Here is a 71053-nt window from a genome sequence, read left to right as displayed (position 1 = left end):
CAGCCATCAAACCCCTTTCCGTATTTTGTTTATTTTTATAACGAGCGATGCCATATCCACTGATCATGTGGCGGATTTTAATTGGCTGCCACGGAGACCTAATTGGCAAGTCTTGGGCTCCGAGGGACAAAAGCTTGGTCAAGTTCATTGCTTTCAATGATTAAAGAGACGCTGTACCTTGGTCTCTCAAAGAAGGAAGCAAGCCTCGAAAGTCACAAGGAAACACTTTTGGGAAACAGAGGATATGAGAGAGAGACTAAAATAGACCGTTCTGCATATAGCGGAAGATCGGAAGAGAGCTGCAGATGTGACCTAACGCCTCTCTCTCCCGAGCAGCCTCCCTTCTCACTGGGGACATGTCTGCTCCTTTACCCCTTCCTTTATCCGGACAATTGACAGACGCGAACTAGGGATCCGGCCTAGTACATTACGTTGACGGAAATATCCCCCTGTGCCCTCTATTTCCGCAGTGAATTGTTTTAACCGCTGACCACGGGGTCCCTGGAGAGTTGAAATTCAATAAGGAATAGTATTGTCGTGTCTACACAATAACGAGTTTAACAATGTGAATGAAGTGTGTGCACAGCACCGTCTAAATCTGTAGGCATTGTGAGCCTGCTGTGCATGAAAACTGACTGAGTATGATAGGAGTTGCAGTCCTGAGCACCTGGATTGCTAACATTTGTCCGTTGCATATGATTTCTCTTACGTGAATTGCATTTTAACTGATTTACATAGAGCACAAGTCCAGTAGTCTGCTGCAAAAAGCAGATTTTCTTTGCATCACCCAACCTGCTACTGAACATTTTCCCAGTACTGTTGTAGTCAAGGTGCTCTTTGGCAAACTTCAGGTGAACAAATGTTGGAATTTGTTATGTTTTTATGTCAAAGTAGCTCTAAAACACAAATCTAATACCATTACTTTGATTGGACTCCAGGTTTGCTATCCCATGACTTCAATTGAGGTGATTAGCCCAGGGGTTCATATATATTCCACCGTCCTGTATGTGGGTTGATGTATTCAGTATAGACAAGAACAATACAATGATTTGTGTGTTATGCGTTAAAACAGATTGTGTTTGCTCATTATTGTAACTTAGATGAAGATCATATTATATTTAATATGTAGAGTCTTATTGAAAAGTGAGACTGACCCCTCTAGCCGTTTCTGCCGCTTACAGCACCAGCTAGAGGTCCCGTGATTTAAAAATCTTTCAGAGTGCTGGGTTATTGGCGATCGTCTACCTTTCATCATTCTTGTCCAGGTCATAGATGGAGGGTTGCAGCTAGCCATTGAGTATCAATAAATAAGCCCTTGTAACCATAAGAAGGTAGAATTTGTAAGCGGCTAAGAAACATTCAGCTCATCTAATCTGATGATCACTTCATATCTCTAGATTGTAAACTCGTTTAAGCAGGGTCCTCCTCACCAGTTTCTGTAAAATATATATTATTAATCTTGGGATAGGCCTCACCACCTAATTTTTTAAGGAAGCCATTCCCTCTCCAGCTAGATAAGTAACGTGACAGAAGGAAGGATAGAAGGAAGCCGAGAGAGGAGGAGAAAGAGAGGTGTATAGAATAAAAAAGATTGTAAGCTCTTTTGAGCAAAGGCCTCGTTACCTTTTGTTTCTGTAACACCAGATTGTTATTGTGATGTCCTGTTTAACCTCTGCGCTGCGGAATACAATGGCGCTGTGTATGTAAATAACAAAAAGGATTGACACGGAAATAACAAGACAGTGTGGGCAAGAGGGAAGCTAGAGTCAGTACCTTTAAATGTGTCAGTGTTATAGGCAGGCAGGCCCAAGTGGTCTGCCTTATAGTACTCGTGATTTGACGTAAGTGTTGTGTGATGTGGGAACGCCGTTCACTACAGAAGTCGGTTATCGCTTAGGTGGAAGGGATTATGAGTCACTGCCTGGCCACCCAGAAAGCTTATTAAATTACCAGCATGGCATGAAAATAAGCACTAATATCCCAAAACCATACCAGCCACATGGAAAACAAACACTGAGACCACCGTGGATGATTTTCACATTCCATTAACAACAGATAATGTGATCATCCAAATTGGGAAATCATGTCGCAAAAAATACAAATAACATGCATGCAAAAAAATATATTGTTACAGTCTTAACACTTTGATTGTTAAAGCCTTGTCTGCCATCCCTGACCCCCCCCCCCCACAATCCTAGCCCAGTGGCTGAAGTTCCACCGCGTGACCATTTTGAGGCCCACTATTGTTTCTTTCTTCACTGTCCCTGCTCATGGTAGGGAATCGGTTCTAAACTTCCCTGGCTGCAAGGTATATGAACCTGCTTATCACTGAAAATAAAGACACACTCTCCATTCATCAGAAGACCTCCAGCTTTTGAGACCAGTTGTCAAATGCATCTCCTGATTTATCAGTCACTAAAATCATTATTTTTGAGTGTATGCATCGAATATAGCTAGTTGAAGAATGTGGCTGATCACAGTTTCCCACGCTGGATCTCCTAAAGCAAAACGGTGACAGCCTGAGAAAGTGTCAGCTGACCTAACAAGAATCACAGCTAGGGTTATTAGGGAGTGTTTCTGAGTTAGATAGAGGTGGGTGACCCAGCCAATGCCCAGAGCAGAAAGGCCCTTATAAGCATACATACGGATGCCTGTGAGCACCAAAATCCTCACGAGAAGTAGGACTTGAATGCTTCTCTTTATGAGCCAGGGTCCAGCCAGTCACCTTTGCTTAGCTGACACAGACACATACTGACCCTGTTGTATACGCTCTAATGTCATTGGCATGACCAGCGGTAGGCAACTCCAGGTATTATAAAAATTAAATAGCTGAGTTCCACCAGCCTTTGTCTGGTCAAACACTGGTATTTGGGTACAGACACTTTCATGAGCACCCCCAAAGCATTGTAGGCACAACAGCCACCCCCGCCCCAAGACCAAACACTGCCCTAGTGGTCCTGTAATCATTTTTTTTATTCCAGAAGCCCATGGCCAAACCCAGAGAGTTCCCATGCATGCCAGTTGGCCTTCCTTTAAGATGCGGCCCTACCACATTCCTTAAACGCTGCATTCACTTATCAGCTCTCTGGTTAGTCAACAACTTGAGCGGTTACTCAACCCTTTTCAACCAAATACATGTAAAAAAAAAGTTTATTATTATTATTTATGGGTTTTGAGCCCTGGGAACATAAGAAATACCCAAAGGGCTACAAGTATCCCTGACCGGTTAGAGCATACCGGTTATATAGTTTCAGCATCTGCCGGTGTACTAGGGATTTGCAGAAGTATAAATATTACCGTCTGCAAGTGCATATGTATATATCATAAATGTCTCTGACTACATGTTTTCAAAGTTTATTTATTTTCTATTACTTTATGCTACAATATCTGTAATAATTCATTTCCATCCATTAAATAGGAAAGTCTTTTATGGTGACTGTAACCGTTGAGTGATGGAAATGTAAATATTAATACACATTGGTAAACAGATCTTGCCTGGCATCATGACAGCGGAGAGGCTTCAGAAAGCTACAAACGAGCTACTGTGTTCAGTTTGGCAAAGGAAAAATATCAAATCACAAGAGGGTTTTTCATGAATGTGGACCTTATAACCGGGAAAGTAGCTGGGCATTAGATAATAGCAGTTGCTGAACATGGATATGGACCGCTGGCCCATCCAATCTGTCTGCTTTTTCCGTGCTCAAACTTTATTTGGTTCTTGGTCCTTGTTGTATATTCGATATACCATATGCGTGGTTAAAATCCCTCATTGCATTGCAGTATCCTCTACAACCTCTGCTAAGAGGCTGCCCCCCACATCTACCACTCTCTCCATGGAGTAAAACTTCCTCACCATCTAAGCCTCTGACCCTTTAATTTTCACCATGACCTTATCTCTTCTTTTGAAATATACTTCCCTCATATAATGAAATGCTTTTATCACATTTCCTCTCTTTTCTCCATAGACCTGTTAGATCCTTAGCTTTTTTCCCCCTCATCATTCTCCTGCATAGTTAAAGTGAATATGATGGTCGGAGTGTCCCTTTAAGCGCTCTGAAATAATTGCTTCCGAGTCCCTCTGCTATCTTGCCGCTGACCGTTCAGCAGCCCTAGTACTATATTTAGGCTGCGCCTTATTGTAATTATGAACATGAACTGCAGCTGTCACACTCTCGCCCATTCCTTTACTTTCTATCTTTAGAAACGACGTACCTTAACCCGAGACCCTTTGTAATATCACTAATAAAAAAAAAGTTCAAAAGTAAAATTCTGACAAATACCAAGTATGTAACCGTAAGACTAAGAGATATGCGTTAATTTCCTTTTTGACATTGATACATATCTATTCTTAAACATGAAGATCTACCATTACGTATTTAAGTAACCTATGCTGCTTAAAGCGAAGCGGTGAAATTCCCCTTTGCTTCCCGTCAGACGTCTGCTGTATCAGTGATGCAAGTTTTATTTCCACTTTTTCAGACGCGTGCTTGTGGGTGGTGAGCGCTGGTCACCCACGGGTACCGGTGAGGAAGCTGCATCGAAAAGGAGAGATTTTCACAGTAGGCAGGCAGACAGCTGGCAGGTACGTAACATATACCGTTCCCTATAAGTCATCCTATCACTCCATATAACCCCCTCCCTATACCTCCTCATATTATCTCATATAACACCCATAAAATAACTCCTCCAATTAACCTTTATCACTATGACGTCACCCTAAAACTCATTTTGTTGTTTCATTTAGCCTCCATCTATAATCCTTTCACTTTTTGTTTTCCAGGTAAAATGAGCAGCGGCGATCCCTAATGGTATTCAGATACGGTAGCCGAGAAGAACTAAGAGAGCCATAGTCCGCTGCTCACCAAAACAGCAAAAATGAATAGCATCTACCAGGACTACCTGAACAAGAACAAGACTATAGATCATTACAAGTATACCAAGGAGGATATCCGCAAGGAGAACCCTTCCCGACAAGTTATCTCCATCATCTTCATTATCATCTGTTGCATTATTATCTTGGAGAACTTGCTTGTTCTAACTTCAGTGTGGCGCAACAAGAAATTCCACTCGGCCATGTTCTTCTTCATTGGAAATTTGGCCTTCTCAGACTTTCTCACCGGCTGTGCCTATATTGCCAACATTTTGCTTTCTGGTTCAGTCACCTTGGAGCTTACTCCTGTGGAGTGGTTTATTCGTGAAGGGTCCGCTTTCACCACACTCGCTGCTTCCGTCTTCAGCTTACTAGCCATTGCCATTGAACGCTACGTGGCCATCATCAAAGTCAAGGTCTACAGCAGAGACAGGAACTGTAGAATGATCTTCCTAATTGGGGCTTGTTGGGTAATCTCAATGGTTATTGGTGGTTTGCCCATTTTAGGCTGGAACTGCATCAACAAGTTCAGTGAGTGCTCTACGGTCTTTCCTCTTTATTCCAAAAAGTACATTCTTTTTATAGTTACTATTTTTACTGCCATACTCTTCGCCATTGTCATTTTGTATGTTAGGATATATTTTATTGTGAAGTCCAGCCATGCTGAGATAGCAGCCCCTCAAACACTTGCACTCCTAAAAACTGTGACCATAGTTCTGGGGGTGTTCATAATTTGCTGGCTGCCAGCTTTCATCATCCTTCTACTGGATGTCTCCTGTAAAGTGAAATCATGCAAAATACTCTACAAAGCGGATTACTTTTTTGGGGTGGCCACCTTGAATTCGGCTTTGAACCCACTCATTTACACTCTGAGGAGCAGAGACATGAGGAAAGAATTTCTGAGGGTGTTGTGTTGCTGGAGTTACCTTCAAAAGAGTAGGACTCCTGACCGATGCATGCTACAACTACGCAGTTCCAGCTCCCTGGAACGTTACACGCAAAAACATGACCTTCCCACATCCCCCATAATTAAAAATAACTGTACAACATTTGTGTGATGAGATCAGGGACGTAGTTTAAGGGGTCCCAAGGCAGTAACTAAAATTTGGTGCATTCAAAATGGCACAGCAAGAGAGAAGTATGGGTTAAGGAACCCAGCGATCAGCTGGTGGTAAAAGTTGATTTACAACTTTGATTCTCTACCAATTCTGCCACATTTTTTGCCAGCTAAGATTTGAAGCTTCAGAATGTGTTTAAAATTCCACCCATAAGCCCTACTTTTTGTAATAATTAAAATTTAAAATTATGAAGCTTTTCTACACAAACAAATTTAGTTAAATATTTGTTTTGGTAAATAATTTTTTTTTTGGAATTATTGTGGGCACTTCAGGCAATAAATGCAATTATTTCATGTGCACTTAAAAGGTGCATTTGCATGCCAATACACTTTATTCCCCAAGGTTTAAAAGGGGGGAGAACATATAGATTTTTGTATATTTTACCTTCCAGATTGAACCGTTCGTATTGGACTGTGACTTCTTCGACCTTTCTAATTTATCCAACACTCGTATTTAAAAAAATTTTTTTATAATACATGACATATTGTAAGACTTCAGACGTTACTTTGTCATTGTCTTATGTTTTGTATAGTCCTATGTTAGTCCCATCCATTAACCGCCATCACTATTGTCAGTGGAAAGGGCCTGACATTTTGAAGCTGTAGGTATACCTGTCAAGATTTTTTCCTTTGAGTCCTATTCAATATGTCTTCTGGGGTCACCTCGTACTCGTTTCAAGTCATAGTCCTTGCCGTTTGTGAATACACAGTACCTGTTTCACCAAGAAATGGGAAGTGGCCAAGAAATATCAGCTGTTGTGAAAATAAGGGACATTAGCGTACATGAGAACATGTAGGCCACCTGGGACTCTTCTTTTGTTGGAGTGGCTTCATGAATGTGCAGAGCTAGCTGCTTTGTAGCCGCGGGGCTAGCACCAGCCACAGTGGGTGAGAAGTAGGCAGGGAGTGGGCATGGCAGCCGCCCGCACAGAGGAGAAACTGACCTGGATTTCCCAGGAATGGACATTAGTAGATACATAGTTCCACTGTCTAGATTCTTTTTAACAATGTGTAGATCTGTGGTATGGGGAATAATAAAGAAATATAGTCAATGCTATTGTAAGACTATGTTCTTTTCCAAAACGGGCATTTTTTTTTCTTACGGCCTCCGACATTTGCCTAAAATGTCCGTTCTCGGGAAGAATTCTGTCCGTAACAGTCCATGCGTTGAATGCGCTTCTCTGGCTTTTTATCCTAGATCAGAGTTTCAGAACCCCAGTCCATAAGGGCAGACCAGGAATGATGTGTATCCCTAAGAAGTAGTTTAATTATTTTTGGGTTGGGTTATTGAGAATTTGTGGGTTGTCTGTGGCCCTTGTACACCTCTGCAGCAGATAGTTGTTGTCCAGCTGCCTGGGCAAGCCTTAGTACAATACACATCCTACCCAAAAAGCTCATTAAGTCCTGTTGTCCTACATTTTCAATTAAAATGTTCACCCGCGCTCTCTCATTGGAGCTGTGTGTGCCCCTTATAATTACCGAGTTAAATAGGGGAAGATCAGGACACGTGTCTGCAATAGGACCGTATAAAATGTGAAACAGCTGACATTTCGCTTTAGCATCGCTGTTTCTTCTGTGTGTTTTGTAATAATAATGAGAAAAGTTTGTTTATTATAGACCTACATAAAACAGACCATGCCCTGACCCTTAAACTTCCTGTGCAAACTTTCTCATGCCGACAGGAAGTGGAGCTACAAGGCACATAAACAGGGATGAAATAATATTCCAGTATAGCTCGGATAGAGAGCTATGCTTTTTTTTGAGAATGAAATAAGACATTCAATTTTTTTTTTAGGAAAAAACACATTTGCTTCCTGATTGTTTGTATGGCCTGTAGGCCTTTTCATATTCACCGTAGGTCAGGAGGTGTCAACAGACTCGCGTGTCCTACATGGGCGATCTGTTTATTGCAGGTAATGTCATACCTGGAAATAACGTAAATAAGATGGCCCTGAAAAAACTTACGAGCCTGCCCACAGAATGGGGGGCCAGCCCTGACACTTCTTATATATAACTGTTAGCTGAGGCACTGCAAATACTGTTTTCTTATAGAAGTATCTCCAGGGTATGTGCTTCGTAGCACAGATAACTTATTGAGAGTATTGTTCTCCATCTTTTTCATTCATCACACGATGTTGTTTGATGGGAAACGTACTGTATTGATATGCAGGTGACATGATGTCTAGAGAAATCAATGATATTACAAGTTGGTTTTCATCTGAAAAAAAAATAACATTTTTATTTCACATTCCGTGCAAATATTTGTGCTGTACAGCAACCACATTGCCAGTTTTCATAGCTTCTTTTTATAACGGTACAAACAAATAATGGTATTTTTATGGTACAGTTTCGTTCTGGTCAAGCATGTTTTCCGATACACGTAAAGACCCGTTCTCTGCCGCTGAATGAAACCCACCTCCGCTCCCTTCCCCACTGGATGATTGCGCATCAACTGTGACAGTGGTGACTGGGTTGAAAAGTAGTCATACAGTGTAACCATAGCAACCAACGAAATGCTCCAGATGTTTTGGCAAGACCATTCTGTTGCCTAAATGGTTGCAACGGTGATAAAGACTTTTTTTATGTATGAATCCACAAGGTCCAGAGCCATTGAGTGTGTTGGGGGGTGGAGGGGGTTACACAGGTCACTTAAAGCCGACCTAAAAAATATATACGTTTGTTAAGTGTAAAGAATATTTATATGCTAAGTTAACATTTGTTAAATCAGTTCAGCAGTTTGTAATATATTTTATTGCCTTCACTAGTCTGTAGTAACACAGCATCTCTCAGTCAAGCTTGGAATTGCCATTGTTCTCGAGAACCCCTCATCTTTCCCGATTTGTACTTCAGTGACATAAACTTAAATAAAAACAAGCCGATTGATGGGAAATCGGCGTCTTCTACGCACAACAGTAAAATGTTATTGGAATATATTTATTACAAAGTGCTGAAACTCTTTCAATTATGTTAACAAATCACATAGATTCTTTATTCTTTACGTTCTGCCGAATTAAAGGAACACTCCGGTCCCAAAATAAGTTTTCGTAAATTTAGAAACCTTGAATTTCAAAACACAAGTCAAGTTCTTGTGTGATTTTTGATTGCACTTTTTCACTGCAGTGGTATCCTTAATGCAAAGCTCTTACAAGAAGTTATTTAAAAAAAAATGGGATAAAATAAAACACATTAGAAACCATGCATTTTTTTGTATTAAAATGCAACAATCCTTTGTTTTGGGAGCAGAAGGTCCCTTTAATTCATTTAAGATGACACTTTTTAAGTAAAAAATATGGCTGTGTGTCCAGAATTTCCTGCATGTTGTTCATCTGTCTGGCATTATATCATTTTACTTTATTGAAATTCCTATTAATTCTTCAAAACAAGTAACTATTTCTTAACGAGACGTGTGTTCAATGGAAATTGTGATTTTCTGAAATGTAAAAAATACACCCTTGTAAAAAGATGTTTGGTATTTTTTTAAAATATACACTACAAGTTTATATCTTAGTTAATATCTTGTATAAATGTAAATGGTGAATTATAGTGCAATTCTGCTATTTGTATGTATAATAAGCTCCCACATGGAGAATATGTATTAAAATTGTGCTTTTTTTGTAAATTTGTTTGTTTTTAGCTGTTTTTTTTTACATCATCTCAAGCAATATATTTTAGGTTTTTAGCATTAAGTTCCAAGAGAATATTTGCAAACTGCTGAAAAGCACTCTAGAGGGAAAGTACCTTTGAGGGGAATAGGATCGTCTTAGAGACTATGTCACGCTCATTAGATGGTCACCCAACTTCTTTAGAAGCCATACTGTCATCGTTAAGAGCGGGTTGACTGGTCTGGGCTAGCAGTTGAAAAGAATGCACAGAAGGGGAAGAGGAGAAGATGATGAAGGCTCACACTCCTCCCAGTCAGGTGAGTCAGGCATTGGGATTAAGACCAGCTCTAGCTATCGGCAAACATCACCCTTATCCTTGAAACATCACCAACGCCTAAAATAGCCAGGTCCCAAATAATCAGTGACTTCTGAAGGACACCAAGATCTTTCCCACCTTAATAAATGCTAATCCAAGTCAGGCAACCTAATTCACTAAGGATGAAACATAATGCAAATCAGAAGGGGTGGGTGGAGGACTGGCCAGGGTATAGGCCAGTAAGGGGAGCTGGATGAACGAGCTAAACACATCTTTACCATTGACTGTGTAGAGCCTTAATCCCCAAAACCAACCCAGGATGCATCATTTATTACATAATCCGGCGGGTGAATTATTAATCACTTTATTGAATAGGACCAACTGCTTGAGCTTGAAACTGGGGAGTGCTGAGTTTAGAAGATGTGTTCATCAATAGATTAGCCGGAACTCTGGTTGAGGAGAGCTTTTAAGTTCAGTATAAACATAACTTTGTAGTAAACAATGTTAAAACTAATGTCGACTAAACAAACAAAAGGTAAATGCCTACCGAGTTTTCTTCTACATCAAAAAAGTATTTTTTTTTATTCGTTAAACAACATGCAGGACTCTATAACAGCTTTTTATATTATAAAATGTAAAGGTATTCGTCAATATACGGACGACTTCCACGCCGCGTTACCTCCACCATCTTTTTTTATTGCTCCGTATTTGTTTTAGACAGCCTCTTCTGTGAGTAGTGTTTTAATCACCACATTAAAAATATATATTTATTTACAGTATTACACTATTGTGCTTTGTTTATTCTTTAAGTAACTCACATTTTTGAATGGTGCGCTACACGTTTTTGTTTGCCCAGAAGTTATATTTGAAGAACAGACAACTCTAGTACTTCATTAAAGTGCATTTTTTCATATAACTATTTGGAAGACATTTGTACTGTCGATGGGATTTTACGTCTAGACTTTTTGTTTAGAATTGGGTCACCTGAAGGTTGGGCACATACGCAGCGCTTGATTAATTGATGGATTTCTTACACTTATTTATATATTTATTCACCTATTTATATATTCACAGATTTATTTGCATATTAATTCACAAATTGGAATCATGTTGTTACGATGAATTGGTGTCATTTATTAATTGAAGCCGTATCACTTATATAGTGCAGTACATTTTAGTTTGATACAATTTTGGGTTGCAGCTGACAGACAAAGGAACACTTTTCTATTTAGTCTATTATAAGGAAAATAACATCGCCAGTAGTTGAAAGAAAAGCGACAGCTTTCAGTAAGGGTGACCACATTAACCACGTTTTATTTTTGCCATTCAGGGCCACACTATGAAGCATATGGGATTACACATATATATACCGTATTTGCTCGATTATAAGACGACCCTGATTATAAGACGACCCCCCAAATCTGAATATTAATTTAGGAAAAAAAGAAAAAGCCTGAATATAAGACGACCCTATAGGAAAAAAGTTTTACCAGTAAATGTTAATTCATGTAAATTATTTTTTTTAATAAAAGCTATGATTGAGAAAAATAGTTTGGTTTTATTTCCTTCTATTTTCCAACCTGCCCCCCCCAGTTATGCACATCTGCCCCAGAAATGCCTTATACCCCCTATATGCCACTGGGCCCCATGATATGCCTTTTAACCCTATTTGCCACTGTGCCCCATGATATGCCTTTTAACCCTATATGCCACTCTGCCTCCAGAAAACCCTTATACCCCTATATGCCACCCTGGCATTAAGGGGGTTAAAAGGCATATTATGGGGCAGAGTGGCATATAGGGAGGTTTAAGGCATTTCAGGAGGCAGAGTGGCGTATAGAGCGTTAAAAAGGCATTTCTGGAGGCAGAGTGGCATTAAGGGGGTTAAAAGGCATTTCATAGAACACTCTGCCTCCAGAAATGCCTTATGCCCCCCATTTAACACTCCTTTGCCTCCCCCCCAAACTTACCGGTGCTTCTGACTCCCCTGTCATGCAGCCGGGGCAGCGTGTAGATACCGGTGCGGGGAACTCTGATCTCTGGTCTCCGATAGACGCAGACAACCCCCGCTGCTAGCCACACCTCCTTCCGGCTGCAGCGTAAGTTGTCTACGCGAATCGCATAGACTTCTACACGCTGCCCCGGCTATACACCGGGGACTCAGAAGCACCGGTAAGTGGGGCGGGGGGGGGAGACAGGAGGATCCAGGTCCCCTGCAGCTGCGGGGGATCTGGATCTTAGTCGTCTCATAGGCAGACCTATTTGAGGTCTGATTATAAGGCGACCCAGATTATAAGACGAGTGGTATTTTTCAGAGCATTTGCTCTGAAAAAAGCCTCGTTTTATAATCGAGCAAATACGGTATATATAGACACAGCTTCCCAGTTATTATTATTTATTGTTTTATATAGCGCCATCAAATTCCGTAGCGCTGTACAATGGGTGGACAGGATATAACGAGTAGTATGTAACATAACAATTTGACTTACAGAGACAAAAGGTGAGGAGGGCCCGGCTCAAACGAGTTTACAATCTAGAGGGCTATAGGGTGTATTACACAATAGGTAAAAGTACCATTGGTAGGGATAGACCAGCCACGCTAGTAAAAGCATTGCAGGCGAGGGACTAGGAAAGGTGAGCTAAAGGAATATGGGAGGGCGTAAGTGTGCTATGTTATAAGCGTCCTTAAAGAAGTGGATACAAGCACGGAGAAAGACGGATAGACCGGGGAGAGCATTCCAGAGGATAGGGGCAGCCCTTGAGAAATCTTGTAAGTGTGCATGAGAGCAATAAATCAAAGGAGAGGATAGAAGGAGATCATTGGATGAGCGGAGAGAACGGTGTGGAGTGTATTTAGAGATGAGTGAGGAGATGTAGGGAGGGGAACCGCTGTGTAGGGCTTTGAAAGTAAGGATTTTCAAATGAATCCTGAAGCTCCATCTTTGTCACTAAACATCTTACCATAGTCATCTTTGTCCCCAGTTTCTCATAGCCATCTTTGTCACTAAAACCATCCCATAGCGACCTTTGTTTCCAACCATGTCCCCAGTCTGACAACCTCCACGGAGAGCTCTCATTCCAGGACAATGCATTGTCTTGGATTGAACCTGCCTGGTACATCAAGTCCCATTGCGGGACTGTCTCTGGCAACCGGAACATGTGGTCACCCTACTTTCAGTTAAATGTCAACCATTGTCAAGCTGTCAATAAAGTTCACACCTGCCAAGAGACTGCCCTACATACAAATACAGAAATACTATACACGGTAGGGTAGTCTGGCTTAGAGCAGCAGTCCCACCAGAACAGTAGCCCCTCTGGAATGTCCCTTAGGCATTCAGACTCCCTGGTACTCCAATGCTCAATGAGCTGGTTGGGGAGATCTCTGATCTCCCTTGTAACTGTAACGTATACACTATGGGGGAAATGCTTAACCAGCACAGCCTTGTTAGCGAACTTACGCGGCACTGTATCTCCATAAAAGTGGGATATAACATTGCATCCTGGTTATTAGCATAGAGGATAGTGGCCACGGAGATAAGTGGCAGGGTGCCCTGGGCCAGACCTAGGGCATCACCGACCCAAAATATGCCCCTTAGGACCATTGTATCTAAAAGAGTACACGTGGTTACCCTGTTTAAAGTGGTATATCCGGGTTATAAAGCATGGTACACTTGATGGGGCAACATGGAAATGTTCCATTAAACATATCCAGGATTGCATCCAAAATGGAGTGGTCACCTGACTATCAGGGTCCAATGAAAACACAACAGGGAAGACTCAAGCACAGCAAAATTCCCTGCACACGCTGCTCAGGTCCTGTCCCTTCTAAAATGTACTCAAACAGCTCACAGTGATGCCTGTAGTAAGTTATTTGCAATGTGATGTTGTTTATGACAGCGAATAAACCTCTGTGTCATTTACGCTGTGGTGATAGCGGGTGATGGGAAATTGATATAGTGACTCATTGAATTAATATATTTACCGCAGGGACAGTAATGCCAACACAATAAATGTGTTTCTGTGAGTTAAAAGTACATGTGAACAGACAGCAGGGCCTTTGAAGGAGACAGGAAGACATTACTGGAAATTAACCACGGAGACGTGCAGAAGAGCGTCAGCTGATTATTAGCCAAGAGGTAAGGCATTTGGAAAACACATGGAAGCATCTGAGAGTTCTTTGAATTTATCTAGGAAAATCCAAAACTAAGCTAAATTCACCAAGGGGTAACACTGCACCTACCAGCCTTGTGGTCTAGCCCTATCTGTGGGTTTGGTAAAGATTAGCTCAATGGCTTTGACTGTGGTTTGGGATTTTTGTTTTGATTGCCACATTTTCAATGAGTGGTATTGCTATTTGTTTCCAATAATATTGAAGCCTAGCATCTCAGACCAGATCTGTCAAAATATTATGTTTACTACCTTGGCACAGCCCAGAACACACCACCACACACGCTGCTTCTCAGGCGCTGTCCTTCCCATCTGGCCCCGCTGTCCTGCCTTGGTGTGCAGCGGGGATCACGGGCCGGTTTTAGTCCCGTTAATCTACAGGGATCAAGGAAATGTAGAACCGATCACTGCTCCCATGTGACCATCTTGCAAGCCAAGGACAGTGTACAGTCCCACCCTGACCCCAATCACTCCATCGATGAACCCGCCCCTTCTCACCTATGACACACCCAAAAATGGGGTCTTTGTTGGGAAATCTAAACCGTTAGGGGGATGTTTGCTATTGAAACCACTGCTGTCGATTACAGATAGCATAACAACCTAATTTTGAAAGGTAAAGCAAAGATAGGCCTAAAAAAGTGAGTTCAACGTGGAATTTTCATATAACTGGCTAAATTCTGCTAGCGAGCACCAAGACGGATTTCTAATAAAAGTATTGTGTTGTGTTTCAGTCTGTAAATACCAATAGATGGGTTTAGTGCGTATACCGAACCAGCAGTGTAGAATTTAGGTAATGTGACACTCTAGAGGTACTGGCCCACACTGACCACAACATTAATTGCAGTCGTGCGTATAAGCCTCAAACAGAACTCAATAACATTAAAGCTACACAGAAACTCTAAAGAAGCGTGTTCGTTTTCTATAGCAACAGCCTCTCAGTGTCTACGATTGTATCATGTGACAAGTGCGGCTGGCAAGAAATTATTCATAAGGCAAATTTTTTGTTAATTGAACAAATGTTCCTGGGAAGGGGCTGGCCATTCAGCAGTACTAGCATCCTTCTTTCTAATGATGTATTTAGTTATAAAAGTGTTACATTCAGCAAAGTATGTGGAGCAGCATTCTTAGGGCTTACATGAAACTGTTTTCATGGAACTGCCCTTTTACCCCTTTTTGGGAGATATAATTGTAATTATATCATTATTTCCTTATGAAACCTGTCGAAGTAAATATCTACAGAAATACCTCCATGATAATCTCAGACCTACACAACACATATATACGGAAGCCTCCCTCCCCCTCTGCACGAGGTGACAAAGTGACAGCCATGGTGTTTGTTTTATAGAAGTCCTGCTTGTTTCTTGACCTCCATGCCTCATGTTAGGCCAGTTTTACCGCATTTTATCAGTGCTTGGGAGGGAGGAATGAACACAATCCTTACTGGTTTAGATCTAGGGATACAATTTCACAAAAAACATAAATAAACGTTCCATTCTCTGTCATATGATCGGCGTGGCTGCCAAATATCAAAACACATGTGCCTACAAAGTCAGTTTGCTTTATGTCAGAGCTCTCTTTTATGTACAAATATACATAAAAAAGGAACAAAAACACACAGCCGAACTCCATTATTTGGGAATGTGCTGACGCCTTTAAAATATCCTTTGAAACTCATCCCTTTAAAACGGTGAGCCAGCTAGGATTTTAGACATCATTAAAGGTTCGAGGAGTTAGATCCAGAATAGGAATCTGTCCTGAACACCCAGACTGGAGTAAAAACATTGCCATGAGAAGCTGAACTCTGCAAGCTCCCAGGTGTGAGAAGTGTTTACAGAAACAGATTGTGAGGGCAGATAAGAACCGGTCGGTCCATTTTGTTTTGTCTGGATAACAAATTTAAGTTCTTTAAATTTTAGGGGAGCTGAGATCTGTGACACAGCCCAGTACTGTGTAGCATTACCAGTCCGTTACCACCTCACACTTCCTGACAAAGGTTGCCCGAACAAAACCCAAAGTCAGCAATACAATCGAGGCTCTAGATCACAAATACTTTCAGGTACAATCACACATGTTTCGGTTGAAAATATGAGAAACGTGTCTTATGGGAAAAAAAAGCCAGTTTGGCAACCCTGTGCTTCTCCATCTCCCCACTTGTATGAAGGACATTGGTAGATACATTTGCCATAGTTGGTCATGAATTCAAACAGAAAAAAGGTGTCTGTAATATTCTTACATTAAACTAAAATATAAAAAGAAACAAATTCGAATTAACATCTCAATGGGAGCTTGCAGATGCTCCAGAAGACGGACACCATGATCGAGATAACCCCAGTCAGCCATGATAATGTTTGAATATCCTGATGACTGACACTTTTACTTCTTGTGTACTGCACTACAAGCTATGTCCTGTTTACCCATCATAAGGCGCTACGGAATATGATGGCGCTATGGCTGAGCTGGTGGTGGACACGCGTTACATTTTTGTTCTTTTGCAGCTGTCAGCCACATGCTGCAGGACCGCTGGAGTGGCCGTAGGGGTAAGTATGGGGTGCTATCAGCCAGCAGTCCACTGGGTGCCAGATGGCTAGTCCGGGCCTGATGACGTTATATACCTTACTAAATAACAACAGCTCAGAGGGGCCAAATTATACATGTTTAGGAAATGGACACATGAAAACAGTCAAGAGTCAAGTACTAGTGTGCGCAACACAAAGTGTAGGAATTCTATGAAAACAGGCTTGTAAACAGTGACACCTGCTGGTAGGAGGTACGTAGCGCGTTGTACCTGAAAGCAGGTTTCCTACTTCTTGTTGGATAGAAGACTGCTTTAACTTCTTTAGAACTGAGGGGTTTTCCCACCCAAAAGTCTAGGTTACTTTTTGACATTTTTACTATATGTTTGTTAGACTACAATTCACATTTTCCATACTTGATGTACCCATGCAAATTAGATATTGCTTTTTAAGGCCTTATGTGGAAAACACAGAAATAAATATACAGAAATATAGTACTTAGTAATATTAATATGTAAAACAAAAACACCTACAGAGTAGGTGCCCTTGCTACTCAACGAGCCAATTTATGTTTCAAGATCCGCTGATTACAGAAATACCACACACAGTTCTAGAGGACAACCACTCGTTACATAGTACCCTATATTGTATTTTTTAATATTTCTGGATTAAAGGGTTTGATAGAGCAAAGGATTCCTTTTTTATAATTTTGTAATAATAGCGGTAGGAAATGTACTTTAATGAATATGATAGGTTTGTGGCCCGTATTCCAAGTCCATGGGGAGAGTCTGCAGAATCCTCCCAAATGCATCTCCCCTTTTCTCACTTCGCAGCTAAATGCTGGTTCAAAATTATGCATCCAGTGAGCGCTTTAGTTTTCTTTGATTCACATTTTAGAAGAATGCATGTTAAAGGACTCACAGAAGGTTAGGATCACTCACAGAGTACGTTAATATGCACTCTTCTATAGTAGGGGTGTCGGGGACATTGGACTGTAAAAACACCTCCTAAACTCAGACAGTGTTGCTGAAATTCCTCTATATAGGTGTTCAGCAACAACAACAAAAAAGTCAAGGGCCCCGTTTGATCGCCCCTAGGAGCGGCTAAAGCTGCCACCTGCCATGCTGCTCTAACAAGATTGGAGCGTCCATTCAAAATGAAAGAGTTCCAAGAGTTTCTCTTCAGACCCTCCTGAGAACAGGTACTGCACCAACCATGCTGGTCAATGGAGCCCAGCTCACTAATCAAATGAAATGTGAATAGTGAAATGTGGAAAAAAAAAAATATATAAAAAAAATTTAAAAAGTTAAAAAGTAAATAAAAATGTATTACAATTTAAAAATAAACACCCCAGTGATGTCATCATTAAATCATAAGGGACATTATCCAGTTCAAAGAAAATATGTCCAAAAACTGTACAAAAAAAATTATTTTTTATGAGCCATTCCTAAATGGCTCATGGTGCTGTACATTCCCAAAAATCCTGGCATGAAAATAGCTTTCCTTGACCCTCGTTATCATTATCACTCCTCTCATTTCTCTTTATCGCTCCCTTTTTCTCTCTTTCTCTTAATCAATTCTGCGTTTATTGCATGAAAGCAAGAAAATACAGAATTACAGTATATAGGCAAACAAATATCATACACAGCTCAAATAGATTATACTAGGGCTGCAACTAATGATTATTTTCATAATCGATTAATTTATTTAAAATAATTTAATAAACAAACAGGATGTTAAAAACAAACAGCAGAATAAGAAAACTTTGAGAATAATGCATTTCTTGTTTTTGTTTCCCAACCTGCCCCCCCAATTATGCACATTTGAGCTCAGGCTTGCCGTACTGCCTCCCAGATATGCCACTCTGCCCTCCCCAGATATGCCTTATACCCCCAGATATGCCACTCCGCCCTTCCCACATATGCCTTATACCCCGAGATATGCCACTCCGCCCTTCCCACATATGCCTTATATACCCTTTATGCCTTATACCCCCTGATATGCCACTGTGCCCCTAATATGCCTTATACTCCACTATGCCTTATACCACCAGATATGCCTTATATACCCTATATGCCTTATACCACCTGATATGCCTTATACCCCTCAAATATGCCACTCCGCCCCCCAAATATGCCTTATACCCCTTATATGCCATTGTGCCCCAGATATGCCTTATAATCACCTATATGCCACTCTGCCCCCCCAGATATACCTTATACCCCAGCTATGCCCCTCTGCACCCTAAATATGACACTCTGCCCCTGATATGCCTTATAACCCCTATATACCACTGTGCCATTGATATGCCCCTCTGCCCGCCCAAGTATGCCACTGTGCCCCCCTGATATGCCTTATAACCCCCTGATATGCCACTGTGCCCCCACTGATATGCCTTATACCCCCTAAATGCCACTGTGCCCCCCACATATGCTTTATAATCCCCTTTATACCACTGTGCCCTTGATATGCCCCCCCCAGACTTACCCCCCGTGCTCCAGACTACTTGGTGTCTAGTAGAGGCAGCCGGTGAGCGTCTGTGCGATGTGCGTAGACAACCTCTGCTTTTGGCCGGCACTTTCACTGGAGCGTTTATGACCGGTGACACCGGTGCTTCATCATAGAAGCCCCAGTTTAAGTGCCGGCAGTAGCGGAGATTGTCTGCGCGCATCTCACAGACGCCCACCGACTGCCAGAGAGAATGATCTGGGTTCCCTGCAGCGCTGCGGGGGATCCTCCTCTCTGGCAGCCGGCGAACATTAAACAATGCGCGGAGACCACCTTCTGCTCTGAAAAAATCCTCATCTTATAATCGATAAAATCGCTTCAACTAATCTTTAATGAAATTCGTTGGCAACGATTTTCATTATTATTATCGATTTTATTGATTAGTTGTTGCAGCCCTAGATTATACATTGCAAAAAAATGCGAGGGAAGCAGCAGCGGGCCCTGTGGAAGTGTGCCAGTGAGAGCTCTGCAGTTCAGGTAAGGGGGTGAGGGAAGATGAATGAGCAAGTATGTGTGATTGAGGGAATGAATGAGTATCTGTGAATATGTGTGAGTGTGTGTGTGATAACATGGATGTGTATGTGGGGGATAGCATGGAATATGGAAGCTGTAATCACACTCCTATCATGCCCAGGTTCTAGCATATACTGGTTGCCTGGGCATGATAGGAGTGTGATTGGTGTTAGCAAATATATATATATATATATATATATATATATATGTGTGTGTGTGTGTGTGTATATATCAGGGGCCCTCCAGCTGCTGCAGGACTACATCTCCCATAATGCTCTTTCGGCTAAGGGGCTGGCTGAGGAGTATGGGAGATGAAGTCCTGCAGCAGCTGGAGGGCCGCACGTTGGACGGCCCTGGTATATATAATATTGTTATTGCCTTTTTTGTCCAATTTTGGTGTGTTAACCACACTTTTATTAAAATTAAGTAACACACCAACATTGGAAATGCTGAATTTTCGGTTTCGGTCCAGAATTTTGATACATTTTACGGATGTCTAAAAAAATTAGGAGGGGATCCTAATGAAACAAACACGAAGGAGAAAGCTAGGGATTTGTGTTTGAGATTTGTTTTTTTCTCATTCCCACACAATGTGCGCTCAGTCAGTGTCCATGTGGGAAGGCTGCAGCCTTATAACACAGCTCATGGATTCCCTTTGTGCTAATAGAGATCTCTGGGATCCCAAATGCATTGTAAAAAAGTAAAATAAATGAAAAAATAGAGGAATACAAAAAAAAAAAGACTTTGCTGAACTTTTTAGGAAAAAAAAACTTGAATTGGGGGCCAGCTAAACTAACATAAGGGATACTGCTGAGTGTTTTTTTTCTGCAGTTGCTTATTTTCTGGCCAAGAAAAAAAGCAACATACAATGTTTGTCTGGCACACACAAAAATTTTTTTACGTATCCGCTAGCATGTCGGCGGGGCAGGACACCCGCTGATGCCATGGGGTCTGGTCTTCTGATGCGCCGTCAGGGATGTCCTCAATTCACTGTCCCACACAAAAGATTCTCCAGCAGCTGCCTTCTCAGATGGTCCTCACCCTCTCTTCCAGTTCCCTCATAGGTAGGAGGCACATTCAAGATGGCCACGAGCAGGTGGCCTTTACGGAATTAAGTTATTCTTTTCAAATTATGGTGCCAAAACCAAATTAGGCACCTTTTCTCATTACTAGCCCCATAAAAACCCCAGTAACCCAGTAGACTTCTGATGGTCATGTCTACGTGTTTCATAGTGTATCATGTCCTAGTGCATCATCTGTTATTGATCCTGTATATTTGACCCGGCTTCATCCTAACTATACGTTTTCTGGCTTCCTGACCTCGGCTCTGATATATTGATTACCTTGAACTCTGGCTTCCTGTCCTTGACTCTGATTTATTACGGTAATTTCCCTGAACTCTGGTTTCCTGACTATGGCTCATCCTGTATATCCTGTGTGTGCACCCCTAGAGTCTGTCCCCGGGCTCAGAGAAAGTCCCGCAGCGGCTCAAACCCAAAACGCTCAATTCTATTTTCATACCAAAAAATTTAAAAACATGGCTTCAAAAGAAAGCTCTACTTGTGCTGAAGCAAAACATATTTAATTTGTGTGGGTACTTTAAGTAAGAAGAAAATCATAAACAGAGTCACTAAAAAAATCAAAACCGCTTTGGTTCTGTAGTGTAAAGAAACCCAAAGTCTGAATGCACCTTTATTATGCCTGAGGAAAGACCTGAGAGGTCTTCAAAGCTTGCATTCCAAATCTAATTAGTTAGCCAATAAAGGTATCAACTTGACTATACTTGTCTCCTGTTTTTCTATGGCCAAAGTGGTACCAACTCTAACCTTACACCTTTATTGGCGCCGATGTCCCTGTACCAGGCAGCGTTTCTATGCGAAACTTTCTCCAGAGACGCTTCCCACCCATCTTCAATGACCTAGCACGTTAGCTTGTCAAACAATATCTGACTGTTATTAGAAAGCAAGAGACGCCATCTTACCCATAAATCTTCAGATTGAGATCACATCTTTTATGTCTTGTTAATTTATTATACAAATAATACACACAGCACCGATCGATAATAGTAGCAGGATGATGGAACTTGAGTGCTGTAGGCTCTTCTTGAAATGATGGAGGAGAGAGCAGAGGATCAAAGTTTAGGTAGGGGTGGAGATTAGAAGTAACCATGTCCTCTAATCATGGGTCTTTATAACCTTTTATAATATCAGTTAGCGTGAAATGATCACCTTCTATGGAATTCCAGGGAGAACCTCTAGTAGTTTTGTCATGTGGTTAAAACACATGACCGTGCCTAAATATCTGGACAGTCCCACAAAAAACACGTCATTTGGGTGGTATGCTCATAATACATACTATTATACACATGGGTGTATATAATATATACAATACAACTGCATTAATGAGGATCAGATTTGCATCTCATGCCCCCCAAAGACTATACAGCAGGTTCTAAACTGAAATAAAGGCTTTTTTTGGTATATGCTATACGTAAAAGAAGAACTTAACCCATTTCTTAACAATAAAACTATTTAAAAACATTATTATTCGTAATTATATGTGTAAAAATGCTTACCCCAGATGGAGCTCTTCCAGACACCGACCAGGAAAGAACTAATACATACATTTGAGTTCCCATATGGTCTAACGGTTAGGATTCCTTGATTATCATCCAGGTTTTAGTTTACGTAGAGGGTGGTAGATAAATGGAACAGCCTCCCAGTGGAACCAATAGAGTCCAATACAGTGAGGGAATGCAACCATGTTTACATCAGGAAAAACAGGCAGACTAGATGGTCCGAAAGGGGTTTCTATGCAGCATCACAGGGAGCACACCAGGCCTAGTGCTTTACTTGGGGAGCAGGGAGATTCGTGGGTCTCCTTTACTGTCAGTCCTCAGGTATGACACAAGACACTAGATTATGACATCATGAGCAACCATTCTGGCTGTTGCACTGGGCGACTCAGCATATCTCTGCCACTTATTCAGCACGGCCATGAGCACCAAACCCGACAAGACTATTTATTTTCATAGTAACTTGTGGGCATTCCTATGTTTTGGACGATTGCTTAATTATCATGTGACACAAGCAGGCGCTGATAGGTTGTTGCCATGGAAACCGAAAAAGCTTTACGTGATTAAACCTTCAGAACAACATGACAGCTCTACTAAGATTGCTGTCGTAACTTTGTAGAAGTCTCAATTTATGGGCGACGTGAAGCAGCGCAATTAAAAGCATTTAGATGAGGAAAACATTCCCGGACTTTTATGAAGTGAAGCGCGCGCTGCTTCGCACTACCGCCACAAGCTATCAGGTAGCGCTGCACAGCTCTATCTCACTGCGCATGCACCTTCAATGCCCTTTGATCCTTATTACGCCACCGACGTACTAAGATAACACGGTGGGACGGCCCACTGCGGGTCGTAGGGGGAGGAAACATTTAAAAACTAATGGACACCCTGTTTCGTGTTATTAATTTACTGAACATCCAATACAGATGTGTTTACTGTTAACCCAAACATACACGCCAAGATAATTAAATAATTATCATTCAAACTGTCCTGTCAGACCTTCATTGAGTGTTTTGTTGTGGCTTTTTTTTCGCGCGTAAACACAAAACGCGGGAGAGTGGAAGAGGCGGGGCCACGTGACACGCGCCGGGCGCTCGCTCTCTGCCATTTGAAAAGCAGAGGCGGTCGGCTCCGGTGTTGTGGATGTTTTGCGGTGTTTACACCGTAGTTGATCGGATCTGTACTCGCTCGCCCTTGTGTTCTTTGCGCCTGTCCGGACTGCCCCTCCTCTGCTTGTTCGCTGGTGGTACGCTCCGCAGTCCTCGCGCCCCGTGAGCTGTGGGTTTATCGTGCCTGCGGCATCTCGCTGTTTCGCCTTCACCCCTGCGTTGGCGGGAAGTCTACCTTCCCGCGCTTTTTTACTTCACGCTTTCCGTGTTTTCCCGTGTTTTTATTTAGCGTGCGTGTAATACTTGGGGTTGTGCTGTATTTTTCTTGTTGCCGGAGTCTGTTTCTTCCTCCTTCGCTATGCCGGCTCAGGCCTCGCCAGTCTCCCTGCCAGCCGATGTCAAAAAGCGGTAAGACTTCGTATATGTATATGGGCTCTCTTAATACGCGATGTAAAGTTATGTGACGTGAGCTAGCATTGACGTCATGATCGCCAATACCGCTGCTTGTCGGTAAATGGCACGTCAAAGGGTTTGGTGGTTATAGTGTCAGACAGACTTCATTCTGTACCGACCTTTCGCATTTACGTTATTTTCTCTCCCGGAGTCGTTTCTTTTTGTATAAAGGGTGCTTTAACGCTTTACGCTCTGCATAACGCAGTAATCCCCCAGCACCTAGCCATGTGCTGCTGTTTATAAACACCCAGCAAAAGGCGATTCCTTCCCCCTCCGTCTCCTCTATTTCAGTATTTAAAAACTACGTCACTTCTGTCTTCTGTTTTTGTTTTTCTTTTCCCTTTTCATCCTGTGGGTTGCTGGCTTAAGTGTTTCAGCAAGCTTTTTTTCAGTTTTTATTACACAATGGATTTAACCATCTCAAGTGTCACATGATATTGGGGTGTGTGTATATAATATCTATATCACACACACACAACCAGGTTAATTTGAATGACTGCCATTATTGTGTTAAAAAAACAACTTAAATCCTCTTTAAATCCAGCCCTATAGCTGCTGGTTAAAGTAATTTCACACCTTATGGAGACAGACTATATCGAAAGCCTTTCTATTTACATCCTTAGGTAAAGGCAAAATGATATGCCCATAGTTTTTTTTTGTTTTTTTTGTGTGCTCTTTGCCTTAAGTATACATCATGGGTTAACACTGTAAGCGGATGCGAAGCTCCCAGGTGCAATTTCTTCTGGTGGAGATCGTAATTGTGCTGGCTGTTATGTAAAGAATATTTTTAAATCTCCTTATTGCTGTAATAACCAGTGGAATGGTCCAGTCAGTAGAAAGATTCCACATGTTGCTATGGCAATAAGAGCACTTTTAACAAGTGACTATCAACGCCCAGAGTCTGCGAAAGAATTATGCCTCTCCATTCCCTTACATGCAAAATGTGTTCAAATGCTGCCTCATGCACGTGTTGTAAAGTTTTTATTATTTCTTTTACAGGCTAAAGGCTTTGGAGCAAGATGGCTTATCTGAGAAGGTACTAATATCTGACTAATTGACTTGGAAGTAATTAGCCAAGCATTAAAATGTGTCTTGCACACTTAATGCAAGCTCGCCAATGTGTGAGAATGAGCTGCTTATTGTGCAATGGGTTCGTGACTAGTCCCCTTTTTTTCTTTCTAGGAGTGCATTAAACAGAAGCTTAGTTTGGTGCTTGGCTTTCTAGAAGCAGATGCAAAAACCAAACTGAGTGATCTGGAGAACAAGCTGAGCAGAGAGGAGCTGTCCGAGGTACACGCTGTCTATACAACGGGGAACCTTCCTCAGAAATGAATCTACCGGTCCTGATGTTGTCTTCATTTTTCCAGGAAGGATACCTGACAAAGGTCAAGTCCCTTCTGTGCAAGGAACTAAACATGAGCAACGGGGATCTAAACGGGCAGGCGAATGGTTCCACAAATGGAACCTGTGGCAGTGATGACGACGATGTGGAGATGTCAGAGTCTCCGACAGAAGATCCCAAAGGCCGCAAAACGAGGAAAAGCAAAACAAATGGAGAGAACAAAAGTGAGATCCATTGTTTAACACCCCAGTTGAAGTTATTCTAGACTTGTAGCCTATTATTCTAATACTTTGAACAGTGCAAAAAAAAAAAAAAAAATGTTTTTCCTACTATGCACTGATGGCAAGAAATTACCTAGGTTAAATAGACAAAAGGGAATACCTTTACTCTGGTCGCTTATGGTATTGGCTAGGCAGTGGGTCGTGGCCTCCAGTCTATGAAACCTTTAGCTTAACATGACACATTAGCAGTAGTTATGTTCTAGAATCATCATCAACAAATGATGCATATGAAATAACTGTTGTATTAGGGTTTTTTTTGCCTTCTAGTCCTATATTCATATGTTTTATAAAAAAAAAAAAATCTGTGGTGTAACTTGCTTGTTCCCCCAGAGTCTGCCCGTGCACGCCCTGCAAGAAGTGTTGGCAAGCAGGCGACCATAATGTCCATGTTCTCCAAGGGGTTAGTATTTGCTTAGTTCGGTTCTACAACATGATTTTCACTTGTACAATACTTTCCAAAGGACACAACAAATCGTCTTAAATGCAGTTAAGTGTGTGCACTCTTCTTGCCCATGTTTAAAAGACTTGGAGTATTGCCAAAAGTGCAAGCCATGTAGTTTTGGATTACATAACTAAAGTTATTGCTGGAGTGGAAATATCGGCATAAAAATTATATCTTGCATTAAACTAAATGGTCATCTTGGCCAAATTATAAACATATTCTAAAAGTTGTAAGTTCCCTTCACTAGGCCAAGCAAGAGAAAGTCAGATGATGTCAATGGTGAAGTCAAAACAGAGGATGAAGTGTCTGCAGAACCGGAGCAGGTATGTGGATCGCCATATTTAAATTGGCCATACAGGAGTTGCAGCCACAGTCGGTTCTGATAAGACAGGCGGGTGGTATTGTGTTCATATATGTGGGACTCAACAAATCCACATAACTCACAGCTTCCAAAAATATCTGGCTTATTCCTGATGTGCAAATATGAGTTTCTATGGGTAGAATACTACATAATATAAGGACACCGACTGGCTGAATACTTTGAAAGCTTTTCACTTATACACGTGTTTCTTCTCCTTTGTGCTGTCTAGGAGGAACAAGATGAGAAAAGAATAAAAACTGAAGCAAGTGAGAGTAACGGGTAAGAATTCTAAACTGCAAATGTCTTATTGGAAGCATCCAGTACATTTTAACTTATATGAACTAAGGTTCTTTATGTTGCCGAAAGTGAAACACTTAAACTAAGCAATCTATTCCGAATCTCAACATTATTTGTGATGGTTGTTTACTTTTTCTAAGCTCTGCAACAAGCAAAACTCCAAAAGTGAAACCTGTGCAGCAACCTAAGGTAAGACTTCCTTAATATGTATTCATGCGCTTGGGAGACTTTGGTTTGGCTTGTCTCACTGCTTTGTCTCCTTTGGGCAGACACCACCACCTAAGTGTCTGGACTGCAGGCAGTACCTGGATGATCCTGATCTGAAGTTCTTCCAAGGGGACCCTGCAGATGCTGTAAGTACAAAAAAGTTACTTAAACTCCATTTCTATGTACAGCCCGGCCTGTTGGGCATCCCCTTCTAAGATGATTGTTGCAGTCAAATGTTACTGCCTATTGCAGCTGGATGAACCTGAAATGCTCACAGATGAGCGTCTGTCCCTCTTTGATGCCAATGAGGATGGTTTTGAGAGCTATGAAGATCTCCCGCAGCACAAAGTTACATGTTTTAGGTTGGTGATGATGACATGCATTTAACACCATATACTGCATGTGACATGGAGTTTCATTAGATTTATTATACTTTTTCTGTTGCAGTGTGTATGACAAAAGAGGGCATCTGTGCCCCTTTGACTCTGGTCTTATTGAGAAGAACATCGAGCTGTATTTCAGTGGTGTTGTGAAACCTATATATGATGACAGCCCTTCTCTGGATGGTGAGCTGTCTTAACATGTTATGTATTTACATGCATGTCCACCTAGGGGATCTGCATCATTTAAAATGCTTAACTGTGTAGAACTTCCTATAGCGTTTGGTTGTCAGACATTAACACTGGCCTCAATTATCATTAGAAGCACTTGCCTTGAGGGGGTATATTGATGACAAACGCCCCAGTTGCTTGAAGAAGCCCGGTTAGATTAGCACACCGGTTTCTACCACTAAACATGGGAATGTAATTTATTATAATGCAGATCTTAACATGTCATTACTTTGTAACTTAACAGGTGGTGTACGAGCAAAGAAGCTGGGCCCAATTAACGCTTGGTGGATAACTGGCTTTGATGGAGGTGAAAAAGCCTTAATTGGCTTTACAACAGGTAAGCAGCCCCAGGGGAACACAAATCTCTAATTGCTAAACTAACTCCCAGCTCTAATGTTCTGGTAATGACGCTTAAATGCTCTAGGACTTCAGGTTTGATACTGCTCTAATGTTACTTATCGTTGGGTAACCTGTATGTGTTCTTGGGTTACTACAGCCATTATTTAAACCTAGAACCATGATGGGTGCTGCATGAGATCTTTTTGTCCCTGTCTTTCAGCATTTGCCGACTACATCTTGATGGATCCAAGCGAGGAATACAGTGTTATCTTCGCTCTGATGCAGGAGAAGATATACATGAGCAAGATAGTGGTGGAATTTCTGCAGAACAATCCAGATGTTACTTATGAAGATCTTCTGAACAAAATTGAAGTGAGTGAATCTCTCCCCCTAATCTGAGATCTTCTGTAATAGGGAGTTTAAATTGTTATGGGAGCCAAGCTGACTAGCGCACAACTAAAAGCGTCCCGTCACCCACACGCAAAAGCGGAGCAATAGGTTTAGTATGGGGTAATTCTAATGCGTTTTAGGTCCAGCAGATCTGACAACCAAAAAATATGGGCCTTCTCGAGCTGGCATTAGCATTGTGCATTGTACTGAATAAAAGCTTTAACTCTATAATTAAATGGCTGTATTGCAGACAACTGTACCACCTTCTGGCCTGAACTTCAACCGCTTCACAGAGGACTCCTTGTTGAGGCATGCTCAGTTCGTGGTGGAGCAGGTGGAAAGCTATGACGAGGCAGGAGACAGCGACGAGCAGCCGATAATTATCACTCCCTGCATGAGAGATCTGATCAAACTGGCTGGTGTCACCTTGGGTAAAAGGTAGGTACTGCTGGAATCTCTGAGTGAATGCCTTGCAGGAGTCGGTTTACTTGTCTGGAAGTCTTTATCCGCTGATGGACCATAACATGGTTTCTTTCAGACGTGCTGCAAGGAGACAAGCAATAAAGCACCCCACAAAGATTACAAAAGACAAGGGACCTACAAAGGCCACTACAACCAAATTAGTGTATCAGATCTTCGACACTTTCTTCTCTGAACAAATTGAAAAAGACGAAGATAAAGAGAATGCAAAGCGCAGGCGTTGTGGCGTTTGCGAGGTGTGTGTTCCTTCATGCCATCGTATATAAATTATACTCCCAGTCGACTTCTTAGCGGCTCAAGGACTTTGTCAATTTGAAATGTATTCTTGTTTTTAAACAGGTTTGTCAGCAGCCTGACTGTGGCAAGTGCAAAGCTTGCCAGGACATGGTGAAGTTTGGAGGTAGTGGCAGGACTAAGCAAGCCTGTACCCAAAGGAGGTAAAGCTTTTCACCTAGTGTGCATATTTTAGGGTATCCTGGGCTTTATGTACCTGGGTATGGGGGGGGGGCTTTTTTGTTATGAAAGTACTTGGTAAAACGTTTTAAAACCTTTTGGCATTCAGGTGTCCAAACCTGGCAGTGAAGGAGGCTGATGAAGATGAGGAGGTTGATGATAACATTCCAGAAATGCCTTCTCCAAAAAAGATCCTCCAGGGACGAAAGAAGAAACAGGAGAAAAAGAACCGAATCTCATGGATTGGAGAACCAGTCAAGGTAAACTGACAATATTTTTAATTTCACGACTATTCTATGGCCTTCTCAATTCTCATTTTATGAACCCGGACTTGTACATTGGTTTGGCAATGACTATTTTTTCACTCTCTGATAGGTTGATGGAAAGAGGGAATATTACCAAAAAGTCTCAATTGACTCAGAAGTCCTAGAAATTGGAGACTGCGTCTCTGTGAGCCCTGATAACCCCACAGAGCCTCTTTACTTGGCAAGGTTTGTATCAATTTTCCTGCTAGAATGTTCCTATACTAACCCTGTGGCTAATGTGACTGGTAACATTGTATCCCTTAATGGCTTCCTGTGATAATGCCTCACTGGGGCTAAAACTCTATAGGGCTGCCCATATGGTTATTGAGTATGTACAGTTACTTGGGTGAGTCAGATTTTTGTTATTATGCTGCCTTTGATCTGTCAGACTTCACAGCCTTGACGATTTTCATAATTTATATGACTTTTTATAACGGTGGGTTTCTTGTCTCCTAGGATTACATCCATGTGGGAAGATGCAGGCGGTCTTATGTTCCATGCACATTGGTTTTGCCTTGGCACGGACACTGTCCTTGGGGCCACATCTGATCCCTTGGAGCTCTTCCTTGTAGATGAATGTGAGGATATGCAGCTCTCCTACATACATGGCAAGGTCAAGGTTATCTATAAAGCACCATCTGAGGACTGGGCCATGGAGGTGAGTTGGCTGCACGCACACAAGGCATGTCGGCATCCCTTCATAACTCTGTAAAATGCTTACTGAATGTCCGTATCTAAAGACTTAGATGAATGGGCATATTTAACGGTCTAGAAGTTCACTTACAGTCCAGACAGTAAATCGTATTGGGATTTTGGGGCTTTGACAAAGGACTGAATTACTGGCCCTTAAAGCAGGAAAAATAACTAACTAAATCCTGCTTGGGGACCCGGACTTATTGTACTGCATGTCTGCTATAACATGAACAAACCCTTTATAACAAAGTGCCTTATGGATGCATATGATAACCTGGAAATGTTACTAAATCTCAAGAAGCTCACGTTAGTGGTTTGGTTCGTCACAGGGAGGAATGGACACAGAAATCAAAGTTGTGGAGGATGATGGAAGCACGTACTTCTACCAGCTGTGGTATGACCCAGAATATGCTCGTTTTGAGACTCCTCCGAACCCTCAACCCACTGAAGACAATAAGTATAAGTGAGTAACGGTGTCCGTATTGATCTTGGGGATGTTTATGTTAAGGAGGTATTTGCTGGAAGGCAGCCTCTTGGCTATTCTGAAGGGGCTAATACAACAGTTTAAACCGTACCTTGCTCATAAACATTCTTTGTTCATATGTCAGGTTCTGTGCTAGCTGTGCACGTCTAGCTGAAATAAGACAGAGGGAGATGCCAAGGGTGTTTGATCCGCTGGAAGATCTCGAAGACAGAGTTCTGTACAGTACAGCTGCAAAGAATGGCATCCAGTACAAAGCTGGCGATGGAGTGTTCTTGCTTCCCGACGCATTTTCATTCAGGTACTTAGACCTCCAAGCTTAACAGTCTGGCTTCTTTAGTCTTGTGTGACGTAGAATATCTGAGCTTTTCGATATAAGCATTTGGTGTTAACATTGCAACATAGACAATGTCCTACATGTGCAGTGTTCACAAATGGATGAAGCTGTGGCTTATCTTTCAGTGTGAAGCTGGGTAGCCCTGTAAAGAGACCACAGAAGAAGGAAGATGTGGATGAAGACCTCTATCCAGAATACTACCGCAAGTCTTCAGACTACATTAAAGGCAGCAACTTGGATGCCCCGGAACCTTACCGACTCGGCCGAATTAAGGAGATATTCTGCCACAAACGTAGCTCTGGCAAACCTAACGAGGCTGATATCAAACTTCGTATATACAAATTCTACAGGTGTGTGATTTGCAAGGTATCTTCCTGGTCGGTAGCAGTTGACCAGCTTGGCTAGTGTGTACCTAATACCTATTATAGGTTCATAACACCCTTGTTTTGTTGAAGTGTCTACATCGGTAGGCAAAGCCAATATAGGCTAAACACTGATGGCTTTGTGCGGTTATCGCAACTCTTTGATGAATATTTCAATCTGATCTGTAACACAGGCCTGAAAACACACACAAGGCTATGAAGGCCAGTTACCATGCAGACGTAAACCTTGTTTACTGGAGCGATGAGGAAACCACTGTGTATCTTAAAGACGTGCAAGGACGTTGTACTGTTGAGTACGGTGAAGATCTGACAGAATCCATCCAAGAGTATTCAGCAGGAGGTTCTGATCGCTTCTACTTTTTAGAGGTATAAAGTAAATTTGACTTGCTAACTGGTGAACTGGACAGGATCCCCCTCTACCTCTTGCGTTTGTGGTTGGTTATTTAAACTAGATTCTGTATATCTGGATTTTACAGATGACAGAATATCCCTAGGTGATCTAGCGGCAAACAACGTGGCTGCAACACTGCAGGACCTACAATTAACGGGTTGTATGACCTCTAATCTATTCTAGGCCTATAATGCAAAGACTAAGAACTTTGAAGACCCTCCAAACCATGCGCGCAGTGTCGTAGTCAAAGGGAAAGGAAAAGGCAAGGGAAAAGGTATGAACAACTTTAATTGTCTAAAAACTATAACTGATATTAATGTATTGTAGACAAAAGCTTTGATTAACTCAGGTTATATCTGTTGGCTTACTTTATTTTTCTTTTACCATATCGTAGGCAAAGGCAAATTACAGCCCACAAAATCTGAAAATGATCAGCAAAACGCAGATAAAGTACACAAGCTGCGAACGCTGGATGTGTTCTCGGGCTGCGGTGGATTGTCCGAGGGCTTTCATCAAGCAGGTGAGGGGCTAGTAGAATTACGGTGTAACGGGTTCACCAAGAGCTGTAGTAACTCACAGAGATCACCCACATGTACCCTCCTGTTGTCCCCGGAATCACTTCCAGCCAGCATGCGCACCTTGGAACCCCACTATGTGTACCCAATAAGTAGACACGACTACCTTGAACTGAGTACAACAGGAATGAACAGTTTACTGTTGTAAAACAGACTGATATAGCCACAGAACTTCATTAACATAAATTAACATTGATAAACAGGTAGACAACCCAGCCTTTAATCCCCTTTAGCTACTGAATATCCCCCTGGTAGCCATCCTGTTAATGGATTAGTTTAACAATGGAGTTCCTGTTTGGCAGCCAGGCTGGAGCCATCTCTGAGTACCTTGGGTCCCTGTATGACAGCTCATTCTGTCACATACAGCTTAAGCCTTGATTTGATGCTTCCATCTTTACTATTGTACATTACTGTTGGCCGGCAACGGTCGCAAGCATACATGCTCCAGATGCCCCAATGGCTTGAAAGATTAAACAAATTGGAGAAGTACTCCTATGGAAGTGAAAGAAATTGAAAACTAGCCTGACGAGAGCTAAAACTTAGACCACTTTGGCTTGCGTAACTGGTGACTATATATTGACTTATGCTGTGGAGTGAAGTGTGAATACTTTGTTGCAACTTAAATTTCTGAAGGTTTTAAAGGCAGACTTTATATCTCTAGGTCTGTCTGAAACCAACTGGGCTATTGAGATGTGGGATCCTGCTGCCCAAGCGTTCAGGTTAAACAACCCAGGAGCGACGGTGTTTACAGAAGACTGTAACGTCCTGCTGAAGCTGGTCATGTCTGGGGAGAAGACAAATTCCCTGGGACAGAGGCTGCCCCAGAAAGGGGATGTAGAAATGCTGTGCGGGGGACCACCGTGCCAAGGGTTTAGCGGCATGAACAGGTTTAACTCCAGAACCTATTCGAAGTTCAAGAACTCCCTGGTGGTTTCTTATCTCAGGTATGTATATGGCTGCATTGAGATCCAGCTAAAGACTCTGGTGTAAAGATGTCGCCTCTAACGTCTGTGCAAAACTTGCTTGTGTTGCAGTTATTGTGATTACTACCGGCCTAAATTCTTCCTACTGGAAAATGTGAGGAACTTCGTCTCCTTCAAAAGCTCCATGGTACTGAAGTTAACACTTCGCTGCCTTGTAAGGATGGGATACCAGTGTACTTTTGGAGTACTTCAGGTGAGACCTTAACCATGACACCCCACACACTTCCCAATTCTTAGGCTCCATACCAGGCCACTTACTCTTTAGCATATATAATTGTAATGCTCTATAGACCGTTGCACATGCTTCTGGCCGCCTGGCATTAGATGTTCTCTGGTATCTTGATCCGCCGGAGCTGTTCTAATACGGTTTTGCCTGGCTTTATACTGGCTTCGGGTGGTTCAGTGATGTGCGATTGGTCTTTTTTTATTCCACAGGCTGGTCAATACGGTGTCGCACAGACTCGTAGGAGAGCCATTATACTTGCTGCTGCCCCAGGAGAGAAGCTGCCGATGTTCCCTGAGCCGTTGCATGTCTTTGCGCCACGTGCCTGTCAGCTCAGTGTTGTGGTGGATGAGAAGAAATATGTCAGCAATATTACCAGGTACTCTTACAGAAACGTTATATCAACATAGTGTGAGGTTTATGGAAAGGCATCTTTCTTCATTTACGAATGCTCTTCTTTGGCATCTTAATTTCCAGAACAAATTCAAGCCTCTTCCGGACAATCACCGTCCGGGATACGATGTCGGACCTTCCAGAAATTCGGAACGGTGCATCTGCTCTGGAGATTTCTTACAACGGGGAACCGCAGTCCTGGTTTCAGAGGCAAATCAGAGGTTCACAGTACCAACCAATTCTCAGGGATCATATATGCAAGGTAGGCTTGGACCGAAGCTATTAAACGCAAGACTACTACTTGTGGAGGGTGCTGGCCTTTTGGTGCTTGTATATATTTTAAACTCTAATCTAAAGGATTCCTCGGCATGGATTTCATGATTAAATCTTCTTCCTCCCAGGATATGAGCGCTCTTGTAGCTGCCAGAATGAGGCATATCCCTCTCGCCCCTGGCTCTGACTGGCGGGATCTTCCCAACATGGAAGTGCGTCTTACGGATGGCACCACCACGCGGAAACTGCGTTATAGTCACAATGACAAGAAGAACGGCCGTAGTGGCAACGGAGCACTAAGGGGTGTCTGTTCCTGTGCTGCAGGTATGGATAACCATTTAAGCCATAGCTTCCTCAAGGATGAACTCTAATTACACTCCGGCCTCTTCTGTTGTGTTCCTTTTGCTGTAGTCGTTCACAAAATGTTTGTTTTCAGCTGGTGTGATTTTAAGAGCAGATTCCAAGTTATGCCTGATGTCTTAACATTCTGATCTTGCCAATTAACCATGCATGTTATGTTACCAAGGCAGCCAGCTGAACGTTTCAGTGTCTTACTCTGTCAATAATGAAACCTATTTCCAGGTAAACCATGCGATCCCGCTGACCGGCAGTTTAACACACTCATTCCCTGGTGTCTGCCTCACACCGGGAACAGACACAACCACTGGGCAGGACTGTATGGAAGGCTTGAGTGGGATGGCTTCTTCAGCACCACGGTGACAAATCCTGAGCCCATGGGCAAACAGGTGAGGCAAACGCACCATGTGGATTCTCGTATTGCCCCCTAACGCTGCATTTGTGGCTGATGGGCATCATGTCCTGGGCATAGTTATATTTAAGTAGCTCTACTTTTGGAGACTACAGGATCTTCACACGACCATGGTCATATCTTGTCTCCTCTCCTAGGGTCGTGTTCTTCACCCAGAACAGCATCGTGTTGTAAGTGTCAGGGAATGTGCAAGATCTCAAGGCTTTCCTGACACCTACAGGTTCTTTGGCAACATCTTGGACAAGCACAGACAGGTGTGTGTGAGCAACAATTTCTGTACAGGGTGTGCGTCTTGATTGACCCCCTGCCCCCCCTTAATCCTTGAATGTCTTTGTTGCTGTATATTTATGTATGCTTTTATATTTCTCTGCAGGTCGGAAATGCAGTCCCTCCTCCTCTAGCCAAAGCAATTGCTTTAGAGATAAAATCATGCATTTCAAAGATCAAGGAGGAAGAGACAGGTTAGTGTTTGTAATTGCTGCACTGTAATCAAACCTAAATGCATCAGAACTGCTGTTTAAACATTAAATATGTACGCACACGCTAAGCTTTACCAATAAGCAAGCTTGACGGTGTTGCACCCTTCTCTTTTACAGAGACTGTGAAGAAAGAAAAGATGGAAATGGATTAACGCACTTATCTCGAGTTCTACCTCCATAATGTTTGCTCCATCCGTATATTTTATCTTGCATTGATCTGCAAATATCAAATTGATAACACGGCGTCGGGCATAATGCCGGTAAATCCCATTGATGCATTGCAGTATCTTATCTATTTTAAATGATTTTATTGTACACTGTGCTGCTCTCTTCACTTTGTTGTTGTGGCAATTATGTAGTTTTTATATGTTTAATATTTGAAATAAAAAAGTATCTTGTATGCGGAGTGTCTGGATGACTTTGGTACTGAATACGTTGTCGGTGTAATCGCACTGATGTAATTCTTAAGACACTTGGTCTGGGATACCCGGCCTGTGTTGGTGTTTAGATTCTAATACGTCTCCCTGGCTTGGCCTCTACAGCTAAATGGAGCGCCTAACTTTACTGCCTGAGCTCATGACCTGCTGCTGTGAGATTCCCCCAGCAAATCCCCCACAGAATAGAGCTTTGACGCACACTCACTCTCACACACCCCTGTTCACATTGAGCAGGCTTAAGATGTAAACGGTGAAATGAAACTCTAGAATTAATTAAAAATCTAATTGTGCAGTCATCTCTAAAATGCTTCAATTATTGGGCTAACAGAATACAAACAAACCCAAGCTATTGCATTTGGTAAGCCTGCAGTCCTGATTCATGTAGGTAATTTTTTTTTTTTTTTTTTTTCTCATTACCGCTTTATCTCTGACTCCCCTGTTTATGATTGGTCACATCCTGGACTTTGTTTTGTACTACTTTGCTCTCACCCTTGCTAAAGAAACCTACTTAACCCCTTTCTCATAAATAAGTATATATTCACTACATTCAATTCACTGTCATCTTATCTGCACCCTTTAATTAACCTTGGTGCCTCTGTTGCCACATACTTAATGTAATTGATGTGGTTGGAATTGAAATACCAGCAACACACACTTGTGTTCTATCGCTGAAAATCAGGTTACTGTGTTTTTCCTGTTGCCTGACCACATGTTCCTTTGAACCAATCCCTTCCCACCTTATGCAGTCTCTCTCATCTACTCTTGTCCCTGCACTAGCTCGTATCTTGAACCCCTCGCTCTCTACTGGTTCTATCCCATCCTCATTCAAGCGTGCTACGATAACGCCTCTATCTTGAAAAGGCCCCCCCTGGACACCATTGATCTGTCCAACTAGCATCCCATCTCTCTTCCCTCCAAGCTTCTTCAAATACTTCTTTACACTCAATGAAGTTTCTTCACTCCAGCTCCTTACTTGATTCTCTTCAATCTGGGTTCAGATCTCAATTCTGCTGATAACCATACTAAAGTTACTAATGACCTCACTGAACTAAATCCGAGGGCCACTGCTCCATGCTAATCCTACTGGACCTGACGCTTTGTCCCACCCTTCACAATCTTGGCCTCTGACTGCTCTTTCCTGCTTCACATCCTACCTTTCTGTGTAACTAACCGCCTCGCCGCTGTCTCTACCCGGATGTCTGCACGTTTCCTAAAACTCAATCTCTCTAAAAGTGACCTTGTCTTCCCTCTCTCCACTGCCAACATTCTCTCATCAGCCTCCCTCAATGTCAATGGTGCCATCATCTCCCCGTCTCCTCATGCTTGGTGTTGCGCTTGACCCATTGAGTCTGCCTCGAAAAACCTGCCTTCTCCATCTTAAAAACCCGTTGTGCCTTCCTAATGGAAGGCATCACTACTGCTAACAATGCTTCAGCGAAAATAAAATGTTTCCCTGCCATCCCAGGTGACACTATGAGAGACTCCTCCTCCGTACCTGAGATAGGGCAGGACTCAAACATTTAAAAGGCCCCTCCCCTCCTAGCACCCTCAGTGTTTTTCCTGCCCTACATCAGGTAGGGAGGACTCGTCTCCCGTTTGTTATTTTATTTCGGCTCTAGGTTGAGCCGTTTCTCCCTAGGGCTAAGCCCCCTCGGGTGGGGGTAGCCTCTGCACCTTAGCCGGTGGCTGGTGCTGCGCGGCCCGGCGCTTACTTACCCTGGCGGTGCGGTGTTCCGTCCGGCTTCCTTCCCTCAGCTCCCCGCTGTTTCCACTGCCGCTCGCTGTTTCTAGACGCCGCGGCTCGGCGTCTCAGCATTTTTTAAAGATGGCGTCTCGGTTTTTTCCGGCTCGGTTCGCAGGCATGTCCGGTATGCGTTCCAAGCCTCGTTTTCATGTCAATTCAAAATTTTGGCGCCAGATTTGCTGCTGTTGCAGCTTGTAGCCTGATTTGCAGCTATTTAAGCGGTGTGGTGAGTTGACAATGGATTATTATATATTTTTCTGACGGTGCTGTTGCATTTTGTCTGATTATGTCTGCTCCAGATAATTCTGAGCCTCCCTCTGTTGAGGAGAGACCTAAAAAGGCTTTAACTAAATCAAAACATGCGCAGTGTTCTGGTTGTCACAGGCCTCTGCAGGATGCTAAGAAAAAGCTCTGTTCTGCCTGTCTAAAGTCCGTTGCGGATTCAGAAGCCTCTGGTGGGAGAGAGTTTTTGGCCTGGCTTAAGGAGGAGATGCAGTCCACCTTTTCGGCTTTTCGTCAATCGGTTCCTGCTCCTTCCCATCTTCCGGCAGTTCGGGAACCATCGCTCCTGGGTTACCAGCAATTTTCTGACTCCGAGTTAGATTATCCTGAGCTGGAGGAATATTCTTCTGAGGAAGGTGAAATCCGAGAGGAAAGTTCCTATTTGTTCCCGGTGGAAGAGATTGATACTCTCATTTCTGCGGTAAAGTCTGCCATGAACTTGGAGGAAACTGCGACGCCTAAGAAGGATCACTTCTTTGCCGGCTTCTCCAAGCAGTCACCTTCTTTTCCTGTGCACCCTGCCTTATCCGACATCATTAAGCAGGAGTGGAATCATCCAGAGAGGAGGGTTAACCTGTCTAGGCGGGTGAAACGCCTCTTTCCGTTTGAGGAGGACTTTGAAAAATTTTGTGCAACTCCGCTGGTTGACACCGCGGTAATGAAAGTTTCCAGAAAGACTGCCTTGCCGCTGGAGGATGGCTCTCATTTCTCGGATCTGATGGAGAAGAAGGCTGAAGCAGCTGTTAAGAAATCTTTTGAAGCTTCCTCTGCTGCTTTTAAACCTGGCATAGCATCTGCCTCAGTGTCTCGAGCTGTTAAAATCTGGCTGTCACAGATCGAGGAGGAGGTTGCGGCAAAAACGCCTAGAGAAACTATCCTTAAGAACATTGCTGCTCTCAAATTGGCAGTGGATTTTCTCTGCGATGCCTCGGTTGAAAATGTCAGGATGTCAGCCAGGGCCTCTGCACTTTCGGTGGCGGCCAGACGGGCCTTATGGCTTAAAGCCTGGGGGGCTGACAATGCCTCAAAGAATAGACTGCTAAATATCCCTTTTAAAGGAGGGTCTCTGTTTGGCGAGGAGCTGGAGTCCCTGCTTGAGAAGACGACTGGGGATAAACATTGGATGCCTCTACGCAGAACTGCTCCCAGGAGGCGGCAGTCCTTTCGTCCATACTTTCCAGGCCAGTCCAGGGGTTATGGTTCCGGTTTCTTTCGCCCTGCAAGGGAGCATGCCTTCCGGGGCAGATTCCATCGTGAGAGAGGTAGACACGACAGGTTCGCCTTCCCCAAAGCGGCCCAGGATCCCAAAGGTTTTGCATGACTCGTCAGTCATCCCGGTGGGAGGAAGACTTCGGCATTTCATGGACTATTGGTTCCTCATCACCAAGGATTCCTGGGTGAGATCCATCATATCCCAGGGTTATCGACTGCAATTCGAAAGCAAACCTGCAGACCGGTTTTTGATCTCCCACCTTCCGCAGAACCTGAAACAGCGGGGATTCCTGCTGTCTGCTGTCCATCAATTTGTACAGACAGAAGTCCTTATTCCTGTACCCCGGCAGGAACAGGGTCAAGGAGTTTATTCTCGGGTCTTTTTGGTTCCAAAGTCACCAAAGGGGTTTCGTCTCATTATAGACCTACGTTTCCTGAACCGTCACCTTCGTTTCCTAAGGTTCAAGATGGAGACCATAAGATCAGCACTGGACTCTCTAAACCTCCAGGACTTCATGGTCTCCATAGACCTAAAGGATGCGTATCTTCATGTTCCTATGCATCCCTCCCATCATCGGTTTCTGCGGATAGCTATTCCTTGGGGTTCAAGAATCAGTCATTTCCAATTTCAAGCCCTGCCATTTGGACTGTCTCCAGCCCCCAGAGTGTTTACAAAACTCCTTTCAGTGGTGGTGGCCCATTTCAGACGTCAGGGCATTTCGGTCATCCCTTACTTAGACGATTGGCTCATTCACACGCATTCAGCGACTCTCCTTCAGTCTCACCTGTCCCGGGTGGTCCAGACGCTTCAGGATCTCGGCTGGATTCTAAATTGGGAGAAGTCCAAGTTAGTTCCTTCTCAACGATTGGAGTTCCTCGGCCTTCACCTGGATTCCTGCGAAGGAAAAGCTTTTCTTCCTTCGAGCAAGATCAGCGGTATTTACTCCCTAACCTGCAAGGTGCTTTCTGCACGAAAAAGTCCACTAAGGCGGTGTATGTCTCTTCTCGGCAAGATGACTTCAGCAAGATATGCAGTTCCCTGGGCCCTGGCTCACATGAGGGTCCTTCAGAATCATATTCTTCATTTGATGGAACAGAATCCATTCGCTCTGGACAGACTGGTTCGTCTTCCTCCGCATGTCAAGGCATCCCTCTCCTGGTGGCTCCTGCGAGATACTCTGGCCTCGGGAAGACGATGGGCCTGGTCATCCAAAGAGCTCCTGACGACGGACGCAAGCAGTACAGGCTGGGGGGCAACTTATCGGGACAACTTTGCTCAAGGTCTCTGGTCGCCTGCCACTCAGCTCCTACCCTCGAACTGCCTGGAGCTGCTGGCAGTGGAGAATGCCCTTCATCACTGGGAAAAGCATCTCTTTGGCGGCAACATCCTGCTTCGTTCCGACAATCGGGCGGTTGTCGCCTACATCAACAAGCAGGGGGGTACAAGAAGTCCTCGCCTACTGCGTCTAGCTCTCAGGATTTCCTTTTGGGCAGAATCACGTCTCATGACTTTGTCTGCGGTTCACCTTCGGGGGGCTTTGAATTCCCAAGCCGACTTTCTAAGCAGAACTCCTGTTCTAAGCCACGAATGGGCTTTGCATCCGGCAGCCTTCCACATGATTGTCCAACGGTGGGGAATGCCCGAGATAGATCTCATGGCCTCCAGGGACAATGCTCAAGTTCCGGCGTTCTTTTCTCTCAATCCTCGGGACCAGCCTTTGGCGGTGGATGCCTTCGCCCAGACTTGGAGTTTCAACCTCGCCTATGTTTTCCCTCCATTGCCTCTGATATCCAAGGTTCTGCAAAAGATCAAGTTCGACCGGGCATCAGTTATTCTGGTCGCCCCGGACTGGCCCAGGCGTGTCTGGTACGCAGGCCTAGTCTCACTCAGCCACACACCACCCCTACGGCTCCCGGCCTGGGAAAACCTGCTTCACCAGGGTCAGTTCCTTCATCCAAATCCTGCGGTATTTCAGCTGACGGCTTGGAGGTTGAACGGAGGATTCTGAGGTCTCGAGGCTTCTCTGAGTCGGTTACGGAAACTCTTCTGCGCAGTCGTAAGAAGGTCACATCCATCAGATACATTAAAGTGTGGAAGAAGTTTTGTAGCTGGTGTGGATCCAGGAAAATTCTTCCCTCAGAGTGTTCTCCAGCTGCTATTCTGGAGTTTTTGCAGACGGGGTTTGACCATGGACTTCAGCCTTCTACCATCAAGGTTCAGATTGCTGCCATTAGTGCTTTACTTGGCTTTAATTTGAGTTCTGTTCCAATCATCAGGCGTTTCTCCAAGGCTATGGTGCGTATTCGTCCTCGCCCTGTCTCCAAGATGGTTCCCTGGGACCTGAACCTGGTCCTTCGCAGGCTCATGTTGCCACCTTTTGAGCCTCTTCAATCAGTGTCCCTACACCTGTTGTCTCTGAAGACGGCCTTCCTGGTGGCCATTACCTCTGCGAGGCGTATCAGTGAACTCCAGGCCCTTTCTATGAAAGAACCATTTCTGCGTTTTTTTCCGGATAAGGTCATCCTCGCCTTGCCCCCGGAATTCTCACCCAAAGTACAGACGGCGTTTCACAGGGACCAAGAAATTGTGTTGCCTACGTTCTTCTCGTCCCCTCAATCGGCAGAAGAAGAAGCGCTCCATACGTTGGACTTAAAAAGATGTCTTTCTATTTATCTGGAACGCACGCAGCCTGTGCGCAAATCATCTAGTTTGTTTATAGCCTCTTCTGGTCCCAGTAGAGGTCTTGGCATTTCTAAGCGTACGGTGGCGAAATGGATTGTGTCTACTATCTGTTTAGCTTACACAGCAGCTGGCGGGGTTCCCCCTCCGGGGATTCGTGCCCACTCTACCCGCGCAGTTTCCACTTCATGGGCTGAACGATGTCTTGTCTCGCCTGAACACATCTGTAAAACAGCTACGTGGGGATCTCTCAGTACTTTTGTTCGACATTATAGACTCGATCAAATGGCTCAGGAGGATGCCCTGTTCGGTCGTACGGTTCTTGGGGCAGTGTTTTCCCCCTGAGTGTCTTTGTTTCCCACCCTTCTTCTTTGTTATATCTCTCATAGTGTCACCTGGGATGGCAGGGAAAGATTAAGTTCTACTTACCGAGAGCTTCTTTTCCCTGCCAATCCCTGGTGACACGTTTTGTTCCCTCCCTTCCTTTCAATAAATGTTTGTTTTTGCAGCGATTCTGTTTTCCTGTGTGGTCTTTGATATTCACTGAGGGTGCTAGGAGGGGAGGGGCCTTTTAAATGTTTGAGTCCTGCCCTATCTCAGGTACGGAGGAGGAGTCTCTCATAGTGTCACCAGGGATTGGCAGGGAAAAGAAGCTCTCGGTAAGTAGAACTTAATCTTTCTTCTCTCTTAAATGAATATATATTGGTAAAACCGTTGGACCTTCCGTAATGAATAACAATCCTACGTATTCTGTACACCAAACAATGCTGTGTTCATGCACGTCCACCCCAAGCGATGACAGTCGCCTTGCTTCCCGCGACCGAGTAGACAAAGTCCATCAGATGCTGGGAAAAGTTTTTAGTCTAGCGGAGGTCTGCAGATTGACTTCCTAGGAGCTTTTAGAAAATTCTGGAGACTGATGGCCAATAGTATGGGCGTATAATTGTGTAGCGAGTTGTTTCACGTCGTCTTAGTAAATATATACGGTATATATTTTTTTTTAAACTTTCCAATAGTAGTCGAGCCAGAGGAAACTCGCCATATACGATTGAATGTTTCATGGCAAGATCACAGGTTTCTTGTAAACATAGAAAAACTGACACCGGATCCCTCAAAGATTTTTTTTTGGGTGAGCGAGGCCCCCCTCAGACATCTCCAGTGATCCTTCTGTGTGGAGAAGAACCGAGAAGATCTCGCCTCTCTGCAGGCCTTCTGTCTGGGCATGGGAATTAGGGGTTGTGTATCGTCTTGGGGAGTGCGACCCCAGAAGATGATGATTGGGGAATGTGGCGCCCATCGTGGCCACTTTTGGCACTAGTTTTTTTCAATTTTTCTTGTCAGTGAAACACTGTCATTGGAGCTTCAATTAAAAAAAAATGAAAAATCATCCTTTTTCACCTGCTGTATGTGTAATTTCACACGAAAATAATTTATTAAGTGGATTTACTTCCATCTAATAATATAATGGACTTTATTCACTAAAGCAAGGGTTGGAGGTACACTTTTAATGGCAGTTGCGGTGCCAGTGCCTTTATTTCATTATTTATTCTATAATGCATCACTGGTTAAATTATGCGCTCCTATAACTACAGGAAGACTACTGTCACGTGGCCCGCCCTTGGCCGGCACCGCTACAACTACCATAGAGACACAACTTGTGCTGGAGCGGCACCGGAAGTTCTCTCCGTCTCTTTGCTATTACGTGTGGGGAAATAAGGCTCTTTCTTCAACTTCCGGAGGCGCCATCTGTGAGGCCAGAAACATGCCGACCGGCGACTATGAGTGAGTGGTGGGGGTTAGGGACCGCAGACTGAGCGGGAGAGGAGAAAAACCGATTGAGGGGATGTGAAGCCTGGGCGTTTGAGAGGTGTTGGGGTATATTTACTAAAATGGGTGAGCGGGACGCCGCAGTGAAATGCAGGGGGAGGGCATACAGGGTTTCTACAATGGAGGCAGAATTAAGTGATGGTGTAATGGGTGCAATTAGGCGTTAGAGTGTGTGTGTGTATATATATATATATATATATATATAGTGTGTGTGTGTGTGTAAGACATGGCTGCAGGCTGGTTGACAGGAATATCAGGGTGGGTACCATGAGGGACAAAGCTAACCAGATGTGGCAGAATCATATGATTAATAAAATAACTATACGTTGCCTATATCATGTAATATATATTGACATGACATTGTCACCATACTAAGAGTCTGGGGTTCCTGCTGTTTGTTAGATGCCGAGGTTTTATTAGATTGCAAGCTCTCGCAGCCAGTTCTTAAGACATTATTAGCCTTTTTTTATTAGTGTTTTTTTTCACATCCAGCTCCTTGAACCCGCTTTGGCTCTCCTCTCTTTTATCTGATGCACTCGGACATATCTTATACGGTTTCTCTCAGGGCTTTGTTTAGACATAAACTTTGCTTTGTATGACGAATATAATATGAAGAAAAATGGAGACTAATTGGAGGGAAATGTGTTTTCATACTATAAAATACCTAAAATATGCTTATCCCGCCAACTCCCTCAAAAGTAATGGGTAGAATGGTGGGATAAAATGCAGACATTACACCTGTTAGCTTATTGTAGGGGTGAAGTATAATCTTTGGGGTGTCTTTTATCGTTATGTTTAATTGTCTTTTATACTAATGCTAGAGGAAATATAAAAGTTCACAGTAATGCAGGAGGACAGGTAAGGGGCAACTGCATATGAATGAAAATCTAAAGGGACCATGCAGCTATCATATGTCTTAAATGTCTTTCTACGGTGTTTGCACCTTTTTGTAGGACTATTCATTATCTGCGCCATGGTCAAGCACTTGTTCCATTGTTGTAATGGCACCGCGGAAATTCAGCCGTTGTTATACTTGGCAAATGCATAGGATGAGATTCTGCTGGATTCCTCCAGGCATTTGCCGATGGAGCAAATGAAAGATAAAATGGGCCACTCAGCTACAGTATCTATTAAAATGCATATAATGGATGAGGTGTCCCTTTTGAAGTGTAATGCCGTTTGTGGGAAGTAATGTTTGCCAAAGTTGGAGAATAAATTACAAAGTGGTCAATCTGTATAGAATTTGGAATAGAGATTGAGGGGGAAATGTTTATCTTAAATCAGGGCTCAGCGTGTGTGTAAATGTATAGTGCCAGAGTCGGTATGTCTTCTGTAGTGTCAGATTAAGTGTGCATAGTGTTAGTGTGTTTTTATGTATGTGTATAGCGTTGGCCGCTGAGAGTGTAGCGTTAGAGTTTATGGTGTTGTGTATGTTGCAGTGTGGCATCAGCATATAGTGTGTAACAATGTATGGTGTTGGCACGAGTGTAGAATGTTAGCATGTGTGTTGCTGTAAGGTTTGTGAGTATGAGATGTTAGCGTGCGTGTGTTACTGTAAGGTGTGTGTGTAAGAATAATGGTTAAACATAAAGCTTCAGTCTTAATGGTGTAAAATACCTCTTGTCATGAAGGGGTTAACTGCAGTACCATACAAAGTGGTGCAGCACAGAAGAAAGGTGTGTTTTTTAAGTGGTATTGCCCCCATAAATAACTGAAGACCAGGGGGTAATATATGAAAATAAAAACATGATTGGGGAAGAAATAGAAGTTGTCTCCTTTTGTGTGTTTCGATATATACTGTGCTGTTGAAACGAGTGGTTCAGCGGTTCGAGTCGTGTGAATTTGCGTGATAAGCTCCTCCGTCCTTGGTGTGGCTGGAAGCATTGACACGCGTGCTGGGCTGTGTCTGCAATGAGTCGTGTCGGGTGTTGAAGTCGTGGCTGTGCTTCCCTGATTGGTTGGATTGTTACGCGTTCGGTGAATTGTATTGCTTGCGCTGTAAAGTTTTGCGCAGAAACCAAGAGAGGGGAGATGCTAAGCCAGCCGGACATATCCACTGAGTTTGAGAGAGAGCCATCGCTAACCCGGCTTGGACCTTCCTATTGACTTCTTTGTAGCTTTGCTTCTTCCAGCCTTTCAAACCTTCTAAGATGGATCTTCAAAGGGGTAGCAATAGAAAATAGACCTACTAGGACCCTTCGTTTGAGGATTGAAACTCAGTGGAGTGGTGGAGTTTCTGTTACTGCTTTGTTTGATGAAGGTGTTTTTATTTGTTATGATTTCTCCTGAAATATTAGTTTAGATGCAAAACCAGAAGAAAGAGAGGGGCAAACAAGTAAGGGATCCGGGGGGGGGGGTATTAATAGTTGTAATATTTACTTCTCAGGCTATATGAAAACCATAGAGATGACTGGAACACAGGTCACTAGAACAGGGTTTGTGAAAACCCAGTCGCCATGCTTACTAGAAACCACTAGGTCTAGTGGGTACAATGAGGCGCCCATCGGCGTCACATAATGTACACTGGGGGGCTACGTCTCTGGCTTCACCACACCGGTGGCAGGGGAGTAGTGTGTGTGTGTGTGAATGTATAGTGCCAATCAGTATGTCCCCTGTATTGTAGTGCCAGATTCAGTGTGTGTGTCCATAGTGTTCGTGTGTGTATTTTTATATATGCGTTATGTTGGTCGTCGTGTGTATAAGAGCGTGATGCTAGCACGTATGGTGTTTGTCACAGTATGGCATTAGCGTGAGTGTGTATCAGCATATAGTGTTGGCGTGTGTGTGCGTGAGCATAAGATGTTGGCATGTGTGTGTTAGCATAAGATGTTAGTTTGTGTATTAGTGTATGACAGGGCTCCACAAACCTGGGCACTAGGTAAAATATGAAAATATAAACATAATTCGGAAAGAAAAAAAAGCTGGCTCCTAACTTTTTTGGCTTGCTCTTAGATCCAAGCAAAATTTAACCCCTGCACTGGAACACCCCATATTATGTTCTGCATCTTATGTTCACTCCATATTATGTTCTGCTGAGTCAGTTTTATCACATACCCTACACTGACGATAATGGATCTTTAACATACGTGTGGGTTTTTTTTGTTTTTTCTGCAGCTCGAAGCCCAGTTGGGCCGATCAGGTGGAGGAGGAGACGGATGATGTGGAACCCTTAAGTCCAGCTCTTCCTAAATTGGATCACTCCACCAGTGAGTAAATCAGCATGTCGCATGTGGGTTAAAGGGCCGGGCGCATTATAACATTACTGATCTTGTAACGTTTCCAGTGTGAAATCAAGGTGTGCGATGCAGACGTCGTTTATCATTCTAGTTAGTAACTTTTTAAAACGTAATGGTTGTTGTCATGGTAATGCTATACACTAAGAGTAGGCGTTGAGACATTTCCAGTGTACCCGTTACTTAAACAGCAATGTGGTTAGACAAAACAACCTAAATGTGTCATGGGCTGTACGAAAAACACAATTGCCAAGTTACAAAGTCAGACTTGTATGCTCAAAATAAGCGCTGCCTTATCGTCGGCTTATAGTACTTTATAGTTGTTGATACGGCCCATGCTGTAAACTGGCAGCATGAGCTATGTTTTTGGACTTGTACAAGTTGTTTTTCTCTCTTCTCGGGATAAATATGTGGATAAATATACCGTGGCGATATAATATACACACTATACACTTGGTGCTTAGTTATTGTGCTCTACTATAATGCTTTTTTTCCCCCTAGTTGTCCTTGACCAGCCCCGAGAGGTGATCAACGGCAACATCAAAACCGTTACGGAGTACAAACTTGATGAGAATGACAAGAAAATCAAGGTGGGGGTCACACTGTGGGACCTGTGCTGTGGACGGAGAGCCATTGTAATGGGTTAACTGCACTATGTCTTTGAACCTAGATCTTATAGTTATATATAAACATGGCATGAGAATTGTGGCTTCCTATGAATTGCATGAATTGTTTCCCCATATATATAACTTGCTAGCCGTCTGGCCTCTCTTGCTAAGAAAAAAAAAAAAATGTGGTTTTGTTTTTACAGTTTGGAAGATGTTAATAGCTTTTCTATTAAATATATGGTTCATTTTTAAATAATAAAATACCTGTTCTCCCTTTTTTCACCCTGTAGATTGTTCGCACTTTTAAGATTGAAACTCGCAAAGCTTCAAAGACTGTGGCTCGAAGGAAGGTGAGAAGATTTTAAGGGAGGGTGAGGGTTGACAGTTGTGGACGGTACAGATATTTATCAGAATAAACTGGGTTATAAAACGTAACTTTTCCTTCTCCAGAATTGGAAGAAGTTTGGCAATTCGGAATACGACCCACCAGGACCAAATGTGGCCACCACCACAGTTAGCGATGATGTTCTGATGACCTTCATCACCAACAAGGAAGTAAGTTGGTCATTAAGAAAAATGATCCTGGGATACAAATTTTTTTTCTGTTTTGCTGTCAGTTTTGTTCTTGTCTGCCTCTAAGCTTTGCTCTATTCCCACAGGATCTGAATAGTCAGGAGGAGGAAGACCCCATGAACAAGCTGAAGGGTCAAAAGATTGTTTCTTGTAGAATCTGTAAGGGTGACCACTGGACCACAAGATGCCCCTACAAGGATACCTTGGGACCCATGCAGAAGGAATTGGCTGAACAGCTCGGCCTCTCCACAGCAGACAAGGAAAAGGTTCCAGGAGCAGGTCAGCATTCCTCACCTGTAACTGGTTAACCCCCTATCTTTAATTGCAATACTTATAATGGGAATAACTTACTCATGTGTAGTGACCACTTGACTTCAGCTTGTAATATGTTTTTTTTCCTTTCTTATTGTAGAACCTGAACCAGCACAGGCCCCAGTAAGCAAGACTGGAAAGTATGTCCCTCCCAGTCTGAGAGATGGTGGAAGCAGAAGAGGAGAGTCCATGCAGCCTAACAGGAGAGGTATGAGGATCCCTGCAATACCCCATTTCCACCACTAGAGAGCAAACACATCTAATTTGTTTCTGTGGTTAAATATTTAGAAAGTCCAGGAGATATCTATAATGGTAATGTGTTAAAAAAAAAAAAAAAGCTGCACAGATATCTTTATTTAATTAGGTTAATGAGTTGCCAGGTTGAATTAAATTCCTTGCATTCCTCTTGCAGCTGATGACAATGCCACCATTCGTGTAACCAACTTGTCTGAAGATACCCGGGAAACTGACCTCCAGGAGCTTTTTAGACCTTTCGGGTCAATCTCTCGTATCTACTTGGCCAAGGATAAGACCACTGGCCAATCAAAGGTAGGAGCTCTGTGACACTGCCTTGCGAGAGTGGGATCTACCGCCCCGTTCCCATCTATGTATTCTTCCACGAAGACCGGAGAACCCCCACAACTCATTGATATTTATTGCTTTTCAGGGTTTCGCCTTTATCAGCTTTCACCGTAGAGAGGATGCAGCTCGTGCCATTGCTGGAGTTTCTGGATTTGGTTACGATCATCTAATTCTCAACGTGGAATGGGCCAAGTAAGCAAATAACACACTATTGTGTTCTCATATACTGTAACCTATGATGTGAATTGGCATTTGTGACAAACCCTTTTAGCGCTGCCTGCTGCACTTATATATAATCTGATAAAAAAGCATTCTGCAGAGGGTCAGGAAATGTGTTTTTTTTTTTTTTTTTTTTTTTTAAGCCTTTTTTAGCAGGAACCTGCTTATCTTTGTCTATCTGCCAATAAACATTATGGTCCTCTACAAGATTAGGTTTGGTATAGCTTGCAGAAAAGGTTGAAGCTCATCAGCACCCCAGCTCCAAAAAGCGTTTGGCTGTATACCTCTTCTGCTCCTGCATAATGAGCGCACAGCCACTGCACTACATGAGGCTTTGGTTTATTTCTGCATTGGTTTTTACTTGAAGAATTTATTATGTGCTTGTCGATATTATGTCACGCCGCAGAGACCATATTGATTAAATCTGACAGTTGTGGTTGTAGCGAGGTTATAAATGTGTACGGATGCGTGGGGCGAGTCTTTTCTCATTTGTGCAACACGTTGTGCAACCTGATTTTACAATCATGCACTCATATATTTTAAAATTTTTATATATCTTTCCTTTTTACCCATTTTTATTTTCTCCACAGGCCCTCCACCAACTAAGCTGAGCGTTGCTGTCTGTTAATGGAAGAGCCATAAGTTATCTTGCTTTGGGTGGCTTGGCTAATAAATGAATTTGATGGAAAAACTTGTCTGTGATTAATTTATGAAAAACATGCATTTGTGATATTTATTACTGTGCACACAAGTGACAATTTTGACGTGGATAAAGACGTTGCTATGGCTGATTGGTCTCACTTGTTGCTCCAGCATCTCAAATTAACGTTGGGTGGAAATAAGCTTTCCAGAGGTAGGATCCTCTTGATACCCCTGTAACAAAATTTGTATTCTTCCCCTGACTCTGTGGGGAAGGCTGAATTCCTTTAGCATTGTATCCCATTGAGATGAGGAAGATGTAGCATGTAGCCAGGGTCATGCAAAAAATAACTTGACTCAACTTGAAATTGTAATCCTTAAATTAGGTCTGGGGTTTGCTGGTAAAAAGCTTTCAAAGGGCTTTTTATAATATTTAAAAAAAAAAAAAAGCTTTCATTTTTTTTTTTTTTATTAAAACATCAAACTGGGTAATTTTGAAGCTTATAAAATAAAGGGAGAACTTTGAGTATTTGAACTTTTTATTTATAGCTTTCCTTTATAACTATTTTTGATCTAATATGCATATGTTGCCCATGTATGAGAAAAAAACATTTTGTGGCGGCATAAATTCTGTGCATGTACGCACAGGTTTTTCTTTAAAAAGTGAACACACACAGCAGCCCCCCCCCCCCCCAGCCTCCCAGGGTGTTTCTTGAGAAAAGCTGAATCGTCCACAATGTAGTATAAGGAGTCAGTCTGTCTTGCAGATCACAGATAGCAGAGATGGAAACTTTACAAATATGCAACTGCCTGAAAACATTTATGCAAAAACACAGTATTCTTCAAAATGTATATTTATCTGATACTGGTAATACAATTTGTTAAACTGCATATGTGGGTGGGTGGGTGAGGGGCATGGCAGCAGCGGCTTGTCTGATTATCCAAGTGATTTGAATGGGGAAAGAAGGCAGTCATATAATATTAATATGGCTTATTATTCCAGCGCTACCGCATTTGATGTCGCTATATAAAACAATAGGTAAATGAGTAAATAACGCAGTATGCCTTTGAGTTGTTTTCAAGTGGAGGCGCGCACTAATGGCTTTAACAGGTATTTAAAGATAGAAACACTCACTTACCTTCAATGTGAAATACTCTGTCGAATATAATAATCAGCGTCAGACCCTAGATGCAAATTTACGTATGTTCAGCACAGAAGTTCTTGAGCCAATTTTACTGGCATTAAAGAAGAAGAAGAAAAAAAAAAAAAAAAAAAAAGAACCTGCCCTTTGGAGCGACCCAGTCAGAGCCCAGACCTTAACCCATTATAGATGCTGTGGAACGATGTTCACTGCAGACATCCTTGAACTATGGCTGAGTTTACACAGTTCTGTAAGGAAGAACTAAAATTCCTCGTGAACGTTGCCCAGCTCTGATCCGCGGTTACTGGAAGCGCTTGTTTGAAGTTATTGCTGCCAAAGGAGGTTCGACCATTTATTAAATCCAAGGGCTCACTTACTTTTTCTACAAGCACAGTGAATGCTTAATGGGTTCAATAAACACATGAAAGATTATCATTGTTTGTGTGTTGTTGGCTTTAGCACATTGTGTTTGTCTATACTTGCAATATATATGTAGATCAGATCACATTTTATAAACAATACAGAAAAACAGGTAATTCCAAAGGGTTTAGTTACTTTTTCTTGCCACTATGTATATATACAGAAGTATGTGTGTGTGTGTGTGTATATATACACATTATATATGTATATATTATATATTTATATATACACATACACACAGTTTAATCGCTCCATATTTCATTATCGCATGCATCAAACAGTTGAGCTCGCTGATGCCCTTTATATATCCTAAAGGAGCATAATGCAGGTACACCTGTGAAATTAAACTTAGCATCACCACAGACGTTCGAATATGAAGCACTTGTTGGTCATCTAAGTCTTGTGTTATGTAACAATATAACATGCAATAGCTTCAGATGCTTCAGGGTGGACATGCGCTCACCTATATGCAGAGATTACGGCTACCAACAGCCACACACCTGCAGAAACAAACTTGGCGTGCTTGCTCTCAACTCTCCCCCTAGCATAGAATGGGTACACTATGCCCAGGCAGCGGTTGGCACTGATACACGTGATGAAGAAGATACCACCATAGAGGTTGCAGTTGAAAAGGAAACGTTCTAACTTGCATAGGCCAACACCAAACATCCATCTCTTGCCAATCACGTAGTAGGCCACCAGCAGTGGCAATGATAGGGCGTAGGACAGGTCACTCACAGCCAGCATGACGATCCTTTGTTTCTCGAGGCCCAAGGAGCCAGATTGCAAATCCATTGCCCAATACCGCCAGCACAAACTCCACCCCGTACACCGGACCCAGGTACTTGGTCTGCACTACAGAGTAGGATGCGGTACGGTTGGATGTGGCCATGTTTCCAGATCTCCCTAATGAGAAACCGGCAACCAAAAGCATGCTGTTTAACCCCTTCAATCCCAGGGGTATTTGCTACCTCAAAGCCCGGAGCAATTTTGCCATTTTTGCGCTATGTCGGTTCAGAGATGATTCTCTTTTCCTGTGAATAGTGTACCCATGTAAACTATATATTGTTTTTTCAAGGAGAGATAGAGCTTTCTTTTGATACCATAGTTGGATGATTAGCTGAAAATGTAGAATGAGAAATTTAGTAAAAACTAGCAAAAATTAGGAAAAAAAAGCTATTTGTTTTTTAATTTTCCCTCTGAATCCTCACAAATTTAGGTAAAGTGATGGAAAATCCCCTCCAAGTTTATCAATTCAGGTGTCCTGATTTCAGAAATACCTGATTTATATAGATTTTCCATACTTTCCCAGCACCAGGGAGCATACTATAAGGTGCACATTCTTTGTATAATTGTTATGCCTATGGCTTAACAGGTTTGGCGGTTGTGAACGGGGGCAGGAGGGTTATACTGGGTAGATGTTATGCCAGGACAATGGGATGTAAGGTTTTTTTATATTATCTTTTTTATATATTTTTTTTATTTTATTATTTTTTTTTGTTGCATTTTTTATATATATATATTTTTTTACACACAAATGGTTAGAGGTCCTCTTAGATCACAATGACATCACAGCTCACATTATTATTATTTTATTGATTTTTTTATTATTTTTTAAATGAATAACCGTTTTATTTTTTCCAGCTTTTCTGTTTCAGGACGGGAGGGGGGGTGAGAGACATGGTTTCTCACTCCCCTCCTGCACCGATCACACTGATCTCACAGACGTGCATAGAGATCGCAGCGTCTGTGCCTCATCGGAGGACAGGATATCCTCTGCAGGGGATATCCTGTCCTCCGATGAACGTCCGGGTAACGTCAGCAGTGACGCAACCCGGAAGGGAATGCCCGATCGTGTGATCGGCCAGTTTGAAACTTAACAGCTTTCCGGCTTTCATGCCGGGAGCTGTTACAGCAGATCGGACAGTAAAAGAGCCGGCGATGCCGGCTTCTGCTGTCAGTGGGGAGTCCAGGCTGTCAAACGACAGCCTGGTCTCCCGTGCAGCGGCAGGGATGTGTCCCTGACACTGCACGAAGGGCTGGACGTACCGGTACATCCATAGGGGTTTTTTACTAGGCGGTTTTTGGATGTCTGGGTACGTCCATAGGGGATTGAAGGGGTTAATGATTTCTTACAATTATAGCACTGTATGTAATTGTTATACTTTGACATTTTTGTTGAAATCCTTAAAAAAGAAGGAATATAACCCGGGAACTCTGAGTTTGGCTTGAAGAACCCCGGGAGAAGCGCTGCATCTCTGGGGCAACTCCCGAATCCTCAGGTCCTGACACGTCCCACTCCCTGCCCATTTCCCTTTTTAATGGGCGTGTTTCCTGCGATGACGGTGGGAACGCTTACTGCCCAGTGACGTTCCGCAGGTATGCTTATCTCTTATTGGCTTGGTGTTCTGATTTAGAACACTTGAGCGCCTCCTGTAATTTATTTCATAAAAAGTTCAAATCGAGCTGCCTGATTTTTGGGCTGGGGGTAGCATTTGGTCCACTGATTTGGGAAAAGGCAGGGAGTGAGGCATTAGTGTTAACTTCAGAGAAGGAAAGACAAAAACCAGTTTATTTCTTTACAGCCACAATAGCCTCAAAATATTTATTTGAAACAAAATATATATATATATCATTTACCGTTCATACAGGAATTAATGGGTGCAGCCCGAGTGTTAGCGGGCTTTAAACCATGCTGGGTACTCCGTTTCCGTGGCGCCCCCCATGGGATGTTTTATAAATTTAGTTTTTTTTCACCCTGCCCACGCTGGGGGAGGGGGGGTTAGATGAGGTAGGCCACGTTCATTGGCATTTCCTCGATTGTGGTGTTGTAGAAAGTCAACGTCTTTAAGAGTGCGCTTGTCCTCTTCGGTCACCGTGTTAATGGCGACTCCTTTCCCACCGAGATGGCCACCTCTGCCAACACTGGAAGTGAAAAAAGACCGCAGATCAGACAGCAACTATGAGGACTCTCAGCCGTCCCATGTGCTACCAGGAGCTGCAGATGCGCCATGGCTCCTGAACCCTGCGTTTCAGTCCCCATAGAGCACTTGTTTCTCCATTTCGCCCTTTGCATCTGCACAATTACTCCTCCCCAATAAAGGCTAACTCACCCCCCCAGTTCTCATTAAAAAAACAATTCCCAAAGCATCGAGCAAACTGAAGCCGGGCAGCCGATATCGTGTGGACCGTGTTTAAGTTGCAGGAAGCAATGAGTGTTTCCCACGGTGGAGCACAGACTCACTTTCTCTGCCAAGGGCTTTCGTCCTGCAGCCAGCATAGGAGGCTGGGCAGAGAGGGTTCCCTTGGCCCACAAGGCCTGAGCAGCCCCCCCCCCCGGACACCTACTTGTGGATGTAGTTTTCTCTGTTGGTTGGCAAGTTGTAGTCTCTCTCCTTCTGGTCCACGTCGCCGTGCTGATGGAAGAGAGACAGTCAGACAGCTCAGACACACATGTACTCAGCTGTCCCCACAGCATGAACCAGCCGGCAGTCACAACAAGGCTGCGCTGGGATGAATATGGGGTGATTTATTCTGCCCCCGCCAGATATAAGAATCTACATCATGTTAGACGAGTCCTTGCCCAGTGACGGGGGGGGAGGGGAGAACGGGTTGGGTAAGTCCTCAGGCAAACCCTGCCTGGAGGGCCATCATCATCTAACTCAACTCACCAAGGCCGACATGGTGAAGTCCCGGGCATGCATCTTCTCTGTCAGCCAGTCCACCTTCCTGCGAGGGTTGATGAAGATGATGGCCTGCGTGGTAGTGAGGGTCTCATACAGGTCACAGAGCGCGTCCAGCTTCCACTCTGGAGGGAAACACAAAGACCCCATTAGAATGTGAAACTTACCGTGACAGACATGCTGCCCCCCCCGACCCCGACACGGCAGATCTGTCCCCACAGCATGAACCAGCTGACAGTCACAGAGTTGCTGCGCTGGGATGAATATGGAGTGAAATAATCTGCCCCCGCCAGATATAAGAATCTGCACCACGACAGGTGAGTCCTTGCCCAGTGACGGGGGCAGGTGAGACTGGAGTAACACTGAAGTGCGCACTCACCTCTCTCCACATTGACGTAGAACTGCCAAATACCCTCCAGGGTCAGCTCTTCCTTCTTGACCAGGATACGGATCGCGCATAAACTCCGTCACTTCAAGCACATCTGCAGGCATGGTGGCTGAGAGCAGGACCACCTGGAGAAGAAAGGACTCCTGTGAGCAACCGTTCGTAAGCAGAGTCTGAGATCTCCCGTGAAGCGCGTTACACGCCAATCGGAGACCACAGAGACGCAATGCATTTGGTAGAGGTCAGTTTTCAGATAGGTTGGGAAGATCATTTCCCAGGATCCTCTGCACCACACTGACGCAGACCGCAAGACGCAGTCTGCGCAGGAACAATGCAGAGTGTCCTGGGCTTCAGATGACACGCATGGGATATCATCATAAAACAGACCTGGGGGCCCGCGGCGGGCTGACTCTCACCTGGGCGTTGCTGCTCAGCTTCTGGATGATATCGTAGATTTGGTCCTCGAAACCTCTGCTCCGCATCTCGTCGGCCTCGTCCAGGACAAGCATTTTTATGCAGCCTTGAAGTAAAGCTCACTATATAGGAGGAAAGGGAGCAGACATGGTCTCTAACGAGGAGATCACAGACAGGGCCGGCCCAAGGTCGATGTACAGGGCGACCTGAACCATGTGAGCAACGTTAGCCTGAACAAGACAAAGAAGTTATTCCCATTCACAGACCGCGTCGCTGTACCGATGGCCACGCGCCGACAGCACAGTCAGGCATCTGAGCGGGGAGCACGCGCTTACACGTCCTCAGTGCACCCCCCCCGAACATACCGGAGACCCCGTTATCCCACCGCCGCGTTAGCCTGCGGGAAAGGGAGACATCTGACACCAAGGCTTCTAAAAACCCAAACTACTCGAGAATGGATCAGCTGCCATCGCATTTCACATAATTGCGCAGGCAGACCCGTAGCGTGAAACCTTCGTCGCGCTCACAGGCGCTGCCATATCCCCCGCGTCCCGAGCGGCGCCCATTTCCCGCAGTTACCTTTGTCGGCCTGGTAATCCCGCGGCATGATGGCGTGTGAGAGGAACGAACACTGCTTCGCACACACACGCGGCAGCGCTTCGCGGGCTTTCTTTTCGCAGGCTATTTCCCTCCCCTAACACTGATTGGCCAGCCGTTGTTACGATAGTTGTCCCTCCCTTAGCAACCGGGAGTCGAGCATAGTAACGTCTTGAGAGCCAATGAGATCGGTTCTCAGCGAGAGGGCTGCCACAATCGGAGTGTCCTCCGCTGAGCGACAGCTTTCTGAGCCAATCACCAGCCGCTATGTTTGAGGCCGGCGAATAGCGAGACTTCGCGTTGCGTTTTCCCGCGCATTTGCGATGAGAAGCTTCCACTGCTCTTACCTCACGGAATTAATGTACAATAAGCAAGCCGTTAACTATTTACGTGAGCAAACACGTCTGATTCCATGTCAGTGCTTAGGAGGCTGAGGCTGATGGGAGTTCTGACTAAACAATGCCATCTTAAAACATCTGGGCAGCCACAGCAGTTCGCCGACCCTCTTCACGGTGTAGAATTAAGTGTTGTTGTTTAATGAAAGTATGTGGGATTTGCCTCAGTGGTAGATTAAGCTGACTGAGCATGTTGGCAGTAGTAGTTCACATGAGGTGGGGGTAATTCAATTATCTGCCATTCAGGATTTTACTGGGTAAAAAATAGAGGCATAAAATATCCAGTTTTCCTGATGTAAGAGGTCTTCACGGGTGGTTTGTCGGTGGCCCACTTGAGGTCATATCTGATTCACCTGTGTTCATGTAAAGATCTCCTATGCTTCCTCCAACATTGTATAGTCTTTGCTTCTAGTTTTGAATGGCAATTTGGCATAAGGTGGCTGACGAGATGGCTGCCTCACAATGTACTGCCATATAGACGGTGCCAATGGGGCAACAGTCTGCCACTAGCCTCCCCCCCATACAGTTAGGGGAGTAATAACAGCGGCTTGTCTGATTATCCAACTCCTATTACAATATGAAAGTTTTGATTTAAATGGGGAAAGAAGACAGTCATATAATAATATGGCTTATTATTCCAGCGCTATGGAATTTGATGGCGCTATATAAAACAAATAAATAATAATGGCTTAGGTAACTGAGTAAGTAACGCAGTGTGCCTTTGAGTTGTTTTCAAGTGGAGGAGCGCAATAATGGCTTTAACAGGTTTTTAAAACTAGAAACACCCACTTACCTTCAATATGAAATACACTGTCGAATATAATTGATAATCAGTGTCACGCTCTAGATGCAAATTTATATATGTTCAGCACGGACGTTCTTGAGCCAATTTTACTGGCATTACACCTTTAGGCTAAAAACGTTTGGTTGTAAGTAGATACCGTACTTTGTTAAAAATGTCAGGATGTATTTATAATAAATAAAAATGGATACGGTGGCAAGAAAAATTGAACCCTTTGGAATTACAAGCATTTGTGTATAAATTTGTCTTAATGATATGATCTTCATCAAAGTTACAATAATGAACAGGTTTGTTTTGTGTACTAATAAATTATTATATCTTGTCTGTTTCATTCAAACATTCACAGTGTGGGTTGGAAAAACTGTGAATCTCTAGGCTAATCACTTCAACAAAAGCTGTTTGGAGTCCAATCAATGAAACAGGATTGGAGTTGTGTTTTAGACCTACTTTGACATAATAAAAACCCCACACTTTTTGGGTTTGCTATTCTCAAAATGCATCAGCTAAACAATGCATCACAAAGAAAGAAATCTCACAAGACCTACAGACAAGAATTGTTGATTTGCATAAAGCTGGAAAGGGTTACAATGTAATCTCAAATAGTTAACATATTTATCAACATTGTTTATAAATTGAAACTATTTAGTTCTGTGGCTACTCTCCCTAGAAGTGGGCGCCCAGCCAAGAGGGCTCCAAGGGGATAACACAATGTTTACTGAGGTGAACATAAAGAACAAACAAACCCTAGATTAAGAGCTAAAGGCTTGAAGGAATCATTGGCACCGACTAACATCTCTGTTCATGAGTCTACCGTATGCAACACAGACATGAAGTCCACGGCAGGACACCACAGAGGAAGCCTCTGCTCTCCAATTTAATATCGCTGTTTGAAGTTTGCCAAAGAGCATGTTGACTCTCCACAACACTACTAGCAATAGTTGGGCTGCAGCAGGACAATGACCCTAAACATCAAAGTAAATCTACTACCCAATGGTTTAAACCCCTTCAATCCCAGGGGTTTTTGGTACCTCAAAGCCCGGAGCAATTTTGCCATTTTTGTGCTATGTCGGTTCAGCGATTATTCTCTTTTCCTGTGAATAGTGTACCCATGTAAACTATATATTGTTTTTTTCAAGGAGAGATAGAGCTTTCTTTTGATACCATAGTTGGATGATTAGCTGAAAATTTAGAATGAGAAATTTAGTAAAAACTAGCGACAATTAGAAAAAAAACTAATAATTTTTAAATTTTCCCTCAGAATCCTCACAAAATTAGGTAAAGTGATGGAAAATCCCCTCCAAGTTTATCAATTCAGGTGTCCTGATTTCAGAAATACCTAATTTATATAGATTTTCCATACGTTCCCAGCACCAGGGAGCATACTATAAGGTGTACATTTTTGTATAATTTTTATGCCTATGGCTTAACGGGTTTGGGGGTTTTGAACGGGGGCAGGAGGGTTATACTGGCTAGATGTTATGCTAGGGCAATGGGCTGTAAGGTTTTTACATTTTTGTATTATTTTTTTTTATATATTTTTTTTAAAAAAATTATTTTATTTTTTTTGTATTTTTTATATTTTTTTTTTTACACAAAAATGGTTAGAGGTCCTCTTAGGGACCTCCTGAACATGCCAGTGATGTCACAATGACATCACAGCTCACATTATTATTTTTTTATTATTATTTTAATGATACTTTATTATTAATTTTTAAATGAATAAACTTTTTTTTTTCTCCTTTTCTGTTTCAGGACGGGAGGGGGCGGTGAGAGACATGGTTTCTCACCCCCCCCCCCCGCGATCCCCCTGCACCGATCACACTGTGATCTCTATGCAGGTCCTCACAGACGTGCATAGAGATCGCAGTGTCTGTGCCTCATCCTCCGATGAACAGCAGTGACGTAACCCGGAAGGGAATGCCCGATCGCGCAATCGGGCATTTGAAATGTAACAGCTTTCCGGCTTTCATCAGATCGGACAGCAGAAAGCCGGAGAAGCCAGCTTCTGCTGTCAGTGGGGAGTCCAGGCTGTCAAACGAAGGGCTGGACATACCGGTACACAGTTGTTTAAGGAAGAATTATCTAAAATTACTCCTGAACGTTGCGCAGCTCTGATCCGCAGTTACTGGAAGCGCTTGTTTGAAGTTATTGCTGCCAAAGAAGGTTCGACCATTTATTAAATCCAAGGGTTCACTTACTTTTTCCACAAGCACAGTGAATGTTTAATGGGTTCAATAAACACATGAAAGATTATCATTGTGTGTTGGCTTTAGCACATTGTGGTTGTCTATACTTGCAGTATATATGTAGATCAGATCACATTTTATATTGTACTGTATTGTACTTGTCGTTATCCGTAAAATGTTCATCTTGTACAGCGCTGCGGAATCTGTTGGCGCTTTATAAGTATAATAATAATGTCTATATTGAACTACATCTCCCAATATCCTCAGCAAAGGCAAGTCTGAGATAAATGGCCCTTCCATTTCCACCCAGCTGGCTGCAAGCATATTGGTCAAAAAGACACCAGTTGAAAATTAGATTTTTTTTATATACAGATTTAATTTTTCCTCTGAATCCTCACAAATTTAGGTAAAGTGATGGAAAATCCCCTCCAAGTTTATCAATTCAGGTGTCCTGATTTCAGAAATACCTGATTTATATAGATTTTCCATACTTTCCCAGCACCAGGGAGCATACTATAAGGTGCACATTCTTTGTATAATTGTTATGCCTATGGTTTAACAGGTTTGGCGGTTGTGAACGGGGGCAGGAGGGTTATACTGGGTAGATGTTATGCCAGGACAATGGGATGTAAGGTTTTTTTATATTATCTTTTTTATATATTTTTTTTATTTTATTATTTTTTTTTGTTGCATTTTTTATATATATATATATTTTTTTTTACACACAAATGGTTAGAGGTCTTCTTAGATCACAATGACATCACAGCTCACATTATTATTATTTTATTGATTTTTTTATTATTTTTTAAATGAATAACCGTTTTATTTTTTCCAGCTTTTCTATTTCAGGACGGGAGGGGGGGTGAGAGACATGGTTTCTCACTCCCCTCCTGCACCGATCACACTGTGATCTCAGACGTGCATAGAGATCGCAGCGTCTGTGCCTCATCGGAGGACAGGATATCCTCTGCAGGGGATATCCTGTCCTCCGATGAACGTCCGGGTTACGTCAGCAGTGACGCAACCCGGAAGGGAATGCCCGATCGTGTGATCGGGCAGTTTGAAACTTAACAGCTTTCCGGCTTTCATGCCGGGAGCTGTTACAGCAGATCGGACAGCAAAAGATCCGGCGATGCCGGCTTCTGCTGTTAGTGGGGAGTCCAGGCTGTCAAACGACAGCCTGGTTTCCCGTGCAGCGGCAGGGATGTGGCCCTGACACTGCACGAAGGGTTGGACGTACCGGTACATCCATAGGGGTTTTTTACTAGGCGTTTTTTGGATGTCTGGGTACGTCCATAGGGGATTGAAGGGGTTAATGATTTCTTACAATTATAGCACTGTATGTAATTGTTATACTTTGACATTTTTGTTGAAATCCTTAAAAAAGAAGGAACATAACCTGGGAACTCTCCGAGTTTGGCTTGAAGAACCCCGGGAGAAGCGCTGCATCTCTAGGGCAACTCCCGAATCCTCAGGTTCGTGGGAGCGGGGTCCTGACGCATCCCACTCCCTGCCCATTTCCCTTTTTAATGGGCGTGTTTCCTGCGATAACGGTGGGAACGCTTACTGCCCAGTGACGTTCCGCAGATATGCTTATCTCTCATTGGCTTGGTGTTCTAATTTAGAACGCTTGAGTGCCTCCTGTAATTTATTTCATAAAAAGTTCAAATCGAGCTGCCTGATTTTTGGGGTGGGGGTAGCATTTGGTCCACTGATTTGGGAAAAGGTAGGGAATGGGGCATTAGTGTTAACTTCAGAGAAGGAAATTTCTTTTCAGTTTCAGTTTATTTCTTTACAGCCACAATAGCCTCAAAATATTTATTTGAAACAAAAAATATATATATCATTTAACGTTCATACAGGAATTAATGGGTGCAGCCCGAGCGTTAGCGGGCTTTAAACCATGCTGGGTACTCAGTTTCCGTGGCGCCCCCCATGGGATGCTTTTTTTAAATTTAGTTTTTTTCACCCTGCCCACGCTGGGGGGGGGGGTTAGATGAAGTAGGCCACGTTCATTGGCATTTCCTCGATTGTGGTGTTGTAGAAAGTCAATGTCTTTAAGAGTGCGCTTGTCCTCTTCGGTCACCGTGTTAATGGCGACTCCTTTCCTACCGAGATGGCCACCTCTGCCAACACTGGAAGTGAAAAAAGACCGCAGATCAGACAGCAACTCTGAGGACTCTCAGCCATCCCACGTGCTACCAGGAGCTGCAGATGTGCCATGGCTCCTGAACCCTGCGTTTCAGTCCCCATAGAGCACTTGTTTCTCCATCTCGCCCTTGGCATCTGCACAATTACTCCTCCCCAATAAAGGCTAACCCACCCCCCCAGTTCTCATTAAAAAAACAATTCCCAAAGCATCGAGCAAACGGAAGCCGGGCAGCCGATATCGTGTGGACCGTGTTTAAGTTGCAGGAAGCAATGAGTGTTTCCCGCGGTGGAGCACAGACTCACTTTCTCTGCCAAGGGCTTTCGTCCTGCAGCCAGCATAGGAGGCTGGGCAGAGAGGGTTCCCTTGGCCCACAAGGCCTGAGCAGCCCCCCCCCCTCCGGACACCTACTTGTGGATGTAGTTTTCTCTGTTGGTTGGCAAGTTGTAGTCTCTCTCCTTCTGGTCCATGTCACCGTGCTGATGGAAGAGAGACAGTCAGACAGCTCAGACACATGTACTCAGCTGTCCCCACAGCATGAACCAGCCGGCAGTCACAACAAGGCTGCGCTGGGATGAATATGGGGTGATTTATTCTGCCCCCGCCAGATATAAGAATCTACATCATGTTAGACGAGTCCTTGCCCAGTGACGGGGGAGGGGAGAACGGGCTGGGAAAGTCCTCAGGCAAACCCTGCCTGGAGGGCCATCATCATCTAACTCAACTCACCAAGGCCGACACGGTGAAGTCCCAGGCATGCATCTTCTCCGTCAGCCAGTCCACCTTCCTGCAAGGGTTGATGAAGATGACGGCCTGCGCGATAGTGAGGGTCTCATACAGGTCACAGAGCGTGTCCAGCTTCCACTCCTGGAGGGAAACACAAAGACCCCATTAGAATGTGAAACCTACAGTGACAGACATGCTGGCTGCCCCCCTCCCCCCGGCACATCTGTCCCCACAGCATGAACCAGCCGACAGTCACAGAGTTGCTGCGCTGGGATGAATATGGAGTGAAATAATCTGCCCCCGCCAGATATATGAATCTGCACCACGACAGGCGAGTCCTTGCCCAGTGTCAGGGGCAGGTGAGACTGGAGTAACACTGAAGTGCGCACTCACCTCTCTCCACATTGACGTAGAACTGCTAAATACCCTCCAGGGTCAGCTCTTCCTTCTTGACCAGGATACCAGGTCACTTCAAGCACATCGGCAGGCATGGTGGCTGAGAGCAGGACCACCTGGAGAAGAAAGGACTCGTGTGAGCAGCCGTTTCGTAAGCAGAGTCTGAGATCTCCCGTGAAGTGCTTTACACACCATTCGGAGACCACAGAAACGCAATGCATTTGGTAGAGGTCAGTTTTCAGATAGGTTGGGAAGATCATTTCCCAGGATCCTCTGCACCACACTGACGCAGACCGCAAGACGCAGTCTGCGCAGGAACAATGCAGAGTGTCCTGGGCTTCAGATGACACGCATGGGATATCATCATAAAACAGACCCGGGGGCCCGCGGCGGGCCGACTCTCACCTGGGCGTTGCTGCTCAGCTTCTGGAAGATATCGTAGATTTGGTCCTCGAAACCTCTGCTCCGCATCTCGTCGGCCTCGTCCAGGACAAGCATTTTTATGCAGCCTTGAAGTAAAGCTCACTATATAGGAGGAAAGGGAGCAGACATGGTCTCTAACGAGGAGATCGCAGACAGGGCCGGCCCAAGGTCGAGGTCGATGTACAGGGCGACCTGAACCATGTGAGCAACGTTAGCCTGAACAAGACAAAGTAGTTATTCCCATTCACAGACCGCGTCGCTGTACCGATGGCCACGCGCCGACAGCACAGTCAGGCATCTGAGCGGGGAGCACGCGCTTACAGGCCCTCAGTGCACCACCCCCCGAACATACCGGAGACCCCGTTATCCCACCGCCGCGTTAGCCTGCGGGAAAGGGAGACATCTGACACCAAGGCTTCTAAAAACCCAAACTACAGAATACTCGAGAATGGATCAGCTGCCATCGCATTTCACGTAATTGCGCAGGCAGACCCGTAGCGTGAAACCTTCGTCGCGCTCACAGGCGCTGCCATACCCCGCGTCCTGAGCGGCGCCCATTTCCCGCAGTTACCTTTGTCGGCCTGGTAAACCCGCGGCATGATGGCGTATGAGAGGCACGAACACTGCTTCGCGCGCACACACGCGGCAGCGCTTCGCGGGCTTTCTTTTCGCAGGCTATTTCCCTCCCCTAACACTGATTGGCCAGCCGTTGTTACGATAGTTGTCCCTCCCATAGCAACCGGGAGTCGAGCATAGTAACGTCTTGAGAGCCAATGAGATCGGTTCTCAGCGAGAGGGCTGCCACAATCGGAGTGTCCTCCGCTGAGCGACAGCTTTCTGAGCCAATCACCAGCCGCTATGTTTGAGGCCGGCGAATAGCGAGACTTCGCGTTGCGTTTTCCCGCGCATTTGCGATGAGAAGCTTCCACAGCTCTTACCTCACGGAATTAATGTACAATAAGCAAGCCGTTAACTATTTACGTGAGCAAACACGTCTGACTCCGTCAGTGCTTAAGAGGCTGAGGCTGATGGGAGTTCTGACTAAACAATGCCATTTTAAAACATCTGGGCAGCCATAGCAGTTCGCTGACCCTCTTCACGGTGTAGAATTAAGTGTTGTTGTTTAATGAAAGTATGTGGGATTTGCCTCAGTGGTAGATTAAGCTGACTGAGCATGTTGGGAGTAGTAGTTCACATGAGGTGGGGGTAATTCAATTATCTGCCATTCAGGATTTTACTGGGTAAAAAATAGAGGCATAAAATATCCAGTTTTCCTGATGTAAGAGGTCTTCACGGGTGGTTTGTCGGTGGCCCACTTGAGGTCATGGCTGATTCACCAGTGTTCATGTAAAGATCTCCTATGCTTCCTCCAACATTGTATAGTCTTTGCTTCTAGTTTTGAATGGCAATTTGGTATAAGGTGGCTGACGAGATGGCTGCCTCACAATGTACTGCCATATAGACGGTGCCAATGGGGCAACAGTCTGCCACTAGCCTCCCCCCCATACAGTTAGGGGAGTAATAACAGCGGCTTGTCTGATTATCCAACTCCTATTACAATATGAAAGTTTTGATTTAAATGGGGAAAGAAGACAGTCATATAATAATATGGCTTATTATTCCAGCGCTATGGAATTTGATGGCGCTATATAAAACAAATAAATAATAATGGCTTAGGTAACTGAGTAAGTAACGCAGTGTGCCTTTGAGTTGTTTTCAAGTGGAGGAGCGCAATAATGGCTTTAACAGGTTTTTAAAACTAGAAACACCCACTTACCTTCAATATGAAATACACTGTCGAATATAATTGATAATCAGTGTTACGCTCTAGATGCAAATTTACATATGTTCAGCACGGACGTTCTTGAGCCAATTTTACTGGCATTACACCTTTAGGCGTAAAAAACGTTTGGTTGTAAGTAGATACTGTACTTTGTTAAAAATGTCAGGATGTATTTATAATAAATAAAAATGGATACGGTGGCAAGAAAAATTGAACTCTTTGGAATTACCAGCATTTGTGTATAAATTTGTCTTAATGATATGATCTTCATCAAAGTTACAATAATGAACAGGTTTGTTTTGTGTACTTATAAATTATTATATCTTGTCTGTTTCATTCAAACATTCACAGTGTGGGTTGGAAAAACTGTGAATCTCTAGGCTAATCACTTCAACAAAAGCTGTTTGGAGTCCAATCAATGAAACAGGATTGGAGTTGTGTTTTAGACCTACTTTGACATAATAAAAACCCCACACTTTTTGGGTTTGCTATTCTCAAAATGCATCAGCTAAACAATGCATCACAAAGAAAGAAATCTCACAAGACCTACAGACAAGAATTGTTGATTTGCATAAAGCTGGAAAGGGTTACAATGTAATCTCAAATAGTTTACATATTTATCAACATTGTTTATAAATTGAAACTATTTAGTTCTGTGGCTACTCTCCCTAGAAGTGGGCGCCCAGCCAAGAGGGCTCCAAGGGGATAACACAATGTTTACTGAGGTAAACATAAAGAAAAAACAAACCCTAGATTAAGAGCTAAAGGCTTGAAGGAATCATTGGCACCGGCTAACATCTCTGTTCATGAGTCTACCGTATGCAACACATTGAACAGACATGAAGTCCACGGCAGGACACCACAGAGGAAGCCTCTGCTCTCCAATTTAATATCGCTGTTTGAAGTTTGCCAAAGAGCATGTTGACTCTCCACAACACAACTAGCAATAGTTGGGCTGCAGCAGGACAATGACCCTAAACATCAAAGTAAATCTACTACCCAATGGTTTAAACCCCTTCAATCCCAGGGGTTTTTGGTACCTCAAAGCCCGGAGCAATTTTGCCATTTTTGTGCTATGTCGGTTCAGCGATTATTCTCTTTTCCTGTGAATAGTGTACCCATGTAAACTATATATTGTTTTTTTCAAGGAGAGATAGAGCTTTCTTTTGATACCATAGTTGGATGATTAGCTGAAAATTTAGAACGAGAAATTTAGTAAAAACTAGCGACAATTAGAAAAAAACCTAATATTTTTTAAATTTTCCCTCTTAATCCGACCAAAATTAGGTAAAGTGATGGAAAATCCCCTCCAAGTTTATCAATTCAGGTGTACTTTCCCAGCACCAGGGAGCATACTATAAGGTGTACATTTTTTGTATAATTTTTATGCCTATGGTTTGGGGGTTTTGAACGGGGGCAGGAGGGTTATACTGGCTAGATGTTATGCTAGGGCAATGGGATGTAAGGTTTTTAAATTTTTTTTTATATATATATTTTTTAATTATTTTATTTTTTTTGTATTTTTTATATATTTTTTTTTACACAAAAATGGTTAGAGGTCCTCTTAGGGACCTCTTGAACATGCCAGTGATGTCACAATGACATCACAGCTCACATTATTATTTTTTTATTATTATTTTAATGATATTTTATTATTATTTTTTAAATAAATAAACTTTTTTTTTCTCCTTTTCTGTTTCAGGACGGGAGAGGGGGGGGGAGAGACATGGTTTCTCAATACCTCCCAATATCCTCAGCAGAGGCAAGTCTGAGATAAATGGCCCTTCCATTTCCACCCAGCTGGCTGCAAGCATATTGGTCAAAAAGACACCAGTTGAAAATTAGATTTTTTTTATATACAGAGGTAGGTATAATGAGCAAGATATGCAGTATACAAATATAAAATTATAGTTGAATTTACATGCTGTAGGATGAGGCTAATCCATTGTTAATTGTTCTAAAATCAATGTCCTTTTGGTGACAAAGGATGTAGAATTACCATAATATATAAAGTTAAGAACAACAGATCATAATCTGGTCTCTTCTTGAGACTTGGGTTCCTCCTTCCTCTGACAGCATCCAAGCTTCGCCCGCACGTTGTCAATCACTGCTGTGTACAACAGTGGATGGATGCAAGGGTTCAAGGCCACTAGAGCTTTGGCCAACTGAAAAGCAGAGTGAATGGAAAGAGACCACCTACAGTCAGGTTGGGTCAGTCGGTTATAGAGGTTGAGGTTCCTCAGGACATGGTAGGGCACAAAAGAGATTGAGTAAAGTGCAATGACCACACACACCATAGTGACCACTTTCCTCTTTTCCCATGATTCTAAGCCGTGGCTTTTCCACACGGCACGTGCTATTCCAATGTAGGAAAACAAGGTTATGATAAATGGAATTCCGCAACCAAACCCAGCCAAGAAAATGCTATATGGTATGTAAGATCTCAGCTGAGCGTCAATAGCTGTTCCGATGCACTCATACCCATCTTTTTTTTCCTCCACTTTTGAGAAAGCCAATACAGGTGCAGAGATTAAGGCTACCAACAGCCACACACCTGCAGAAACAAACTTGGCGTGCTTGCTCTCAACTCTCCCCCTAGCATAGAATGGGTACACAATGCCCAGGCAGCGGTTGGCACTGATACACGTGATGAAGAAGATACTACCATAGAGGTTGCAGTTGAAAAGGAAACGTTCTATCTTGCATAGGCCAACACCAAATATCCATCTCTTGCCCATCACGTAGTAGGCCACCAGCAGAGGCAATGATAGGGCGTAGGACAGGTCACTCACAGCCAGGTTGAGCGAAAAGATGATGCCTGCATGACGATCCTTTGTTTCTCGAGGCCCAAGGAGCCAGATTGCAAATCCATTGCCCAATACCGCCAGCACAAACTCCACCCCGTACACCGGACCCAGGTACTTGGTCTGCACTACAGAGTAGGATGCGGTACAGTTGGATGTGGCCATGTTTCCAGATCTCCTTAACGAGAAACCTGCAGTCAAAAGCATGCTGTTTAATGATTTCTTACAATTATAGCACTGTATGTAATTGTTATACTTTGACATTTTTTATTTAAATTCTTAAAAAAGAAGGAATATAACCTGGGAACTCTCCGAGTTTGGCTTGAAGAACCCCGGGAGAAGCGCTGCTTCTCTGGGGCAACTCCCGAATCCTCAGGTTCGTGGGAGCGGGATCCTGACGCATCCCACTCCCTGCCCATTTCCCTTTTTAATGGGTGTGTTTCCCGCGATGATGACGTTCCGCATGGGTAGGCTCCGGGTAGCCCACAAGTTCCCAGATATACTTATCTCTCATTGGCTTGGTGTTCTAATTTAGAACTCTTGAGTGCCTCCTGTAATTTATTTCATACTTTAATTTTATTATTTTAATTATTCTTTATTTATACAGCATTAGCACATGCCTCAGTGTTCTACAATTTAAATATGGGTTGGTTAACATATATATTTAACAACATCACATATATAGATACAGCTGAGCCCTTTCTGGGGTTGGCCCTTCATGAAGTGCAGTCAAGGAGTTAAACCACAACTCGCCTGCAAACTCTCTTGTCTACTATCTCTTTAGTGTGTAGACCGGACAGATTGTACACTGCATCACAGAGGGTCAGGCGCCTAGATCTAATGTAAGTAGGTAAGTTTTACTGTGAGGGTAGTAGATAAGTGGAACAGCCTCCCAGTGTATTCATTATCTGTGTAGATACGCGTCATCATTATACAGCGTGGCGAGTTCATTATCAGTGTATAGATACTCATCACTGTTATATATGTCTGATTACTCTGTAATGAAAACCAAGTCTGTTTCCTGGAAATGGGGTATATTGTGGTTTCCTCTGGTTTTGTGACAGAGCTCAGATCTCTCCTTACAGAGTCAGCGACAAATCTATGTATACCGTATATTCAGATCATAGAACCAATGCGTAGCGCCCAACTCCCCCGGATTCTTACAGAAATAGTCACATCTTTTGCGCTACCTGGTTTTCAATTTGTGATGTTAGTGGGTAACATATTGTGATATAACAGATACAGCCAGTGATGTACAAGACCCCAAATATAATTGAAAGGTACCCCGAGCAACAATATTATTTACAATGTATTTCTGTTATTAAATCCCCCCTCGGCTCCTCATTAATAGCCAACAGAGTACACTGACCACAAGCAAGCCCTATACCAGGCGCAGTCAGTAAAGGGTTAATACATTTGGCAGAATGTTACTTGTTGCCATCCTCTCTGGTCGTTCCCGATTCAGTTATCCGACTGCTAATTACATGAGAAAAGTATAGTTAAAATGATACCATTTATTGTATCATTTTAACTATACTTTTCTCCTGTTTTCTCAACGGCTAACACGGTACAAAACCTTTTTATCATACTAATTACATGTGGAGAGGAGACTCCTGTGAGGCTGGGACTTTGTTAAATAAGAGTTACTAAGAGTGCTTCAATGAAAGCGCTACGGAATATGATGGCGCTATATAAAACAATACATATAATATAAAAAATTGGCTTTAATCTACATACTGCACATGTGTCCATGTAACATAATCACACCCTCACGTGTGCAAAAGACGGATATTATCAGTACCGTCTATTAATTGACACATTTACACTCTTGAAGCGGGGCACATTTACATGCTCGGCGCAGAACACATTCACGCACATGGCGAGGGGCACATTCCCGCGTTCGCCACATTTACGCACTCGGGGCGGGGCACATTAACGCGCTCGGCGCGGGGCACATTTACGCGCTCGGCGCGGGGCACATTTACGCGCTCGGCGCGGGGCACATTTACGCACTCGGCGCGGGGCACATTTACGCACTCGGCGCGGGGCACATTTACGCACTCGGCGCGGGGCACATTTACGCACTCGGCGCGGGGCACATTTACGCACTCGGCGTGGGGCACATTCACGCACTTGGCGCAGAACACATTCACGCACTCGGCGAGGGGGAACATTCACGCACTCGGCGCAGGGCACCATTCACGCACTCGGCGCGGGGCACCATTCACACACTCGGCACATTCACACACTCGGCACGGGGCACATTTACGCACTCAGCACAAATTTCACAAAAATGCACTAACAATGCTGACAGGGCTGTTCTTACACAAATGAAATGTTTACACACAGACATGCATATTAACACAAAGGAGATCTAAACAGAATGATGCACTTATACACTCACAATGAGACGGCATTCACACATCTAAGACTTTAACTTTCCTCACTCACACTCACCACCAAACCCTTCATGTCACTCCCTGCCTTCTACTAATTAACTTACTATTATCTTTTATTTATACCGCAGCGCTTCTCCCAGCCCCTCCATTCCAAGGGTCCGACAGACTAAGGCGACCCGGTACATCAGGTATAGAGGGTCCTGCAGGCTTACAGTCTTTACCTTGTATGTCCTCTCCTGCGTGACCAGCAAATGTCCCTCCAGGCTGTCTAACAGCAGCTTGTTTCTCAGTACTGCGAGTCCTACCACATCACACATGTAATACATGCAAAGTATTGCCCCAACCCCCTAGACTGTGTGCAGATCTGCCTCCCCCTCCATCCTGTCCCTGTGCAGGCACTAACTGCTAAACTGTGCGTCCTAATCACATACAGGTGTCCCTCTGATCTCACGGTGAAAGCTCGTTTTCGAACCTTCATTTTTTCTCTGTAGCGGTCCTGTTTTGATCCTGCAGACTTCTGGAAGACGCCTCTGGGTGAAACATTTTTTTTGTATCGTAACTTGAAGACATCTTAAAGGGACAGTATCACCTCTTATTTTTAGATGCTGATCTGGATAACTTTCCAAGAAGGCAACCAGATGGCCCCTTTAACTGGATGCTGTTATAAAAAAAACTTCATTATGCCAGACAGAGATTATATACATTTATAAATATATTATTATTTATAGCATCATCATATTCCGCAGCGCTGTACAATGGTATATCATATATTT

General features: G+C 43.5%; 4 protein-coding genes and 2 non-coding genes across 8 annotated transcripts in view; 3 read left to right on the top strand and 3 right to left on the bottom strand.

The window, feature by feature from the left end:
• Window positions 1-6057, top strand: part of S1PR2 (sphingosine-1-phosphate receptor 2) — a 22737-nt gene extending 16680 nt beyond the window's left edge. Inside the window, exons 2-3 of the mRNA XM_053464856.1 lie at window positions 4480-4582; window positions 4781-6057. Coding sequence (XP_053320831.1) covers window positions 4876-5928 — 1053 coding nt within the window. The 5' untranslated portion in view covers window positions 4480-4582; window positions 4781-4875 and the 3' untranslated portion in view covers window positions 5929-6057. The remainder of the gene's footprint in view (window positions 1-4479; window positions 4583-4780) is intronic.
• A 17539-nt stretch (window positions 6058-23596) lies between these two features.
• On the top strand, window positions 23597-35626 carry DNMT1 (DNA methyltransferase 1). Of its 2 annotated transcripts, none has more exons than XM_053464824.1 (34): window positions 23597-23695; window positions 24740-24776; window positions 24923-25030; window positions 25108-25306; window positions 25694-25763; window positions 26053-26128; window positions 26396-26445; window positions 26604-26652; window positions 26733-26816; window positions 26923-27032; window positions 27118-27236; window positions 27526-27618; window positions 27841-27992; window positions 28261-28448; window positions 28549-28726; window positions 28830-28927; window positions 29053-29203; window positions 29319-29434; window positions 29705-29906; window positions 30271-30404; window positions 30550-30723; window positions 30885-31109; window positions 31316-31508; window positions 31717-31807; window positions 31934-32053; window positions 32770-33052; window positions 33143-33284; window positions 33527-33693; window positions 33792-33969; window positions 34109-34304; window positions 34563-34726; window positions 34887-35003; window positions 35123-35210; window positions 35346-35626. In XM_053464824.1, the coding sequence occupies exons 1-34, from the start codon at window positions 23646-23648 to the stop codon at window positions 35378-35380; spliced, it is 4437 nt and encodes a 1478-aa protein (XP_053320799.1). In that variant the 5' UTR covers window positions 23597-23645; the 3' UTR covers window positions 35381-35626. The 2 variants fall into 2 exon arrangements, with proteins under 2 accessions (XP_053320799.1, XP_053320798.1); XM_053464823.1 differs by having other exon boundaries at window positions 31928-32053.
• A 7636-nt stretch (window positions 35627-43262) lies between these two features.
• EIF3G (eukaryotic translation initiation factor 3 subunit G) lies at window positions 43263-49628 on the top strand. Its single transcript, XM_053464861.1, has 10 exons — window positions 43263-43365; window positions 46525-46616; window positions 47145-47233; window positions 47542-47601; window positions 47702-47806; window positions 47911-48103; window positions 48237-48344; window positions 48549-48685; window positions 48804-48910; window positions 49528-49628. Exons 1-10 carry the CDS (start codon window positions 43346-43348, stop codon window positions 49541-49543), a joined length of 927 nt encoding a protein of 308 aa, XP_053320836.1. The 5' UTR covers window positions 43263-43345; the 3' UTR covers window positions 49544-49628.
• Window positions 49629-55451: 5823 nt separating this feature from the next.
• On the bottom strand, window positions 55452-55589 carry LOC128492993 (small nucleolar RNA SNORD10). Its single transcript, XR_008354197.1, has one exon. It is a non-coding gene; the product is annotated as a small nucleolar RNA SNORD10 (small nucleolar RNA).
• Window positions 55590-63105: 7516 nt separating this feature from the next.
• Window positions 63106-63243, bottom strand: LOC128492992 (small nucleolar RNA SNORD10). The gene has a single exon (XR_008354196.1). It is a non-coding gene; the product is annotated as a small nucleolar RNA SNORD10 (small nucleolar RNA).
• Window positions 63244-66925: 3682 nt separating this feature from the next.
• On the bottom strand, window positions 66926-70557 carry P2RY11 (purinergic receptor P2Y11). 2 transcript variants are annotated; one of them, XM_053464859.1, is made up of 2 exons: window positions 70502-70557; window positions 66926-68072 (listed from the first exon to the last, which is right to left on the bottom strand). In XM_053464859.1, exon 2 carries the CDS (start codon window positions 68044-68046, stop codon window positions 67105-67107), a length of 942 nt encoding a protein of 313 aa, XP_053320834.1. In that variant the 5' UTR covers window positions 68047-68072; window positions 70502-70557; the 3' UTR covers window positions 66926-67104. The 2 variants fall into 2 exon arrangements, with proteins under 2 accessions (XP_053320834.1, XP_053320833.1); XM_053464858.1 differs by having other exon boundaries at window positions 70385-70523.
• Between the last annotated feature and the right edge of the window lie 496 nt (window positions 70558-71053).

The sequence above is a fragment of the Spea bombifrons genome, chromosome 4 (assembly GCF_027358695.1).
Source record: "Spea bombifrons isolate aSpeBom1 chromosome 4, aSpeBom1.2.pri, whole genome shotgun sequence".
Lineage (NCBI taxonomy): Eukaryota > Metazoa > Chordata > Amphibia > Anura > Pelobatidae > Spea > Spea bombifrons.
Note: the sequence above shows the minus strand (reverse complement) of the source record. Positions and strands in the feature narration are given on the sequence as shown.

Coding starts and splice junctions, on each gene's coding strand:
- P2RY11 (XM_053464859.1), bottom strand. CDS start 68,046: ATGGCCACATCCAACTGTACCGCATCCTACTCTGTAGTGCAGACCAAG.
- EIF3G (XM_053464861.1), top strand. CDS start 43,346: ATGCCGACCGGCGACTATGA. Junction 47,602..47,701: donor AGACTGTGGCTCGAAGGAAG/GTGAGAAGATTT, acceptor TTCCTTCTCCAG/AATTGGAAGAAGTTTGGCAA. Junction 48,345..48,548: donor CATGCAGCCTAACAGGAGAG/GTATGAGGATCC, acceptor TTCCTCTTGCAG/CTGATGACAATGCCACCATT.
- DNMT1 (XM_053464823.1), top strand. CDS start 23,646: ATGCCGGCTCAGGCCTCGCCAGTCTCCCTGCCAGCCGATGTCAAAAAG. Junction 25,307..25,693: donor AACAAATGGAGAGAACAAAA/GTGAGATCCATT, acceptor TTGTTCCCCCAG/AGTCTGCCCGTGCACGCCCT. Junction 33,694..33,791: donor TATGTCAGCAATATTACCAG/GTACTCTTACAG, acceptor CTTAATTTCCAG/AACAAATTCAAGCCTCTTCC.